Source organism: Corvus kubaryi, unplaced genomic scaffold, assembly GCF_017639235.1.
Source record: "Corvus kubaryi isolate FWS band 111438036 unplaced genomic scaffold, C.kubaryi_AGA036_p1.0 68, whole genome shotgun sequence".
Taxonomy (NCBI): domain Eukaryota; kingdom Metazoa; phylum Chordata; class Aves; order Passeriformes; family Corvidae; genus Corvus; species Corvus kubaryi.
Window position 1 is genome coordinate 21,278,656 of NW_024582056.1, and position 67,862 is coordinate 21,346,517.

The 67,862-nt window shown below is 41.2% G+C and overlaps 3 protein-coding genes across 3 annotated transcripts; 2 read left to right on the forward strand and 1 right to left on the reverse strand.

Moving 5' to 3' along the window:
* Positions 1 to 15,755: 15,755 nt before the first annotated feature.
* On the reverse strand, positions 15,756 to 21,211 carry SEC61B (SEC61 translocon subunit beta). The gene is made up of 4 exons (XM_042048775.1): positions 21,042 to 21,211; positions 20,844 to 20,941; positions 20,081 to 20,182; positions 15,756 to 16,089 (listed from the first exon to the last, which is right to left on the reverse strand). Exons 1-4 carry the CDS (start codon positions 21,042 to 21,044, stop codon positions 16,002 to 16,004), a joined length of 291 nt encoding a protein of 96 aa, XP_041904709.1. The 5' UTR covers positions 21,045 to 21,211; the 3' UTR covers positions 15,756 to 16,001.
* A 159-nt stretch (positions 21,212 to 21,370) lies between these two features.
* ALG2 (ALG2 alpha-1,3/1,6-mannosyltransferase) lies at positions 21,371 to 24,586 on the forward strand. Its single transcript, XM_042048774.1, has 2 exons — positions 21,371 to 21,778; positions 23,665 to 24,586. The coding sequence occupies exons 1-2, from the start codon at positions 21,446 to 21,448 to the stop codon at positions 24,565 to 24,567; spliced, it is 1,236 nt and encodes a 411-aa protein (XP_041904708.1). The 5' UTR covers positions 21,371 to 21,445; the 3' UTR covers positions 24,568 to 24,586.
* A 20,026-nt stretch (positions 24,587 to 44,612) lies between these two features.
* On the forward strand, positions 44,613 to 48,770 carry LOC121674484 (interferon alpha-inducible protein 6-like). Its single transcript, XM_042048875.1, has 3 exons — positions 44,613 to 44,836; positions 47,569 to 47,715; positions 48,601 to 48,770. Exons 1-3 carry the CDS (start codon positions 44,689 to 44,691, stop codon positions 48,627 to 48,629), a joined length of 324 nt encoding a protein of 107 aa, XP_041904809.1. The 5' UTR covers positions 44,613 to 44,688; the 3' UTR covers positions 48,630 to 48,770.
* Positions 48,771 to 67,862: the final 19,092 nt, after the last annotated feature.

The window sequence follows — 67,862 nt, forward strand, 5'->3', positions numbered from 1 at the left end:
GGATAATTCACTGAAATAGGACTGTTCTGTCCCATTTCTGCTGCACCTATCCAAATAAACTGAGCATTGGCAAGCAATCAGCCTTCCCACAAAAGCATGAGCACTGTTTCTTGCACAGCTTTGGCCCAGGCCAAATGACATCCTGCTCTTTAGTAACATTTCAAGAGCTAGTGCAGGTAAACAGCCTCTCTACCTTGCTCCTGTGGCCTTCACACAAGCATACACTGCATCTTTGGGGCAATTTTCCAGTTCCAGTGCTTGAATCCAACCAATACAAACAAGTATGAAGGCTTTTGCACAGGCAAACGTGGTATTCTGGATCCATCCTTCTATACCTCCCTATCCATGATGGCAGGGGGTCTTTATAGAGGTGAATAAACAGCCTTTCAAAGCTACTGCTTTGCATTCCTACAAAGGTCCTCAGTGTCCCATGCAGCATGAAACTGTCTTACAACAACCAGAAGTTGTTTAATTTTGACACCAGAAGTGAAAGGACTTATCTACACTGACAGTAGGAAAAGAAAATCACCCACCTCTCTGAGGACAGAAAGCTGGTGCAGCAACATAAGTGATCTGGCAGTTCATGCATAAACAGGAAGAGAAGGATTCCACAAATTTGATGGCATGTGGTCTTTATTTTCAGAGTTGTTTGATTGACGAGTGACTGTGAAGGGGTGCTGTATACAGGGAGCTCTGCTGATGGGCCCTGTGATCCAAAGCTGGAAGGAGCTCTAGACTGATATCACTGCTACCTGATGACAATTTTCTGGCTCTGGGGGCTATTTCTTCTGTCAGACATGCTGAATGCCATCTCCTTCATTTCATATGTCTTTTTTTCTTAGGCTTTTTTTTCCCCACTGAGTTTCCTTACAGTATAAAACGTGTGAATGGGTATGGGTTGTACTCTTAAATCATGAATGTGGTGTCTCTGTTTCACTCTGATTTTTACAATCCTCACTTTAGACCCAGTAAAATCTACCAGTAAAAAACTTGTTTTATTCCCCTCTCTGGTAAGCTTAAGCTGCAGGTTGAAAACTTCTCAAAAGGTCAGCCTTTGTAAAAAGACTACAAAAGTGGCAGGGGCCAGAGCCTAATGCCACACCTTCAGACCCTCCATCAGTAAAAGCATGGAAAAATTACTTACTTTCCAGAAGCAGGACCAGGTTAGTAAATAACAAAATTTTTGAACCAAATAACACAGATGGAAAAAAACAAAACAGGTAAGATTTGGTATACACAAGCACTTTAGGGGATTCTTTACCATAAAGTGGTCATGGTTTAAAGCTTTAGATACCAGCCTTTATTCCCACATATTCCCAGTGAATTTTAAGGAACAAAACTGAGTACACCATGTTCAGTTTACCCATGAAATGCAAAGACCAAATTCCAGAAATTACAATTCTGGCTATATGAAACACACTTATATTCCACGTATCCAAAGTATATGTTGTTTAACTTAGTCGTTTGTTTTATGAAAAGAAAATGAAAGACATAATTTCTATAGCTGCTTAATGTTTTATTCCTGGCTGGGTATTTGGACTAGGAAAACAACAGCTTTCCTTTTGGCTGTTAGTGCTTAATTATTCAATGTTAACAGCCAAGAAGTAAGCTGTTAGCCCTCCTCCTCTTCTTCACAGCTTTTCTTTCCCTCGTGGGTCTAAATCTGTCCTTCACACATATGAAGAGCAGTTTGAATTGTAGGGATTGCATTTTGGCCTCACAGGAAATGGCCTATGGCTTACAATATTTCCCCTTAATATCTGTGTGGCTTGTTCTCCGATCTTTCAAAACAGCACAGTAGCAGCTTAATTTCCTCTGTCTTTGATGCTCTTCTTTAAATACCATCACAGACTCTTCTTCACAGATCTGCTCCCAAGCTAAGCTGTCTTGGTACAATTTCTGAAATGTAATGACGGTTCTACCTAAATCACTGTACACACTGCTAGACAAAGTAAATAAGCTCTAAATCTAGTGGGTTTCCTTCTTGTTCCTTAGAAGCCTCAACAGCAGAAGACTTCACAAGACCTAACCAGATTGACTCTAGCAGCACTTAAAGGATATCCTGTAAGATGGCAAATGCTGGTATCAGAGGATGATGACTGCTTGAAACATCTCCAAATAATATCTCATAAATTAAACCACATATTCAGTGTATGTGGGTCAAGTGCATGAAGGCCAAATCCAGTAGTGTCATCCAGAGGAGCATGTAAGCTGTGTTTTCCTAAAGAGTCTAAAAAGTCATACAGCTTGCCTGTCTGGGATGAGGGCAACTCACGACATAACCACACCCCTTCCTTGAGTACAGCTTTTCCCTTTACCCTCTTTTGAAAAAAAAAATCTCTGGAACCAGATTCATTTGCTCCAGCTAAGCATAACAAAAGGTGGGCATGTACCACTTGAAGACAGGCCACCCCAAGATACTTTTACTTTACCAGTCAGGGATACACAGCTCATGACTGTTCCCTAACTTTTGCTACCAAATCATTGCATTTAGGTTATATTATAGACTGCTTGAATTCCCATCAGTTGGATAAACTTGCAAAGTTAAGGGCAAAGGGAACATAAGATATGTACAAAGCCATGATCTTACTGTGAGTCTAGCTGAAATCTTAACAGTCTAATAAAAGAATTACCCACCCAGTTACAATGACACTAATGCTTCACAGTTCAAATTATATTACTTAGAATTGTATATACACAAACATTTTAGCATCACAGAATCATTAAGGTTGGAAGAGACCTTAAAGATCATCTCATCCAATCAGCAACCCAGCACCACCGTATCACCCCAAAAACCATAGCTTTAAGAGCCACATACAGATGCTTCCTCAAGACTTCCAGAGACAGCAATGCTACCACCTCCTTGGACAATTTATTCCAGTGCCTAACCACACTTTCAGTGAAAGGTTTTTTTCTAGTATCTACCCTGAACCTCCCCTAGCACAACTTAAGGCCCTTTCCTCTCATCCTTGCACTTGAAACATGACAGAACAGATCAATCCCCACCTCACTGCAACCTCCTTCCAGGGAGTTGTAGAGAGTGATGAGGTCCTCCCTGACCCTCCTGTTCTTCAGGCTAAACAACAACAGCTCCTTCAGCTGACCCTCATAAGACTTGTGCTCCAGACCCTCCATCAGTTTTGTTGTCCTTCTCTGGACACTCACAGCACCTCAACGTCCTTTCTGAAGGGAAGGGCCAAAACTGAGCACAGAAATTGAGCTGCAGCCTCAACAGTGCTGAGTAGAGCAGAATTATCACTTCCTTTGTCCTGCTGGCCACACTATTTCTGATACAAGCCAGGATGCCATTGGCCTTCTTGGCCACCTGGGCACATGTTGGATCATGTTCAGCCGCTGTCAAACCGCACCCCCAAGTCCCTTCCTGTTGAGCAGCTTTCCAGCCACTCGGCTCCCAGCCTGCAGCACTGCCTGGGGTTGTTGCATTCTCATTGTTGAATCTCATGGAGCTGTCTTCAGCCCATCAATCCAGCCGATCCAGGGCCCTCTGCAGATCTTTCCTGCCCTTCAGTAGATCAACTCCCACCTAACTTGGTGATGCCTGCAAACTTACTGAGGTGCACTCGATCCCCTCATCCAGGCTGTCAATAAAGGTATTAAGCAGGACTGGTCCCAATACTGAGCCCTAGGGAACATCACTTGTGATCAGCCACCAGCTGGATGTAATTCCATTCATCACAACTCTCTGGGCCCAGCCATCCAGGCAGTTTTACCCAGCAAAGGCTACACCTGTACAGGCCATGAGCAGCCAGTTTCTGCAGGAGAATGCTGTGGGCAATGGTGTCAAATGCTTTACTGAAGTCTAGATAGATGAGACTTTCCCTCATCTACTAAGTTGGTCACTTTGTCGTAGGACATCAGGTTGGTCAAGCAGGACCTGCCTTTCATAAACCCATGTTGGCTAGGCCTTCAGGACTGACTCCCACAGGACTCTGGCAACCAATCTCCTAAACACGCCAAAGTCTGCCAGTAGGAAGTCCAAGTTCTGCTGGCACCACTCCTAACTTCACCCAGAATTGAAAGCTCTTACCATTTTTTGGTCACTATGCCCAGGATATACCAACCCATTTTTTGGTGGTGTGCTTTCCTTTCCACTGCACCTCTGGGTCTTAACAAGGACAGCCTCAGAGCAGGGGGAGAGGAACAGTGAGCTCCCAGTGTTCAAATCTTTTGCTAGTATGATGCTGATGGTTTCTTGCATCTCAACTTGGAATCTGCTTGGAGTCCTTTTTACATGTTTTCTAGCACCCTCTGCACCTTGCTCTTTCTTCACTGTTCTCTAACTCTATGTTACACATGTGTAACACTGTTCTATATAGTGTGTATTACATGTGTCAGATACTTAGTATTAGTTCTTTTGTTATGCCTAACTGGTTTTACCCATTTCTAAAGACTGCTTTTCTTCAATTGCTTGCAAGGAACCTCTGGTAAGCTCTTCATAGCCCTGGGGCCTGTAGTATCATCCTGTCCCTGTAACCCACAAGGTGCTTTATTCCAGGATCAGTCATACACAGTTCATTCTACAGAGAATAAGTGCTTGTTATTAATATCTTCTAGTTACAAAAAATATGTAAGATTAGGTGTTATACCACACAGTTGTACGAAGTGATCAAAAGCTAAAAAGAAGTAATTAACAGTTACATGGTCATTAGACAATCATTAATACAGGTAAATAAGCTAAAAATAAATCTACAAGTAGGTCAAGTCCATACAAAGCCCAACAGGGTCAGAAGTCTCCACTGTTAACTTGGCACAAAGCCTGTGGCCTCTTACAATAAATGGAAACACCTTATCTACTTGGCTACAAGGCTACAGCTGTTCCTTGAACCCATGCTTTATGATGGAGTCTCCAGTCAAATTCTGAGCTTGAAAAAAACCTCTCAAGAATTCCTGTCTTCAGATCAAGTGAACCTCTGGGAAGCGACAGGGACTGTGATGCAAATGCTCTCTTTGAGATCAAATATTCATTCAGACTAGATTAGAAGGGACTAGACTTCATTACTCATCAGTCAGTCTCCATGACAAATGTCTGAATTACAAATTTGCCTTCATACAGGAAACAAACACACATTTTTATTCATTGCAAAAAAGGAGCACAACTGAAGACTTCATGGCTGTGAAGAGCACTTTAACACTCTCTGGTCCAAATGAAAGCTTACTTCTCACCAGAAAGAAGTGATTGTACTCCTGATAGGTGCTTACTGCTCTTTCTCTAGCTCAAAATATGGAAATAAACAGTAGATGTGAGTCTTCAGGACAGTAAACATAATCCTCAGTCTCTGTTTGCATATCAAAACATAAATGCAGATTTAGACTGAAGCTCACTGTCTCGGACCTCTCCAGCTCCATTTCAATGTGTGTTACTTTGAAAAAAGTGGTTGTTACTGATTATGTAATGAAAGAAAAAGACACCTGTGAAAGCCACATAACAATACCTAGCTCAGCCCTTACTCTTTCATGGCTTTTTTTCTTGTGAGGTTCTCTTATTTCAAGAGAGAAGTTACTATCAGACGTGGAGTCTCATAGCTCATGAAGAGGCTGTGACCTTTACATCTATTACCTTCCAAAGATATGAGATTGTAATTTCATGCTAACATGCTTCATGTTATTTTCAGGCACCTTCGACACCATCATTCTCACCTACCTCTATGCAGAGCCATTACAAAATTTGGTGAAGAAAATTTCAGTGGACAATGTTGTTTAGAGAGGGGTTAATCAAGGACCACTGAGCTAAGCTCTTCACAAACAGACAGAATGCAATCCTGGACCACAGAGACTGACTTTCGAGGTCTGCTCCGGGTAGTTTAGCAAACATTCTCATGTTCTGAGTCTACAATGCATAGAAAAGAGGATGCCAAGGGGTGTGTGTTTCATTTGCAACCTCTCAACCACATTGATTTAAGTGACTCCTCTCAAAATAAAGGGAACAGGAGAAAAAATAGTAATTATACCTGCAGAATTTTTCAAAAATCATAATTGCCCCAAACAGTTTAAGATTTCCTGTCTATCCTGTGTAGTGTAAGTATTACAAAAGCAAAGACACTTGCCTACCGATACAAAACAGATTGGAAAAACCCTGCCTTTGTGATTGAAGAATGTCTCCACCTCTTAAATACTGGAAGTTGTTATTGATTTCCCCAGCAGATGGAGTAGCATGTACAGTTTTGATAATTCCTGCAGACTTATTTATGGGACTTATTTATTTGCAATATATACTACATTACTTTTTACCTTATATCATGGAACTCTACTTGGTTCAATGTATCAAAAAATCAAGCTCCAAAGACTGAATAAACCAACAGATAAAACTAAGAATCTTCTTTCTCTCCTTAACTCTCCAAGACCTTTGAAAATCTGAAGTAACTTCTATTGAGGTTCTGCTTTACCTTCAGCTCTTCCCATCACCTGCTGTGCAGCAAAGCAGCAGAAACATCACAAGTTCCAGAGGATGCAGACATTCGTGTCAGTGTCACAAAGGCTCCACAAGAATCATACAGTCATAGGATAATTCAGGTTGGAAGACCCCTTGAAAGGTCATCTAGTGCAACCCTCTATTACCTAGACCTCAAAGGTAGGTCACTCATGAGATCAGACCAGGCTTCCCAGGGCTTTATCCATCAGATCTTGAAAACATCCAGTGGAGAAAGGAGACTGTGTAACTGCTAGGGGCAACCTTAGCTAGACCATCCTCATGGTGACAAGGTATCTCCTTATATCCAATGTATCTTGTTTCAACTTAACCCCATTGTTTCTTGTCCTCCTGCCATGAACTGCCATGAAAAGACTGCCTTCAGCTTCTTTACGACCTCTGTGTAGCTCTAGGAAGGATGTTATTAAGCCCCAATTTATCACTGTCTTTCCTATATTGAGGGTGATCACATAGGGTGAGAGGTGGACACAGCCAATCTCTGCAGTAAACTGACACACTGTGCCACTATCCTCCGGTATTTCCTCGTGCTCAGAGCTCATGCACAGGCTAACTCACATGGACTTTATACTTTTATGCCAAGCACAGCATTACATAGAGGAATATCTGTAACTTAAGGACCCCAGAAATCCTGAATTCCAGCCTGACCTGTGTCACTGAATTGCTATACAAAAGAAGATTAAATTCTTTCATTTCTACAATACTTCCATGCAAGGACAGCATACATCTCATAGAAAATACATATATTCAAGGTTCAGCCCAACTCAGCAAGTCTGGCCTGAGACAAACACTATTATTTCTTCTTCTTTAATGTGACAAAAGAACACACCCCCTAATGCACAGAGATCAGTTTTAGAAGCAAATGTCATAAGGTGGGACCGACTCAATGCTTTCATGTCAATTTGTTTTTTTCCTGGAAAAGGCAGGATGACGCTAGATCCCCTCAGCAGAAATCCATGCAGTGCTTTCTGGCAATGAGTGAAGGTGGGCACATACACAAAGAAATTGGGAGTGGCACTGATGCAGTGTGGAAATGAAAGCTGGAGCAAAGCACTGGCATTGCTTTGATGTAAACAGCTTTATATCACACACAGCAACAAAGAACATGACCTATGTTTACTGCCTTTCTCAGCAAGAAAAAGGTCTTGCCTGTGCAAGACCAACAAAGACCAAGACCAAGTCAATTCTTCAGTGAACTACATCCAAACTTGAGCTACATAGAATCACAGAGCTGCAGAATGGCTGGGATTGGAAGGGACCTTAAAAAACATCTAGTTCCAACCACCTCACACCATTAACAGACGAATGATGCCCTCCTACAAAGTAGCAACTGCTACTATTCAGGAGGTTATCAGGAGGTGAGCAGAAGTGTTATGATTTCTTAAAACAGAAAAGAACTTGAGGGGTTAGTCTGGCCAAAGTTTGAAGGCAGGAAACTGGGTGAATAATGAAATGATGGTGGTATAGCTTATTACTAATAGCTAGTAAGTAGCAGTGGTTCTTAGTGCTATAGGGGTTTTACCCAGCAGCATCAAATGAGGGTGAGAAGGGAAATGTAGGATGGGAAGCACTGCATGAAAGCTCTTCTGTCACAGAAGGTACTGGAAATATTTAGCATGGGCGTGCTAATTAGGCATTGCAGTTACACTTTCAAATCCAGGACCTGATGGTGTTAAATGTACAGTGAAAAAATGGGACTTTGTATGCTAAAGTACAGCTTTGACTCCATGCATGTGCTGGTTTACAACAGCACAATGGAGTTACACTAGAATGCCAGAACCCATGGTGCCATCACTCTCCCACATTAATCTGCCTCTGCAGGTTTTTCACAGTTGGGTACTTCACAAAGACACTTAGAGTAAGATAGGATGCTGTGTTTGGAATGTATGCCAGTTTTTATGACAAAGTTCCTTGCAATCTGATCCATGAATTATCAGTAGCAGTATTGTTCCCAACTTCAGCATTATCTGAAAGCCACTGTTTTACAGTAGATGGTGGAGGAACAGGTTTTGGAGCATGAATACAACTGTCTCACAGCACTTTTCTACACAACATGGTGAGTAGGCGGCTTTTTAAGATATCTTTTCATTACCTGATGCTCATGCATTGTAGGGGTAAGGCACAGACTTCCACCAACACCATCTTCCTGAAGTACAAGCGTATTTACATTGCCTGTGAATCAGCTACAGATTTTACTAAACCTGGCATGACTACACCTACAACTTCACTACCAAGAGGTGCCTTTTTATACAGGGAGGTAGATAACTCCTGTACTTATTCCAGTGTGCCTTCCCGGAGAAGACATGGGAAGTTCATAAATCTTAAATTGTGGAGTTTGACTAGTCTGTAAAATGCTTTAATGCTGCATTGCCTGCAAGAGCAGGGAAAGTGAACTTTGAGACATAGATATTATTTTCTCCCACTCAGCTTTGATGTCTATATGGCAAAGATAAGCCAGGTGTAAACATTCTAACCCAAACTCCCTGGAAAACATCCACGCTTCAGCCACTACCCGGGACCTGGCTGGTCAGCACTGGCAATTACCTGGCATTATATGAAGACAGTTCTTCCTCAATGCTTTTAGCCTCCTGTCTTGAGAATGAGGAGAAAACCACTCAGCCTTGAGACTCTGGACACACAAATGTTCCAAGAGAAAGAACCAGGACTTTTATCCCAACAAACAATGAGCCTGCCAGAGGCTCTTAAGCCAGAGAGCAGACAAGAGGGATGGGAAACAGGATCACTGGTAAAGTTACCTAAGAATCTGTGTGGAGACAAGAGGAAGAGAAGCTGTCCACCAAATGGAGCACTTGGACACACAGGTATCACACAGGTATGCAGTGGCATTAACATATTTTACCAAAATATCTTAAAGATCCATTTTACTGGCAAAGAAGTGCCTGGAAGAATGGTTACAGTTGCATTCCTGGAGCCCCTTTTCCTTTCACAGAATTACTCAGTTCAAGGGGAGAAAGAATACAGGGTGAGTATATACTTGGAAGTTTTCTTCCTTCTTCTGGATTCACTGGGAATGCTAAGAGGAAATTCAGAAAAACACACTTTTCAACTGAAATCATACCAGAAATTAACTTTTATGTGTTGCTCTGGCCACCTAGTGCATGTTCTAGGCATCTTCTAGTATAGTCTGTGTGAGATCTACACATAACAGAAATGGTGCAGGCTATTGAGAAGTTAGAACTTTATATAAATCAGTTTATGAGCCAGCAGATAGATCTGAATGCACAGGTGGTGAGTGAGAAATGAATAAGCAGAAGGCCTGGGAACAGTGCCTAGTGAATTTTGGGAAGGCACTCTCAAGCACGTCTGAGTTTTCACTTGCATCCTCCATGCATGAGGCTGGAGCCTGTCCTTATGTGAAATCCAGTATCTCAGTGCCAGATTTACACTCAAGCCCAGACATATCAGGTTTTTTGAGGATGGTCATAAACAGGGACAGAAGCCTAAAGTAATCCTGCAGTGATGCAAACTCACTGTCGTGCTGCTGGCAGGAAGGCAATTGGTCTCATTATCTGCATTTCGGCAAGTTTATGAGGACACCAAATTTCACAAAGTGGTAGCTGATGGAGAAGAGCACTGCAATTTCAGGGACCCTAGCAGTGTGGAAAAATGAGCCAACAAAAACCTCCTGAAGTACAGGACAGACAAATGTTAAGTCCTGTATCTTGGATGATGAACTCCATGCAGTGAGACATGGCCTGACTCTCCAGAGAGCAGCTCTGCACAGAATGTCACAGTGGACACACTGGACATGAACCAGTGGCACACCCTTGCAGAGAGGAAGGTGGCTGTTGCCAATGACAGTTGCTCCTACCATGAGAAAAAATCACACAACCAAAACTGATTGCCCAGTGAAAGATGATGATGATGATGATGATGATGATGATGATGGGGGATACACATCATAAAGTCACACCAAGACAGAGGGCTAACCATGGAGCAAGATGCACAACAAGCATGTCAAGCGAAGCTCTCCTAAAGATACTCCTTTATTACACACTCATTTGGAAAACTGAGTTTTGTGCCCCCAGTGCAAAAGAAACACTAACAAACTGGAGAATCTAGAAGAGGGATATTTAGATGGTGGGAGGCTTGAGCACATGACACACAGGGACAGAGACAACCATATTTGTTTAGCTCAAGAGGCTGAGGGTAAAACAAGCTGCTGCCCTCACCTAAGGTTAGAGAGTAGATGGAGCTAGAGCCCTCCCTGCAATGCACAGCAAGAGGCAATCACTGCAAGGTCCAACAAAGGAATTCTAACTGGATACAACAAACAGTATCTTCACCAGAGAGTGCTTAAGCACAGGGATGGCTACTCAGAGAAACCCTTTCCTTGGAGATTCTCAAAATGCAATTGCACAAGGCCCTCAGCAACCTGATCAAGCCTTGATGATTACATCATCAAGTTCCTACCAAAGTGCATTTTGCTATGACATATACCCATATTTCCAATACTATTTCACACTGTCATAGCTATCTAGTGGTAAGTGCAGGTTCCAATCTGAATTTCCATTTCATGGAAAATGTTGGCATTTGCAATTACTTTTCATTATAATTTCAATCAAACAAAAAAATCATTAAGAATTTTTTTAATTGCTTTGAGATTAAAGAAAGTTAAACATATTAATTTTAAAAAGGTATTTAATATTACATTTAATTAATTTTATTCATCATTTACTTTTTGAAGTAAAGGAAGGAATATGGAAACAAAAATGGAACAAAATTAGAAAGTGACGTCTACCAAACCCCACAACTGCATCAGGTTCAGATTCACACTGAATTACAATAGTTTGGTCCTTTACAAACTTCTGTGCAGTTGTATCATGCAGTTACGTTTTCTCCCTCACAGCTGTCTTCCTCAGGTGAGGAACACATATGCTCTCCTTCACTGACTACAACAAATGTCACACTCTAACTGCATGGAGCATTTATGTAAGACAGGAGTAATATTACTTACCAGCCGATCTTGGGAATTTAGGTTCTTTTCCTATTACCTTACCAGGAAAACAATCAAAACAGTAGCTAATAAACTGGAAGGTCTACAGAATAGTGTTTGATAATTAAGCAATGTTGGGAATGCAGCCCCTCTGAAACCACAGCATACTAACCACAAATTTAGTTCTGATTTTGGAAGCATTTCACTGAGATAATGTCTTAGCTCTGCAGCATTTGTAAACACATTTTCTATCTCTCTATAGTATCTGAGAAGAAAACCAGGTCAGTATATTTACTCAGTGATAAATGCTTGAACCAAAAAAAAAAAAAAAAAAAAATCACACTAAACTAGCTGGAATTTCACTTTTTTAAGACAAGAAGCTCTTTGGAGGAAGCAGTGCATGGGAAGCTTTGCTTAGTTCTATTTTATGAAATAAACGTGTAACTTCAAAGAATTCCTCAATTTTTGTTTGGTCAAAAAGTCGCTGATACTATTCTGAAAGGAAGCCATGTGAAAAACCCTTCAAAATAAGAAACAAGGATAATTATTTGCAACCTGCTGCCAAATGTGCCATAGTGGTATCAAATCTGTGGTGATCCACGTCTGAACTTGGATTTTTTGACTTAAGTAAAATGGGTCTGTTCTGTTCGTTATTGTTACTACCTGCATATCTCTGCATCAGAGCCTTATCCTACTACATGGCACAATTCAGTATCTTCAGAGGCCTCCAGAGAAAAAGAGATAACTAAACCACAGAAGGAAGAACAGAAGATAACAATACATGTCAGGGATAAGATATACTCAGTAACTTCACACCTGCTCTTGCTTTGCCTGCCTTTCCTTTCAGCAACTTCTGAAATCAAAGCAGAAATCACAAATGCTGTACAAGTTTCCCCTCAAAAAAAAAAAAAAAAAAAAGAGCCAAAAGGCAGAGTCCTCCTCAGAGATCTTAAGCTGAGAATCATTAATATTCTTAGTATATTACCAGTGCCATGTCTAGAAAAGAGCCTTCTCTGAAACACATCTCTATCAACAGCTAATACAAAGATGCCAATGCAGCCTTATTACTAAAGCAGGAAGTATGTAACAAGTTAGACTTTGAAGTCATCTCTTTCTCCAGAAAAAACCCAAACAAAAACCAATGGAAAGAGCATGTGTGTGTGTGTGTGTTGTGCAGTACATCTGGCTTCTAAACAGATGGCAAAAGTGAAAGGCAATTCTGAAACACTGGAACTAACAAAGCCCACATACCTACAGATCAGTAGCTCATGGGTGATTGACTACAGTGTGCAAATAGGTGCAAGAGCAAAGACAAAAATTTTCCTTTCATAAAGGAAGAAGACTCCCCCTTTTCTTCCTAGGTAACACGAGCGAGGCTTTTGCGCAGAAGGAGCATTGACCACCAGTTACCTAGTCTATCCAACCCTCAAGAATGGTGTCTTTCAGCTTCTAGGTCTCTGGCAAATTAGACTGAAGCTGCTTACATACTCAGACCTATTGCTGGGAGGGGGAGGGAAGCCTTAAGACACAGATGGACTCATGTGCAACAGAACCATCTCCTTATAAACCCCTTCTTCAGTTGAGGGATAATGGAGTCCGAGGTTGTAAATACTTTTTTTTTAAATCAAGGATAAAAGATTCTAGTACTTTATCATCTCTTCTATGGAAATACAAGTTCTTCCAGATATCTTGAATCTTTATTGTTAAGGAGACAAAGTAAAGATCTTTGAGGACTTAAGAGCCTTCTGCAGCACTTAAGTAAAGATATTTACAACAGTCAGCTCAGTCGAGCTTGTATTCCAATCACATACCAGTAGGCATAAAAATCCAAAGCCTTACTAATTCATAGTCACCTGATACAAAGCTTTTCAAATGACTGTCCTTTCTTCTTTTCTACCTATTACTGAAAGACTAGCTTTCTCTATCACAGATTACCTACTGTTTATCAGTATGGCTGTAATTTATTCACCCAGGTCAAACAGAATTTCACATTCATTATTAGCCAGAATTCTGGTAAGTCTTTGCCACCTGCATTTCTTTACCTGTACCTCTCTGGAGCTGAAGTTTGATAAACATCAGTTGCAAGACTCCACTACAACTCGTGTACATGAAATACTAAGCATATGAGCATGAATATCCAACACATCCATGCTAATAATTAAAATAAGCACAACTTGAAAACATACAATATAGAGTATCTGGGTTTTAATGAAGTACAACGAATATAAAACTATGGATGTTTCAGCTAGCTGAATCCAACTAAAGTATCACCAGAGGTAAGCTGACACAAAATATAAAGCCAAGAAAGGGTAGGAAGTAATTTGTGCAAAACTAGAGACATTAGACTCTTTTGACAGTGCATACAAATTCCATGACACAGGCCATTCTAGAAAACAAAATATTTAAGCAAGGACAACCCTATCAAAATAGTCAACACTTTTATTCTCAGTTGAATTAAATGTATTAATATGTATTTAAATGTACTAAAAATTTATCAAAAGGCTGTACAGCAATAAGCCTTCCGCTCATCACTTTTCCAAGGTCATCACCAATGCTGGTCTTTAGAAGCAGCAGGACACCAAAAAAGAAAAAATATGTGGAGGGCTTTAAATGGAATTACTTGATGTGGGAAAGCAGCTTTTAGGGAACAGAAGTGTTTCAAAGAAAATTGTTTCCTGCTGTATTAGAAAACAGTCAAACAGCGTATTAGAAAAAACAGTAGAGAAGAGGTTACCTACTTAGATATTACTGTTATTCCTTATTCCTTACCCTTACACTACTTTAGAGTATTCCATTCCTTTTCCTTTGAGCACCACAAATTAGCACAGTCTGTTCACATGGTCAGCAGAACAACTGACCTGCATTTGGTCTTCTCTGCATTTTCTTGCCTTAAGATGAAATCGCTGACTGTGCAGATTTTATTTTCTTGCTAAGCAAAGCATTTAAGGGAGAGATCCTTATCTCTGCCTTTTGAAGTGCTGAGCTAACCCCCCTACTTACTTTGTTTTCCCTTGTGGTTTAACTTCCCTTCCATATGCGTAGAGGTGAATGATTTATGGATCCTTTCCCCTTTGATACATGATTTATTTGTATCAGTTTCCATCAATTTAGTGTTCTGATACCCCACTGCCTTTGAGTCTCCAAAATTCCCTGTTCCTCAACTTCCAAACCTCTGAAAACATAACCTTCCTACTGTTACATTTTCTAAGACAATTTTCAGTTTCTGCTCCAAGTCTTCTATCTTTCCCTCCACATTTATACTGGGTACTACGGCATAAGCACAGCTCAAAACAATTATCTCTGTAGCCCCAAGACCACATTCCTTATTCTTGTTTTTGTTCTGAACAGTTTGGTCTCTTCAGAAGTAATGCTAATTTAAGAACTGCTTTAAGGAAGCTGGTAAGGGAGGCTGCTTCTACAACATGCAGTTGGCACTTCTGTCAAGGCTGCATAACCAAGAATATTGTTTTCCCAAGATAAACTGATACTCAACCAGGACTTGATATGAACAGCACGCTAAAATAATTCTATTCAACTTCAAGACCATATTAGCAGTGAGAAATGCTAATGCACAGATATGTAGATATCTTTAAAAAGAGAAGGGAAAGCTGTCTGACTGTTCAAAAGGAAAATAAAGAACATCCAGAACTGGAGTGATTATCTGAAGCAACACTTAGCTGTACCTCAGCCTATTTGCATGTCCTGTTACTTAAAATGTAGTCATTGCTTTTCCAGTCCTCCCATTCCATTTAATTCTCCTTGAAAGAGTCTGGACCTCCAGTCATCAAATCACAGAATATCCTAAGTTGGAAGGGACCCACAAGGATCACTGAAGTCCAACTCCTGGCCCTGCACAGGACAGTCCCAAGAATCACACCATGTGACTGAGGGTGAAAAATGTCTTTGACAGCTGTGCAATTATTCTTTTTAAAATCAGTTAGGTACCAGTTCATGTTGTTCCTCAAGTGCAGTTTGAAAAAACAAGCATACTTATATATCTTTTATGTATAATAAGCACTGAGTAAAGCTTAACTTGCATTAAGGAAATAAATTAAATAAATACAGCTATATTTTGGGAGTTAACAGAAGAATATAACCACCTCAGCACCAGTACCTCAGTTTTATTTCAATAAGGACGTTGGTTACCTTCTCATGTTTGAGAACCTGATTTTGTCTCTTCCATCCACAAAAAAAGATCTTCTAGCATAAAATTACATAGCAATGTAGAGATGGGAGAATCTGGTCTGAACTGTCAAATAACTGTCAAATCAGAAATATGATTATATACGAAAACCACAAGTATCATGTGTTAGCTGTGGTATACTGGAAGAGGAAAAAATACAGTTAAGACTCTTTCTATTTCCATATACAACTTTTATTGCAATACCTGTATTCTAAGTGTACAGATACAAATATAAAATGACCCATGACAGGCTTTAAAGCTGCCCAAGTAGCGAATTGAGAAATTAATTCGGTATTATAGCCAAAGTTGACAGGACTTCAACAGGTGATAGGAAGCTTCCCCAGTCTCTCTCCAAGAACAACCAGGATCCACCATAGTTTTGGTCCAAGATGTATGCTTTAAGTTGGCAGCTGAGTCTAGGAACGAGTGTATTTGCCCCAGATGTGCAGCATAAACACAGAAGCAATAAAAAGAAGACTCATGACCAAAACCGGAACAGGTCCACTAAAAATAAAGAGAAAATACATTAACATAAAAAAGAAGCCTGTCTTGCCCAAAGGCCAGTCATTATCAGCCAAGTGAGCTTATCAGCTCATAAGAAATCATACAAGAAAACTCCCCTTCCCACAGAAATACCTTAAAGCCCATAGAAATGAGATAGCCATCTCTATCAAAAACTGCTGCTGCTGCCACTGTTTTTAAAGACAGTTCTACACACCCTAAATGTACATTAAAAAGCACAAGAGAGTAACAAAAACCTCACTTGTTTAAAAAGCCATTAATGGTTCATTATTATGCATCACTGTTTTCACAGTCTCTGGAAAAATATCCTCTGTGTTTACAACTCAGATAGCCACCTGAGCAGAGATGCAGTCCGATGCAAAAACCAACAGAGTCCTCTAGCGGCTACTAAAATTTTGGCATAAAATTCTCATTAGCTGTTTTATTTTAGGGGTTTTATTTCATTTGAAAACAATGGCAGCAGTGGGTGAGAGGACTTCTGCTTTCTTGAAAAACATACACCAAGTGGCAAAGCTCCATCATTAAATCTTTACCTCAAATGAATAAACTAGTATTTTTTTCCTTGTTACTTTTATAGATTGTTTAGAAATTGTATAGTGATGTTTTAAAAAACCAGATTAATCTTAGGGTGCATGTTGATAGCTTCAATCAGCTGTCTCATGCTGTTCTGAGATACAACAATTACATGACTACACACACTCAACACTCCTTCATACCACTCACTTCATACAACAATCTCATTTCTGATTTTCAACATGCTATTGGGAAATCTGTTATCCAGCCTGTGTTACCCTCCAGGGTACTGATTATAAGCATGTAAATGCTACCTGAATACAAAGTAAAAAAAAGGAAACTGAAAAGGGATTCAAAGAGTTTACTGTCGTATTTTTCTACAAGATCATGATCCACATACTTGAAATGTTCACAACTGTAATCTTACATTGAGTTTTAAACCTCAATTATTATCTATTATACTTATTTTGGTATGGAGAACCCTGAACACAGACATAAAGCATTTAGCAAATAAGCCAATAACAAAATAAACAAAGTCCACATACATGGTGACTACATAAGCAACCCCTTCAAGGGCTATCTTTCACTGAGCAATAGAATGCAATTCTCAAACCCCAGCATTTTATATATATTTATACATATAAATATATATATATATTTCCTTTATAATTTATATTTATTTTTATATATTTATGCATGTAAGTTTATATGCTACATAGTATAAATCATAATTATATTAGGTGCAGAAAGTCCTCACACTGCATCTGAATTACTACTTAATTCATTTGAGCCTTTAGCAGTAGGAATAGGTAAGCTGCGCTCTGCCAAAGACATTCAGGAACAAAGGAGCACCAATAATCAGAACAGAACTACATGGAAATAAACAGTGGGGACTGACTGTATATTCAGTGTGTTTTTTAAACATGCAGATGACATTGAACCCCTAGAGAATAATCAGCTCTCCAATTCTGACACACATATCTCATTTGCCCCAGTCCCAAAGAAAACCTGTTGAAACCCTGCGATTCTCCTCCACACACCTGCATCTGCTCAGCCCACCACAAAAAAATAAATGGATTCAGATACCTCTAAAGATTTGGTACTGTGCATTCCCAGAATGTCTGTCATAAGGCTGCACATTGGGCACAAGCCCAATTTGACTGACTTTCTACCCACAAGAAACGCTGCCTATAGCTCTTTAAGCAGGAAAGCTCAAGACAAGATACAGGAACCACAGCTACCAAGTGACCCAAAAAGAGGAAAAGTCTGGTTTAGTTTTCTTTTCAAAGCATGTAATCTCCAAGCTTTAAAGAGAAAAAATATCATATCCCACTCTCAACCAAATCCCCCACAATTCCCTTTTGCTAATAGTTGTTTTTAAAGGCATACACATCTTGAAGCATCTTGTAATGCAAATAAAGGAACTTTCTTGAGGGGAACCAACTTGCCTATTCAACATATTTATTATTTTGGATGTTGAATACAGATACAAAATACTCAAAGCATCAACATAATTCTACACAACATAAAAATACAAAAACTTTTTTATCTGGAGCAGAATTCCCCTCATTGTAGCCAGTATGAATTAGCCTGTCTTCAGGCGGTTTTATGTATTTTTCGTAGCAATTTTAAGAGCTTGCATTTTAAACAATATGAAAAAACGCCAAAAAAGCCCACCCACCACCACTACCAGGCTAAGCTTTCACATTGCTTTATGCAGTAGTGATCACAACCACTTCTAAAAACAGTTTCAGCTGAAGCACTTCACCAAGGCAATCACAAACCCTCGATAACCCATTCTCACTTTAAAGTCTACTAAACACGACAAAGATAATAACAATTGGTTGATATAGAAAAAAAAAATTTAGAAAAATACATGGAAAGCTGTAAGCAAGAAAGTTGCTACCAACCCATGGCTCAGAAAATGTTATATATATTATGGAGTGATTCGTAAAAGCAACTCACTTTTACAGATTTGATTCTTCCATTAAAAGCCTGAGCATACAGTTACCCAAAGTAGCTTCAAAAAAACACTCCCAGTGTTCCAAACCTTAAAATTGGGAACCACTGTGTTGCAACATAAATAGATGGGAAAATCTCTTTACTGATCTGCTTGCACTGAAGATAAGAACTAAATGGCCATTCAGCACCAAAAGTGAAATCAAAGGATTCACAAGGAAACCTAGCAAAATTGTTAAAGCTTGTATCACAAGTCTATTAAAAAAAAATCCTAACGCCCTTCTGGTTCTTATTGTTTGGCTTAACTGAATTTTTTAATTGAACTTTAGTAGACCAAACAACAGAGAAAACAGTTGCCCTGCCTATCTGCACAGATTTGCTCTAGAACACTATTGCTGCTTATTGTCTTTTTTTTTGCCTTGTCTCCTTTCCGCACTCAGAATGCAGTAAGCAAGGCTGAACTGCACTACTTTAGTGGTTTGCTGGATACATTTTGTTTTTTGAAGTGTCAAGCACATATGAAAATGAAAACACATAAGACAACTTCAAAGGAAGGATTACTCATGGAACAATCACTAAGCAGCATATAACCAGCCCTTCCCCAAGTGTTCTGTTTCTGCAGCCAGCAGCAGCCCTCTTAAAGAACTTCAAAAGAAAATATTAATAGATTTGAGAAAAAACCCCAAGCAACAGGGTCAGCCCTGAGCACCTCAAGACTTTTCAACCCAGTAAGAACAAGAGGTCACGAACTGTAATTCTACAATAAGCACGAATTCCTTCTTGGGATATAACTTAGGAGGCACTCATCAGCTGAAATACACCTTTGTTACCCAAATATTGGGCTGCAAAGTTTGTTTGGGAAAGTCATCCAAATGACTCAAACTGGTCAAAAAAGTAAAAACTTAGGCTCTCTTTATAGTTTAAGGGATATTACTAGGTATTTGACCATAATCTTAGAATATTCATCTTGTAAAAACGGAGATAGACAAGGTACTGGCATGCTATGTGGCAGGCAAGTTCAGCTAAAGTAATTTATCTGCAGCTTTTTAATAAAAACACCAGAGATTATGCAAGCATATGGTATATCAGTTATATTGTATTTTCAAGGGGTGCACAGGGTCACAACACAGCTACTATAAAACAAACCCCAAAATTTTTACTTAAAAGAGAATGAAAGCATGACCATAGATGCCTAAATTCACTGAGGCAAGTGATGTTTCTCAACTTCAAAGTGATGCTCACAGTCTTCCAAGACCACTTAGGGTAAGCTTTGGCAGTTACAAAATATAACTTGTACCTACCTTTTAAAAACCATTGTAACATTAAAAGCTACTTCTCTGGGGTTACAGATTAAATATGTCATCCCAGCCATCAACCCAGCAAGTTTTCCCATGCACACCAGAACACTGAGAACTTATTATTAATTCAAAGACTGCAAGACTACATAAGCAAGGGAACTCTACAGCTCCCAAGCCTGCCACTACCCATTAATCCAACTTACACTTTGAGCCCTGGAGAGTCCTCAGTGTAGAACCGCCACATCCCACCAGTCCCTGTGGACGTGGCACGGCCTGCACTCCTTGTCCCGCAGCTGGCATTTTTCCTTTAATGGACAACAGAAGGAAACAAAGACCGAACAACACGTTAGTACTCCTTTAGCTTCTAGGACCAAACAGTCCAAGAGACTCGGCAGAAACAATACACTTCACAGAATCAATTACGCTGGAAAAGACCCGAGTCCAACCTGTGACCCAACACCACGTCAACCAGACCATGGCACAAGGTGCCACATACAGTCTTCTCTTAAACACCTCCAGAGACGGTGACTCCACCACCTCACTGGGCAGTCCATTTCAATGTCTAATTGCCCCTTCTGTGAAGAAATTCTTCCTGATGTCCAAGCTAAACATCCCCTGGCACAGCTTAAGACTTGTGCTCTCCTATCCTGTCACTAGTTGCCTGGGAGAAGAGAATGACCCTCTCACCTGGGTACACTCTCCTTTCAGGTAGTTGTAGAGAGTGAAAAGGTTTATCCCTGAGCCTCCTCTTCTCCAGGCTAAACACCCCCATTTCCCTCAGCCGCTCCTCATAGCACTTGTGCTCCAGACCCTTCCCCAGCTCCGTTGCCCTCCTCTGGACTCGCATCAGTCTGTGCTGCCACGTAAGCAGAAGGCATCGGCCCGGGCGGCCCGGGCAGCCCGGCAAGCAGAAGGCACGACGGAGGCAAGAGCTGCCCCCACTAGGGAGCCACGGCGGGCACCCACCTCTGCCGGACGGTGGATCCCGCGGCGCGGGGAGCCACAGCCTTGCTAGGGGAGCGGCCGGAGGAGCCGACGCTGGTGGCGCTGGGGTTGGGCCCGGGCTGCGGAGAGAGGAGAGAAGCGGGAGGGGGTGAGAGACGGCGGGCACTGCCGGCAGGGAAGGGCCGCCTCAGCCGCCCCCCGCCCCGGGCAGCCCCTCACCATGACGGCGGCGCTGGCTGGAGCTCGGCGTGGTTTCACACACGCTCCGCTACAGCCGCTTCGGCCACGACCCTGCCCGCATCAGGCTCCGCCCCCGCGACGCGCATCCCGGGACCATGCGGCTTCCCAGGATAATGCCTGAGCAACACCAGCCCCTTGTCGCTACACCCCTCGCTCGGCGGCCGCTTTCCGAGACCGCTGTCGCCCGTGACACCTCGGTCGCGCCCCCTCCTTGCGCAGCGGCCGGGCCGGCGCGGGACCGCGGGGAACGACGCGCCGGGCAGCGCCGGGGCCGCCCGGCGGGCGGGGCGGGCGGGAAGGCCCGGCAGGAAGGGAAGGGAGGCTGACGTGTCCCGCCGGGGGTGCCGGGCTGCGCATGCGCCCCCGTCCCCGCGGCAGCCGTCATGGAGGAGGAGGAGGAGGCGGGAGGAGGGGGTCCGTCCGTGCTGTTCCTGCACCCGGACCTGGGCCTGGGCGGCGCGGAGCGGCTGGTGGTGGACGCGGCGCTGGCGCTGCGGGCGCGGGGCTGCCGGGTGCAGATCTGGACGGCGCACTACGACCCCGGGCGGTGCTTCGCGGAGACGCGCGGGCTGGCGGTGCGGCGGGCGGGCGGGTGGCTCCCGCGCAGCCTGTGCGGCCGCGGGCACGCCCTGTGCGCGGCCCTGCGCATGGCCTTCGTGGCGCTCTACGTGCTGCTGCTCAGCGGCGAGACCTTCGACGCCTTCGTGTGCGACCAGGTGCGGGGACGGACATGGACGTGGGAGCAGGAGCGCCGCTGCTGCCGCTGGCCCGACGGGAGGCGGGGAGGCTGTGGGCTGCTTTTCACTGAATCACAGAATTCTTAGGGTTGGAAGGGGCCTCTGGTGATCATCTACTCCAAATCCCCTGCCAAAGCAAGGTCACCTAGAGCAAGTGACACAGGAACGCGTCCAGGTGGGTTTGGGATGTCTCCGGAGAGGGAGACTCCACGACCTCCCTGGGCAGTCTTTTCCAGTGCTCTGTCACTCAGTGTAAAGAAGTTCTTCATGTTCATGTAGAAGTTCTTGTGTTCTCCTTTATGGCCACTGCTCCTCATCCTGTCAGTGGGCACTGCTGAAAAGAGTCTGGCACCATCCCCTTGACACCCACCTTAGAGATATTTATATGAATTAATAGATCCCCTTCCAGTCTTCTCTTCCCTAAACTAAACTGGCCCAGTTCCTGCAGTCTCTCATAAGATAGATGCTCCAGAGCCCTGGAGTATCAAATCCCCACAAAATCTGATTCATTATGTGGAGTGCAACAAGCCAATAATGATACACTCAAGAGAGAAACATCAGTTGTTCATTTCAGAGCTGTGCAAGCCTGGCTGCTCCTTGGTGTTCGACAGATCAAGGACACCCCATCAGGCTTTCTGTACCATTTTTTATACACAGAAATTCAGAGTTAGTAACTTTCCAAGTGCAGTCTCTCATTATGTTGTGATTGGTTAATAATTTCCAGAGAAGGGCAGTGAAGCTGGGGGAGGATCTGGAGCACAAATCTTAGGAGGAGCAGCTGGGGGAGCTGGGGTGTTTAGCTGGGAGAAAAGGAGGCTTGGAGTCACCTTATCACCCTCTACATCTGCGTGAAAGGATGTTCTAGCAGGTGGGGGGGGTTGGTCTTCCTGACAGCTGGTGACAGGACAAGAGAACATAGTCTTAAGCTGCACCGGGGGAGATTCAGCTTGGACATTAGGAAGAATTTCTTCAGAGAGAGTGTTTATACATCGGAATGGACTGCCCAAGGAGGTGATGGAGTTACCATGCCTGGATATATTTAAGGACTGGACATGGCACTTTATGCCATGGTCTAGTTGACAGGGTAGTGGTGAGTTATCGTTTGGACTCAATGATCTCAGAGATCTTTTCCAACCTAATTGATTCTGTCATTCTATACAAGTTGCATAACCCAGTTCACTTCTACACGTGCTCAGGGAAACGGTCTTCACCTGAGCAGGGGTATTTCTGACCTGTAGGTGTGTTTTCTAGTGTTATAATGAACACAGTTTAGCTATACGATACATGGACCTGGAGTATTTTGCGAAGTTAGCAGCGTATACATAGACACAAATCAACATCTTCATTTACTGCGTCCTTAAGGCTTGTTAGTTCCAGGATGTTGTTGACTAAGGAATGCTAGCTGCTGCCTGGTCCTCTGATTGGGTGTCCTTTCTTGCTGATTAGGCTTGAAAGTATATAGAGAATATCCTGGATTACAATAATCTTGATGTATTCCACATCAGTTTTGCAATTTCTCTCTTACATTCTGGAGCAGCTGGAGGGAAAGGATTCCACTGCCCCTTGGGCTCTGCTCCCAGCACCCGTGGTAGTGGCAGGAGGAGGTGGTTGGAGAAGTCTTGGGGCATGATGGGGCTTAGGTGGGGAGTAGGGTGCTTTATTCAGGGAGAAATTATAGGGCCACAATAAGGGGTCCTGGGTGAGGGAGTACAACTTGATGTGCTTGTGGAGGGGAGAAGGGAGAAGGCACTTGGCTTGCAAAGCACTCAGTCCCAGAGCATGGGTTTGAAATCACACGTACACACTGGTGGCACTGTCACAAATAATTAACCTCTCCTATTGTCCCCTCTCTCCGGTTGCACTAGGTGTCTGCCTGCATTCCTGTACTTAGACTGGCCAGAACCCGTAAGAAGGTTTTGTTTTACTGTCACTTTCCTGATCAACTTCTGACCAAGAGAGAATCTTTCCTAAAGCGCCTCTACAGATGGCCACTTGACTGGCTGGAAGAGTACACGACTGGCATGGCAGACTGTATCGTTGTGAACAGCAAGTTTACTGCCAGCGTGTTCAAAGACACGTTTAAGTCCCTATCTCATATAAACCCAGATGTCCTCTACCCATCGCTCAGCATCAGTAGCTTTGAAGAAATTGTTCCTGCAGACATAGCTGACCTGATACCGAAAAAGAAAAAGTTCTTGTTTCTTTCCATTAATAGGTATGAGAGGAAAAAGAATCTAGCATTGGCTCTCAAAGCTTTGCACGAACTTCGAGGGAGGCTTGATTCTCATGAGTGGGATGAAGTTCACCTGGTTATGGCAGGTGGTTATGATAAGCGAGTTCTGGAGAACGTGGAGCACTATGAAGAGCTGAGGAGACTTGCAGCCAAACTTAGTGTTAATGACCATGTGACTTTTCTGAGATCATTCTCAGATGAACAGAAAATCTCTCTTTTTAGTAACTCTGTATGTGTGCTTTATACACCAAGCAATGAACATTTTGGCATTGTCCCTTTGGAGGCAATGTATATGAGATGTCCAGTTATAGCAGTTAATTCAGGTGGTCCTTTAGAATCAATCTTGCATAATGTTACAGGATTTTTGTGTGATCCTCTGCCAACCCAATTCGCTGATGCCATGGAAAAAATTGTGCGAGATCCCCTCTTAAAGGACACAATGGGAGCAGCTGGGAGAGTGAGAGTTAAGGAAAAATTTTCTTCAGAAGCTTTCTCAGAACAGCTGTACCAATACATACGCAGATTAACAGAATAAAATTATGTTCCTATATTTTCCAACATTGTGTCTCTCATTTGTGTAGGGGACCAGTATTCATTGTGACTGATGAAGAACCAGGGATATCTGAATGTCCTTGTTTTGCTTCTTGTGCTGCCTTATGTCACTTGGCACAAAGAAGAAGCAAAACGTTTCCCACTGTGTCATTAGAAGGTTAAAATTTTCATGTGGTAGACTGCTCTGCCATTGCAGGACTTCTTTTGTGTACTGTGCCTTGGAAAAAAGTTAAATGACAGTAACTTACTAGGAAAATTACTGCATGTTTTTCTTTAATACTGTATGGTATGGCTGATTCAATTTACAAGATGTGGATTTGTCCAGATAAGACACGCACAGCTTTAGGTATTTAAAATGGTCATCAGTAATTTTTAAGCAAAGGAGCTATCTCAGCTGAAGTATGGAGGGAATTGTACAGTCCAACCAAGTGCATATTTAAAAAACACGGTGCTGTTAGGCATATGAATGGTATGGTTTTAAAATGAGTGACCTTTCACTGTGCTTGTCCAGTTGCATCGTGTAGTCCCACTGGGTGTCAAAAAAGCATAGAGGTGTGTGAGCAGGAGGAAGTGAGACTAGAATAACACCAAGGATATCAGCCTACCTCAGACAAAAATGTTAGTGGTGAAATCTATGTTTCTTCATTACCTGCAGTGCTTGAAGATCCAATTTTACTTTGGGAATTTCTGGTTTGTAGATACTGAAATAATATTCCCTATATTTAACATTTCATTCTAAATTATAGCACACTTTTTATAAAGGTCTTAATCTGGACCAGGCAAAAAAGACATTTTAATTTGCTTAATTCAGTGGTAACTTCATGTTCTCCTAATACAGTGAGTGCACATATGACAGTAATGTGATTTTTTTTTTTTTCAAGCTGGTCTGGGGCAAGGCATATATTTTTTGTTCATCTACCTCTCTTTTGGTGCATCTTTATTAGTTAGTTGTTCTGTTTGGTTATAACACACATAATCCATACAGTTAAATTTTAAGGGTGAAAATAGATTGAGTAGCTACAAATTCTTCATGCTTTGAAATCCAGTGTTACCTATAAAGTGCAGTTTGTAATGTGGTAGGAAATACAATTTATATCTGAATTCTGCAATTTCTATTCAAAATAATTTCAGGCATTTCCACATTAGCACTTCACAAGAGAGAGACCATTCTTGCTGTTGCTTAGGATCAAAACCCAGGTCACAGTATACTTACAAGGCTTTTATTTGAAATAAAACAAACAAAAATCCACAAAGGTTGTCCTTGCCTTTAATCAGGAAGTTGGAATACTCAATTCTTATTCATTATGGAGTGAGAGCAGGTGGTTTCGCAGGCCTGATTTCCTGCATTTCTGCTCCTTTCCCACCCTTAAAAGTTTTCCTAAATCTTTGTGCAACTTTTTCATCATGGGCATAGGAATGGATGACTGAAGGACCAGAAGAGACAGTGAAATCAATCTGTGGTCAGATTAACACTCTCAAGACACATTTGGCCTCGGTTTTATGTTCCAGTTAGAAGGTACAAGGTGGTTGGGGCCAGTTCCTGTGGTTGGTTAGTCTGTGTTACATTCTCCTCTCTCAGTTGCACTGGAGTTAACCTGGAGCCTAAGAGACACATCGGTGTACCCTCACCAGCATGGCTGCAGGGGTAGCTCCTTTTCTGCTCCAGCCTTGGCCTCCAGTCCGTTCCTGAGCTGTGTTGCTGGCAGGCATGTACCTGGTCCTATATCCTGCAGCTTCTGTTCCCTGAATTTCATGGATTCCACTTGGACCTGACCTGCCATCTCACGTTTCTGGTGATCACTGTGACTGTCAACAGCTGCTACTGTCACCAGGCTGCCCTGCTTGGGTACTGTGTCCTGGTCGGTGAGGTCGCTGTCCTGTGATGTGATCTCCCATGGCTTTTCACTGTCATCCCTTGCAGAGCAGCCCCAGCCCTGCTGCTTCATGGCAGGTGGGTTGGACCACCTCAAGCCCAAGGCTGACTGTTACAGAGCCTGGTCTTCAGGCTCCCCATCAGCTGCAGATTAGCCTCAGATTCCTGCAGGAAGCTGTGGTCAATGTGTAGAAGTGCAGCACAGCACTGTAGGCTGCTTCAAGATCTCTTGCTTCCCATCTTGAGAAACCTGATCTAGTAAGAGATATTCCTGCCCATGGAAGGGAGGTTCGATAACATGGTCTTTAAAAGTCCCTTCCAACCCAAACCATTCTGTGGTTTTATGGTCTTCCAGAGCCATTCAGTGGGGACTGCACAATTATATTAGGGTTTATTAGTAAGATATGGCTAATCTTTACAGCCTATCCATGTACCATATATCCCAAGGGACATCAGATGATCAACAGCAGTAATATCCCAGAACAACCTGGATTGTGGCCATGTGGGACACAATGGCCCTGTGATCCAAAACCACATGACTTAGTTCATTTAAACAGTTTGCAGTGGCCAAGCACTGGCGTGCTGGAGCTCCATCGGGGGAAATAGTTGGTCACTAAATACACAAATCAGTTGACTCTGGAAACTGAGTGTGAAGAGCAAGCCCATTTAAAGTCTATGTCTGTCTGTGACACCCACAAAATGAGCTGGGTAGGACTCGCCTACCCCAGAGCCTGGGGCAGTCTACCGGTTGTATTCTGGTGGTAGGTCAGCACCACTGTTGGTTCTTCTGCTGCCTCAAGAGTGCGCTACCACTCCTCAGAGACAGCTTGGTTTGCCAGGTGCCGTTTGTCTTAGAGGTCAAAATTCCTTTTTGTGGGAGCGATCTGTCTAAAGAAAAAGACATGGGGGCATGGCTCTTGCTTTGGTCTCGATTATGGGACAGTATGGCCCCTCTGGCCCAGAGACATCTGCTTCCATAACGAAATGCCAGCCAAGACCTGGGCAGGACAGTAAAGCAGGATGTGGTGAATAACTTTTTCTGTTCCTCAGGAGCTGTGTGTGCTTCTCATGCCCATGGGAAGTGAGGCCCCTTCCAAGTAGGTACCACTAGAAGAGCCATGATACTGAAAAAGCATGTTTTGAATCATCAGAAGAAGTTGGCAAATCCTAAGAAAGTCTGCACTTCCTGGATGCTAGAAGGGAATGAGCGGAAAAGTGCTTTCTGAACCAGGTGCAAACACTATGAGGATCTTGTGATACTATTTGGTCTCTCCTGTACTCTGACCACTTCCCATGGTTCTGCACATAATGTTCTGCATACTCTGCTTGTTAACTGTCTCATGGTGTTCTCGGCATCTTCATGTTCTCCAGTGCTCAACAGGCAACAGGCTATGCCAGGAAAGTTCTGAGTCACTTGCAGCAGTGGTGACTCCATGTCAAACCCCAGAAATCAGATCTTTTCAACAGCACAGGGTGGAGTTCCTGGGATACCTGAGGGACCCCAACTACTGGCATGTTGATCCCAGATAGGCTAAAGCCACCTTAAAATGGCAGGCTCCTGTGAAGGGTCAGAAAGCCCCATGCTTTTTCTTGACAAAAAATGTGGAAAACTGGCAGTGGAGGTGGAGTGTCAGAGGAAGAGATTTAATCTGTGATTGTCCTTAAATGTTTTCAGATTATGCTGTGACTCGTGTTTTTATGTTCTTATGTGCTCTGAGGTTGGCTCAGTTGGTTAAACCAGGGTGCTAGTAATGCCAACGTGGTGGGTTTGATCCCTGCATGGGCCATTCACTTAAGAGTCAGACTCAATGATCCTTGTGGATCCCTTCCAACTCAGACTATTCTGTGATTCTGTGAAGATATTTTTCTGTTCTCTTGAGCATCTCTTCATCTAGTCTCATATTGTCATAGAATCGTAAAGTGGTTTGGGTTGGAAGAGATATTAAAGGCCATCTAGTTCCATGGGCATCTAGTTCTAGTGCCATGGGAAGGGACACCCACCACCAAACCAGGTTGCTCAAAGCTCCATCCAACCTGCTCTTTCCCTATGGCTGTTTTAAAGATTCACAGATGAAAACAAAGTTTTAGGTTTAAAGACTCACACATGAAAACAAAGTTTTAGGTTTATAGAAGAAAGGGACTTCTCCTTTCAGAAGTGCAGGCACTCAGTCAGTTCCTTATTTTATGACAGTGTAGCTTTGTTTCCTCTCTCCTTCCTCTCCTCCTTTTTGGAAATCCAACAAGAATCTTGGTTACGGACATAGAATCCAGGATATTTTTATCAGTGACAAGCTTCCTGTCAATTAAATGGAAGCAGCTCCAACATGAGAGGACACTAAGTTCCCCCATATTTTACAAGTCAGCATGTTCTAGGATGTGTCAAGTACCTTTCATTGTGCTGTCTCTAGACCAACACAAGAAAACAAGGCTGACCAGCACTGTTTCCAAAAAGGAAGGTTTTTAAACAATAATTATTTGTACCAGTTTTGAACCTGTTCCAGAAATACATACTTTTCCCTCCCTTCTCCTTTATTTAAATTAAAAAATTGTTTATGAGAATTTTCTTTAAATCAAATTGCATATGCCTTATGCAATCTGCTCTCAGAAGAAATATTAAATATTAGACTAGTATAATTAAATATATTATCATTAGTCTACAAGAAAATGGAAGTTTTAAATTCATATCCCAATTAAAAAATTGTTTATGAGAATTTTCTTTAAATCAAATTGCATATGCCTTATGCAATCTGCTGTCAGAAGAAATATTAAATATTAGACTAGTATAATTAAATATATTATCATTAGTCTACAAGTAAATGGAAGTTTTAAATTCATATCCCACCAGTGTGGTGTGAAGGATGATGCAGCAAGAAGAAAATGGCAGCAAGGAGGATTTAATCTCTTCTCTTCTCTTCTCTTCTCTTCTCTTCTCTTCTCTTCTCTTCTCTTCTCCCCATATTTGCATATCCTGCTACCTTCTCTTACACCCCAAATAAATAAAAAGAAGCCAAATAAAGAAGTTGTTTAAAGCATAGTTGGAAAAATAAGGGCAGAGTATGTACAGGGTATTGGGCGTGAGCAAAGAAAGACGAGAAGAAAGGTGATTAGGCTTTAGAGTTTCTGCACTTACCAATACTGTGGGCTGGAAAGTGCAAAGACAGGGTTTTCCTTCTTCAATTTACCTTTAATATTTCTAGTCAATAAGATAGGTTACAAACAAATAATTTAATATGCATATTTTTATACACTCTTTTTCAGATTCTAAAAAGAAATCTGAAAATTTCATGATTAAGCCAACCTGACCATGGTCCTTTTTTTCCTTTCCCCTCCCCCTTCATTGCTATTTTTTACAATTTTACACAATATAAAAAATTTATAGATTTTAACATTTGCATGGAGTCTATAAAAACCTCATGCTACGTTATCATATTGGTAAACTTTATTATTTTTTATTATGGCTTTATTCTCTCTCATGGTTGAAGTGGCTGATCTTTTATTTTGAATTGTAATTTATTATACAGTTAATATCGCTGGGGTATTTTTAACAAAACAATAACTAGAATACTGAAAAAAATATAGTATTAAGGAAGGGGTATATTCAATAGCGTGAATGTTAACGCAAAGAGTAGAGAAGGAAAGACATTTTAACTCTAGTTATCCTTGTCTGCTTTTATGGTGCAAGTAGAATGTGTGACCCAAAAAGAAATAAATTATGGGTTAGTCTCCATTGATTTATGGGTGTGCAGTTCTTTAGTGCCCATTATCCTATGCCCAAGATTAACTGTGTTGGTTCCAGATTTTTGCACTGTTGGTCGTATGAGAAGACCAACAAGTCTGACCTCATGAACTCTTAGACAGATCTAAGATTAAGATTACTGTATCTTTATGACCCCAATTTCTGTGCACTGAAAGACAGAAAAAGTATAATGACTGAAAAAATGAAAATTGAAATAATTTGGAGTGGTTTTACTTGGAGAAAGGGAGCAAAAGTTACTAAGTTTAAAAACCCATATATAAGATAATCAGTCTCAGGGAAATTGGTGGCACACGCCATATTTTGACTTAATGAACTTCTCCCCTCACAATTATGCACAGAACTCCTGCACTGTATAGCAAGCTTTGTGAAAGATAAAACTCTGGTCTGATTTACTCTTTTAAATCTTCAACCTGGCCTAGGATTAGCCCTGTAAACAAACCTACAGCTGTACAAGGTGCTGTGTGTAGTAACAAACAAACCTCATAATGATTGACTGCTGGAAGAGATCCTGACCATCACCTCCTCGAGGAACACAGGACAAGAGGACAGAGAACTATGGAAGCATGAAACCTGTCTGGAACATGTCTCTCGCTGGCACCCCTCTTTTAGCACCTGGCATGAGACAGACCATTTACCTCCTTCATCCCCCTTTAACCCCCCTTTTCTTAATAAAGTGAAAGCTCAGAAGCCTAACATGGCAGAGGAAAGGTCGCTGGGACCAAGTGACTGGAATCTGGCAGGACATTTGATGCCCCACCAAGGTGAGAGAGGTCCAAGCAGAGTTCCTGCAAGAGCAGTGCAGAATTTGCAGCCACTGAATGAAGTGGGGGCTCAACAGTGGTTGGGAAGAATGAAACCATGTTGGTGCTGACAAAGGAAACAACATTCAAATAGGTCAGGGAGAAATCCAGGGCAATCTCCATTCCCAGGTATCTCAGTTTCTCTCCCACCAAACCTTTCTCTTACCTCTCACACCTGTCTGGATTCAATCAGGATAGAGTTAAGAGTGCCCAGGGAGAGGAAGAACTGCTTGGTTACTAGGGAACAGGGAGTCAGGAGCTGTGTGCCATGAAGTGGGCATCCCACCAGTGTCCAGGCAAGGTGAGCGGGGGGGGCCTGGTGATGTGTGAATTACAGAGCATAGCTGTTGCCCAGCTGTGAACTTAGCAGAAACAAAACCAGAAAGTAGCCTTTGCTCCAGGCAAATGACTGTATCAGCTGGGTGAATGCACTGGCTGTGTAGCTGTTGAGTTTATTGGTTTAATGAAAACAATACAAATATACCAGCACAGCTCAGTCCAACGTGGAGTATAACTTGCAAACAACAAAAGTGGTGGTCCAAATACAGTAACTGCTTAGAAAGTCCGTCAATAATTGCGACTAGGAGCTGGAAACTATAGTAGATAGCACACATTTGTCTGAATTTGCTTTCAGACAAATCCTGCTGAAAACAGAACATAAATCTAATCTGATCCTTGATCCATATCCAGACCTCTTCTGTTCTTTAGCAGAACCTCTCTATTTCTAAGTATCCCAAACCATGGAAAAATTAATTAAGAGGCCGCCCAAAGAGCACATAGAGTGCTTGAAAGACATGAAAATAGACAACTCTCTTCCTGAAACAGTTCCAGTCCCAGGAAAAATGTATGCATTGACATAAAAAGCAATATACTAGGAGAATTCTGCTGACAGGAGATGTTCCATTCATCCAGTACCTGATTTATTATTACTTAAAGGAGAGGATGTTTTGTCACCTATTCCAGCAGCATCTAATTTTCTGCATAGAAGTATTCTTCTAACATTTTTGTGGGAATTCAAGACAAGAAATTGGCGCTTTTAGCTTAAGATACTGTCCCCGTTTGAGACAAATTTGGAGGAACATCCAAAATCAACATCCTCTAATAGAAGGCAGGTTCAGAAAGAATTTTCCTCGAAGGAAAGAGAAAGGAAAAAAACTATTTATATAGCAGACACAATGGGAAAAGAATAATGCTAAATAATAAAACCTCTCTCTGTGGAGAGAATCTGGTAAATTCTCAGTTGTTTCTTTGGGTGTGTTGTCTCTCTCTCTCTCTCTCCTCTTCGGAGCTGTGTTGGCATGGGCCCCCTCTGGGCCTCGGTGGAAAGTTCTCCCAGTGAGCTCTGGTGTTCTGAAAAGCTCCAGAAGAAAAGAAGGAGCTGAAGTCCCAGGGGAAAAAAAAAACGTTTAACTCTCCGTCTCTCTCCAGTGAAACAGAGCCAAAAGCTGTCTGAAAAGCAGCAAAGGGTGCTTCCTCCACTCTTGCTGTCATAGAAGCACACAGAGGAGTAGAGTGACCTTGGAGCACAAACTACTTTGAAAAGTTTGTCTGGCTTTTTTTTCTTTCTCTCACATCCAGTTTTAAAGACACAGAAAGGCACAGGAATCATGCCTCTATATCCCCTATAGAGTGGCGATAGGGGATACACTTCATAAAGTCACCCCAAGACAGATACCAATTTGTGATTTACTGTGAATAAAATCTTCATCTATGAATTTTTAATCACTGAAGTTATATGTTAGTCCATGATAGGTGAGAGGGTAAAATTCCCCATCTTGAATTCCTGTTATATTTCATAAATAATCTGGGATGCTCAAGTCTCAAAGTACTTTGTGTATACATGAACCCACTGTGGAAACCTGACCTTTTGAGTGAGACATGTCCAGTCCAAGCTGTCCTCCATGGGAATAAAAATGCTCACAGTAACGTTACCTTCTGCCTATATATTCTTAAAGGGAAGTCAGTTCCAAGAACTTGGGGGTTGTGGGGTTGTTAGTGAGACAACATTCTAGAGGCTGAAGCAGATATCAATTAGAATTAAATTTGTAATCTTCTCTGCAGTGAGTAAGGGCACTTGCCATTAATCTAACATAGTAGTTTAACACTGCAGCTCTAAATACTTCTCTATTTGACAAGGGAAAGAGATTTTGATTACATACCTGTTTAAAATTAGGAAAAATACACTCTGATTCATACAGGTGAAAAGGTTCTCCAAAACATAATATGAAAAAACTATCGACTATGGTCATTTAAAATAAAGATGAATAATAGAGGTGGAATTTTTAAAAATTAACAGACAACAGTCCAGAAGGATTAGAAAACATGTGTCAACCTGATAGGAATGAGTAAACACAAACATTGCTTCCTTTAGAGTACAAAGAACCTGGTACCTACACTTTGAGAAGTTTCCTTGATTTTTCTCTGGTTCCAAGCATGAGTATTTCCCCAAAGGTAACTTAAAGCAAAAATCTCTGGAGCAAAGGAGACAATTTCATCTGCTCCTTGCAGTTTCCATGAAATGATTCATTGTTCTGCCAATCCTAATAACAGGTCAAGAGAAACTGAAACCTGGGACCACTGTACACAGAAGAGCAGCAAATTTCAAAGAAAGATCCATTTTGAAGAAGCAGATCCACTAGAGCACAAAGCAGTCAGAAAAATATTAAAATAAATGGCTAATAAAAAGGATTAGAAAGATATGCAAAGGCCTGAAATAAAACACTCTGTGCCAGGGTCTTCTTCAAATCAAGACCCAGGAGAAATCAGGACTTTTCACAGGCAATCATAACAAAGGCAGGATTTTCAGCAAGAAATATGCTTTTCTCCAAAGAAGGTGGCTTCCTCCTTGAAACAGTCTCCTGAAAGGCATTTTTCTCAGACATAAAATAGGTCCAAATCACATATATTTCTTAAAGAACTAACTTGGAGGAATAACATTGAGATATGTAAGAAATTATATATAATTTTCTTCACAGTAATATGAATCCAAATCTATATACATCTGTGTACACATGATTTATTTTAATGAACTGGAGGAAGGCACAGCCTCTTCAACCTAAATTCCAAATAGATAAATATATTCTGAATTAAGAAAATATGTAATAGAAAATCTTCTTATGAACTCAGCTGATACAGTAATATCCTTTGTATCTTCATCTAGAACCTGATATATCATCAGTTTGGGTTGCCAACCATGAAATCCTTTTTATGTGCGAACAACTGTGTAATTGCTTTGGACTTGCAGAAGAGTTTTTCAGAAGAGAGGAAAAAGTACTATAAACCCAAGCTGTTATGGTGCTGAAAGCAGCCACTCCTCAAGTCCAGAAAGGTTGTATTGGCATCGATACCTTGTGTTTGCTGTCTCTTGCACTCCCTGTCCCCTTGTCCGATAACTGTTTGCTTTTATCGGGTTTCGTTTCCTCAATCTCTTCACCTTTGTACTTCGCCTCTGTACTGTTACATGTGATACAAGAAATATCTTCCTGTTGCAAAATACTCAGGAATCTGTTCTCCTTATCTCTGTTTCATCCTAGAATGGCCTTTGTGGTCACCATGTACAAGAAGAAAGGAGCAGAAGTTGCTGCCTGTTGTGATTAATGCTTCATGTGATTGTATGTGGCATTGAGATGCTATTCTCTTATGAGTGTGTGAAAGCCCTACAGAAGAGTGAAAGAGAGATTAAATCTACAATACACTTTGTTCTGTGAGACCTCTTCCAATGACCATGGTATGAATTTGGAAAAAAAGATTCCTCGTGCTCAGATACCAGTACCCAATCACTGCAATATTACAGCTGCTTGGATGGAAACTCCTCTGGATCATAAGCAGATGATAGTCAGGAAGATTAACTCCTTTTACAACTTAATTCAAATCTCCTCTCTCTTGCCTGCAGGATTTATCTAGTTTTCACCTTTCTCCTTTAAGAACCCTTTTATTTCAGATTCTCTCACTCAGGCAAAGAGCAAAATCATTTGTAGTGGCAATAGAAAGTTGATTAAAACAAACAACAAAGGCTCTAGTTTCAGCAAGTTAAAAAACACTTAAGAGCATTAAACAGACAAAACTAAGGCAGGATCTGAGTCTGATAGATTCCCACAGTAGGTTTCATGTGTTTTCTTTCCACAGGGCTCTACATCTTTGCTCCATCATAGTGATTCTGGGCTCAAAGTGAACCTTAGACCTGTGCTGTTAACACTGATGCATAAAAGGCCGAGCAATTGATTCCCAATGTTCCTGTAGAATTACAGGCTACACCACACTCACTCCAGGCCTTTACAAGGTGAGCAAAATAACTAAGTTCACATTTGAAACTCTCACCTCCCCAAAATATTCGAATTGGCCATTTTACTGTGCTTGGTGCTGGTCTTGATGGACAGGGACAGGAAGGATAAAACCAGTTTTTCCACTTTGCAATGTTATTTGTATTCCTTCAGTAACAGACTCCCTTTGCTAATTGCAAAGAATACTTCAACCCCTACCGAGGAAAAGAGCAGGAGAAATGGATGGGGGTGGGCCTACAGCCAGAAAGTTATCCATAGACTTTCAGATGACATCTCATTTAAGCTGATGAAACTCACTTTCGCATGAGTTGTGACATAACCATGGCAGGAACTGACAAGTGTCAAAATCTTGTGGAACAAATAAGATTTCAAGTCCTATTCCTCTGTACCAAAGAAGAGCCAGCAAATACTACACATTTATTCTGCTTTTTCCAATGTCACTAACTACTCTCAGCAGCTTCACTGGCACTCTGCAAGCATGTCCAATTCTCTCGTTTACGTAGAAAAGCTGCTGATACTTAAACTGAACTTTCATGGCTTTTCCATAGAGACACATTCCTAAATATCACTCCGCTGTGGGGAATAAAGAGTTACTCCATGCTCCATCATCAGGACTGGGGGTTCTGTGCAGATTCTGGAACCTCAATGTTCTAATGGCACACCAGTGTCTTAATAGAACAAATCAACAAGCGTGGACCTTGGCACAAAGGAAAGATAATGGTAAGAAAGAGACAGATGTAGGTATAACTAGACCATGGTGTCAAAGTGCAAATGGGGAAATTTCCAGCTTTTTCCCCCTCACAGTCACGTAAGGCACTGGAGGATACTGTGACCTCTTTCAACTAATCAGGTCCTACAGCCTGTTTTTTCCCAGAATAATGCCTACCTGAATGATCGAGATAAACCACACGACAAGGTGATTTCCTTGTAGCCCCTCTCATCATCACACAATGCAATCAAGTAGGGGCACTGAGTGCAGTAGATGGGTCTATATTGTGTAAGGAGAAGAGATGAGAGAGGATTGCTCTTGAAATGCTGGCACAGTTTCAGCTACTTTACAGTACAGACAAGGTCTGGAACCATAAAAGCCCTGTGATGTGGGCAGCACAGGCTCACGCCAGTCTGCTCAATCAAACAAGTAACAAAACACATAGAAAATCCATCTAGGACAGAATGATCCATCTAGGACTGTTCAACTTACCTGCAGTAAATAGTTTTTCCAGTGTCTTATCTGCAGCCACCACAAGCAACAGAAATCTCTTCATTATTTATTGTTAGTACCTCATGATTTGACATTTAATTTAAGTCTTTCACTGTGTCTTGCCCAGCAGCTTTAGCATTATAAATAGGGAAGCACTTTCTTTCCCATTTAAGGACTAGCTACAAGGATTTAGATCTGTTTGATGAATCTTTCCATAAGGCTTGCATCATGTTGTCATAAGTGGGTGATGTTCAGATTTCAGGCTTCTCTGTTATGAGAAAAGTTGCTTAATTGCTGAAGGCACTATTGCTTCAAGGCATTTATCCATGGGCAGACATGTTTCTCTAAATACTGTAGAGATTAGGAAGTTTTTTCTTTTGTTTAAAGTTGTAAACCTCATTACAAACAGTTGACAGGGTTTTTTGACATTTTTTTTTTCTGTTACAAAAGCTTCCATGGCACTTAGGATACCAGGTATTTTTTACACAGGGAGCAGTCAGGTAGGCCACAGACAACATGCCCTTGGCAAATCCATGTTGAGTAGTGCTGATTGCTTTCTTATACTTCACGTGCTTAGGTATGGCTGCCAAGAGGATGTGCTCCATGGTTTTTCCAGAGAGGGCTTTTACTGTGTGGTTTTCTTACTGTCCTTCATCCTTATTCATGCTGCTTTACCCTTTACGATACCTCAGATGCTGTATTGCATTTATTTGTAGCCTCCATTCTCAAACCAGAAGATTAATGCCAAATCCAAACATCCTTCAGATGCAAAAAAATTCCAATAAACATAAAAGAAGAGATTTCTCCTAATTGCAACAGGCTGTTAAGGCCTAGAAGAATCTAAAAGAAGCAGCCACTCATTGCTCCTCCAAGAAAGCCTCTCAGTCCTTTCAAGCGTGGTTTGAAACCTATCCATGTATCTTGCAGCTGGAACTGAGAAGTAAATCAGGCCCTTTGCCCATGTCAGAGATTTTGTCAATAATTGCTTTTCAAAGCACCCATAAAAGCATTTCCAGTACTTATGCTTGCATAGGTACTTACTTGTATTAGTGTCTGAAACCTCTTTATCTATATTAAATGCTTATACTATGCTTATTAACATAATGCCTGAGTAGCATACTACATATGGCCTCAGAAATGTCCTGAAAACAGGAAAGTAGTAGTCCCTTCAACTTACAGGCAAGGAAAAGTCCATATATTTTAAGCTCTCTGTGCTCAGCTTCTGTCTCCTGACAAGTCTTGCCCTTTCATTTCTGAAAACAGGACTTTGTTTTGGTCCCTTGGACCCTACAATGCTGACCACAGACACACATAGTTGGAGTGCACTCCTTGGATGCAGAAGCTGCAGTCTGGGAGATCAGGAAGCGATCTGGCAAGTCACATAGCTGATACCATCATGAACTCATGTCCTCTGGTTTGGACTATAGATGCTAGGCACCACAGACTCCTTTTCCTCCTCCTTCCTCTGGCAGCAGCTTCTGTGTGGACTGAGCCCACCAGGCCTGCCCTAGGATCTGCTGGATCAGGTTCCCTGGCTGGGGAAGCAGCTGCCCTGAGGGACCTGAGCCATTCTGAACTGCTCAGCACTTTCCCTGGAGCACAAACTCTGCTTATCCATGTGGGATCCGTGAACTAGAAAAGGTGCCCATACTTCCATACACTTACTCAGTGTTTGCAGATTGCGTTTTGAAATGGCTTTATTAAGGCACCAATTGTCATTACATTTGAATAGCAGTGAGAACTCAGTGTTGTTAATAATAGTACTTCGACCATGAATTCTATTGCTTCACATTTTATTTTTGTTTTCAACATACTTCTTCCAGAAAAACATATCATCTTACATTTCTTTAAGATAGGGGTATAGCTTATTAGTTGCTTGTGTACTTGATCTATTATCTTCATGAACCTGCTTCCTAGATTTCAGAAAGACTTAGAGCTTTCCCTCAAGTCTAGACATCTTGAAGACTGTATGAACTGATTGAGACTCTTCTCCTTCCCAGAGGCTAGAATAACCTGTATTCCTGTACTCTGAGGTTTTGTTTGTGTAACTGGGCATGGAAAGACTGCAGCCTCAAGGTCAAACAGAATTCTGACTTGGCAGATAACACAGTTTCGTCATTTATGTATGCATTTTGTTTTACAGAATAATATATAAGGGAACAATTCATCTTTACCTCTGTTTTCAGGCTTAAAAAATCAAAGACCCTGCTGTTGACATTTATTTGTTAACTGAAGTAACTTTCCTTATTTTGTAAAACAAGCCTTGTAAGCTTAAGGAAAGGATCTGCAGTGCAGGAATAATGGCTTGTGTTAAATGTCTTTGGAATAAAAATATTGCTTCCCTCAGAACACTGGCACTGGCTATTCCGTGACATCTTTCAAGTACCACTGTCCTTAGAGCCTTGAGAATGATGCCTAGATGTCCATTTCAGTCTGTCAAAGGCATGTGGCAGGTCAGGATAGGAAATTAAAGAGTCAGCAGGAAGCCCAATGTACTAATGAAGACTTCCTTGAAGGCAGAGAACAAATGGGACGTGACTCCATGTCTGAGTGGTGCTTCTGCTCCTGATTCCTATGGTGCTGCTCTTGAAGGGCCGAGTCCTGATCTGGGTGAATCCTCTGAGCTTGAGCATGCAAGGCAGAGCTACTCCCTCTTTTGCAGAGTCTGTTTTGAGCAGGGTCTCATTTCATATGCTTGGACTATGGAGTAAAGTCCTGGCATAAAGTACAACATCAAGAGTGACTATGCTCTCCAACATAATATTAAGGTCAAAAGCAGAGGTGCCACTGTGAGGTACGATCCTGTCAGAGGGAGCTTTGAGGAGAACAGGCTGGAATTTGGATGTGCAAAGTGGACATTAATAAGATTTTTGCCACCTAACTCCATTTAAGGTTTAAACTTAATCTTCTCAGGATACTTATTCAAAGGCTTTTTTCTGGATTTCTAGCTGGAAATTCTGTGGAATTTCAGCTGATATAAGTGTGCAGTGCATATAGATGTTACACGTCTGTAGTTCTCCTTCTAATAGCACACAAAATTAAAACTTCCAAAGCTGGAATTTTCTTCTCCCAAAAAGCCACTAGTGCAACTTTGTGATTTGTTTCATCTGTAATGCAGAGATGATGGTGTCTTGCTTTCAGCAGATGAAAATGATAATAAAAATCCAAATGACACACACATAACCTAATCCTGAAAAAGGATGACATATGAAAATATTGTATGACTTACCTGTAAACGTCTTTTTGATCTTGGCTATAAAACTTCTGAGTCAATCACTTCCCAGTCTTTCCCTAGCTATAGTAAATTTGGCTAGTAGAAAGACTGGCAAGTTAAAGGATGTGATTCTTTACTCTGTTACACACTCATGAGTACTCATCTCTACCTTTGAAAGACAGATAAAGACCATGCAATAATTAATATATTCTAAAAAGAGATCCAGAAGTTCTTGAGAAACATTATTATTTATTTCTGAGGAAAATTGATTCATTATATGATTAGAGATTCACTAGACACATACCTAAATTAAGTTAGAAGATAAATTTCTTAGGTATCAGAGAAGTGGCCCTACAATCCTCTGATTTTGTAAGCTAACAATAGCTTTTTAGCTACTTATATCCTAAAGGTAGGGTTTTAATAAGGAGGAATATGAAGAAGATGGAGCATCTCCTTGGAGGTGCACAGATAAAGGACAACAACAATGACATAACTTGCAGAATTCTGACTAGATATACAGGAATAAAAAATCACTTTAGTGATAGTCAAATAATGGACCAAGTTCCACAGAGAAGATGTGTAATCACCATCTGTGGAGATACTTAGAACTCAACCAAGTGTGTCTCTGAGCAAGTAACAGGATAATTCCCTGGCTGAACTGGATGATCTCCAGAGCTTCCTTCCAACCTAAATTTCTGTGTGATTCTGTGATTATGACTACATACAGATGTCTTTCATTCACATGAATCATGTGATGTCACTGTGTGAGCTCGTATCGGTCCCTTGATATCATAATATCAATCTTTTGGGGTTCTTTTCTGTTCTTATTTTACACTGTATCAATCCTCACAGACACTGGAAATTTTTAAATCAGATAATTGTGTTTGCTGACCTACCCTAAGCATGACGATGGTCATATGTTAAATGCAATTTCATTGACTGGTTTTTTTGGGAGACTTTACCTAATATGGCTTGATAGCAAGATCCCTATTTTTTCACAGCAAATGTGGCTTTATAACTAATAAAACTAGTGCTACCTGTATTGTGAAGAGTTCTGCCATTTTTGACCTATCTAGATGGCCCCTTATTCTAGTGGAGTTACTTTGGAAGCATCTTGGAATATCTGTATCAGTTATAGGCGGCTTCTATGTATTTCTTCTTGGGTGAAATGAAAAATTTAATTATACGAAAAAAATGCAAATTGCTGCCAACTGTGTTAACTGTGAGAGAGTTGCATTATCTTCTAACATAAATTGTCAGTGAATTGAAGAAAAGACGTTTTGGAAGCTGATCTGATTACTGTCAGGGAAAGTGCTCAAACTCAATTGTTGGCAAATGTCCAGTACCCATCACTGAACGATCATCACCTCATCATTCAGTCTTCTCAACTGACATGCAAAACAACATCCAAATATTCATTGCACATCTGTGCTGGACAGATTATGCATTAGCAATTCAAATCAATTCAATGTACAGGCAGTTTCTGTAAAGGCGTCTGTTTGGGTGAGATGCCTTGTTGTCTGGGACGGATAATAAGGCAACTCTGTCTAATCTTGGAGAACAATCAACCCATCTTGAGAAGGTGACGGACTACGTATGCTCTTGCCCTGACAGGGCTAGAACAATGGCCCCATAATGCACTTGACTCAGCTGGTAATAAAATCTACTTTTGATTAGCAGCCATGGCTTGTGTCAATCACTGCATGATGTACCATTGTCCTCTGGTCCTGAACACAGTTTATTTACAGGGAAACAAAAGCTTTTTGGATATGGCTGCTGCCCAGAGATTGCAAAATAGATTGAGCTGTCAGCCTCACACACTGGATGAAGATTAATGAGTTGTGCAGACAATAAATATGAAGCAATGACCATAAATATGCTAATAGGTATTATCCATATACACTATAATTGCTACAAAAATTAAAAAGTAGTGTAAAGGAAATAGGTCAGAGGGTGACAGATAGATAATCTTGGATGCTGAAGATCTTTGGTTCAGTCAGATTCTCTACAGGTTTATATCCTTCAATTAGACCCTTCAAAAGATTAATTGTTTAAAAGCTGTTTGAATAATCTCTTTTGAAACAGAGGTTTATGGGAAAATGTTTATGAAAAAGTGACTTCAATGAACATGTTATTGAAATAAAAAAGGTGACTACCAAAAGCAGAGATTAATGTCTCTGATCAGCTGCCCAGCTTCACTATGAGGTAAATATTTCTAAGTGGCACGCTAGTGGGGACTGCAAGGAAAACATACCAAAGAGACACAGCAGTTTATATGCACAGACACAAGTGATTAAGGTCCTTCCAAGCAAAATATAGAAGAGTTGCCTGCACATCTGATCGCATTGGTTTGTTTGATGTTTTCAGCTTAGCCTAATTTTCCTTCTTTTCTTTTTTTTTTTTCCTTTTTAATTTAAGAAGAGAAGAATGCCCACCACTCAAATTTTCAAACTACTTCCAACCAAGCCTCTGGCTTTCCAATTCCTTTCAAAGAGGATTTTTGACACCCAAGGGTTTCATTTGAAGTTGAAACTCAGAGAGTTAAACTGTCAGTTCTGTGTTTAAGTGCTTCAGCACCTAAGGCTACTGAAATTGTAGTGACACTGAAAACAAGGGCAGTCATACTCTTGGTATTCATAGCTTTGACTCTCTGTTCTCTCAGGCTTAGGAGTGCCACGGGATGTTTTCAGGTCAGCTCACACCACCCACCTCCTCTAAGATTTTTAGTTTCTGGTACAGGGAAACTAACTCACCCAGATATTCTCACAGGTACAATAAAAATTAGTTCGTTTTTTTTTCTTTCCATACTTTAACTAAAAGTTGCATCCATTTAGCTCTTAAATTATCACTGCTTGGATTTTGGCAAACAGTCCACAAAAACTTAAAACTACCTGACTGCTACTGTGCAGTCTCCTTGAAAACACAGCTGAGCTTTAACTACACTTGCCTAACATCTTGGAAGTTATCCTTTCTAACTACAAATGCCAGTAAAACAAAGCACACACACACACAAATATATATATATAAAAATATATATATGTAAAAGTAGAGAACCATTTAGGAAATGTCTCACACAAAGCTGTGGAGTGAAAGGAGAAGCACCTCTTTCTGGAAGAATTAACGGAGAGGGAGGACCCCTGGAAGCTGCAGGCTCAAGGACTGTGTCCTTGTTCCCAATCCCACTTCAGCAGTGACACTGAGTCTTTCTAAATTGGAGACCGTGATGTCAATGTCACACGTTGTCAGGGCACAGCAAGGCGCTGTCCCACCGAGGGAGCTGAGCACAGCAGATCCAGAGATGATAGAAAGATTGAACCAACAGTCCAAATCATTGGGCAAGTTGGTAGAGGCAAGTCCAAGGCTTCCCTTGAATCCTTCCAGTGGCTTCCCTTTCCTTATTACACTGAGTTTCTTCATCCTATTTTTATGAGACTTCTAGTAATTTCTTCTTTTCCTGCTTGTTTTCTGGTGTCTCTGCTGATCTGAATTGCCTTGAGGCACTTTTCTTGCAATAAAACTTTTATTATATCTAGTTTTAATTATTTTTAGTTAATTTTTTTAGTTATTTTTTGTGTGTATCCGTTATGTTTTGAGTTTTAGGACTGAGTAAAATGTCACCTCTTATAGAGTTTCTGCAGCTTGTAAAACCTTGATTTTCCATGGCTTTGTCAGACTTTACCATTATTTCCTAATGGGCTGTATGGAATATTAAATAAATTGTATTAACAAAGAACTGAAACATTTTACCATTTTTGAAGGAAGAATCTGTAGCAGTATGTACAAAGAAAGTGAAATTTCTGGGTTTTTTGTGACTTTGAAGAAGACCTCTAGCATTCATTGTCCTATTCTTACATAGAATTTATCTGCATTTAAGCCTCAACTTTAGATATTTTATAACACTAAGTAATTCAAAATGATAAATGAGGAACCTGAGAAATTATGGAGTTAAAGATACATAATAACTGACATTAGGATTAAAGAAAACTAGCATATATGAATTAGAGAAAAGTTGAATGAAAGAAAAGAGTTAAAAGATCAGTGCTGCTTAGGGGTACATGGGCCAGATATTCCACTGCTCAGATAAATAGCACATATAAGAAGAGAGGAACAGATTTCATATCCTTTGTTCTATAACCCACCCTGTACAAGACATAGATATTACACTATTGTGAAAATGCTATAGTTTTATTCTGTATATTTCCTCTTTGAAAGCCATTCCTGTGGTAGTGTGACCTAATCAAATATTCTTCTTTACCTTAGGCAGGTCCATGGATTTTTAATGAGCCTTATTTAAACTCCTGGCTAAGAAAAGCTGTGATAAAGGCATGTGTGCCATTTGCAAAGGCCTGTTCATTAAAGACAGAGGTTCTGCTTTAGTGGGACTTGTGTGAGGAAGAACAAAACATCTGTGTCAATCTGCTCATACTACACAAGGTCCTCTCACAGTTCCTTCCATATAGAAATTAATTCTGACCATCCATTGTTTGTTGGGTTCTGATTTCCAGCTCTGTGTTTTCAGGGGTAGTTGTACCACAGCTGAATTCTGGGTATGATAACCAGCCCATCTGAAGTCTCTGCATGCCACCACTTTACTGCATTTTTGGCTCTTGTCTTTACTCAGAGTTGTATGAATTCTTAAAACAAGGCAGTATCTTCTACAGGTGCAATTCAATAGGGTGCAATGGAAAAGAGTGAAGAAGCAAAGTTTTCAGCCACATCAGGTGCCACACATGCTCTCATGATTTTAGTATCATAAGGGGAAATTACTTGGTTTGCCTAAATTCCAACATGACAACAGCAATAAAAAAGCCTATTGACAAAGTTCAGTTTCGTTTCCTGGCTGAGGATAAGTTTCAGTTTCTATTCTTCCTTATCTTGGCAGCAGTTTCATTTCTTCACTGTCAGCTGGAAAGTGTATAAAAGGATGGATTGAGCATTCCCTGAGTGCTCCACTGGAATTCTCACCAGCAGACAGCACCATGTCTGACCAGAACGTCCGCAACGCTGGATTCACTCCTTCTGGGATCGCAGCAGGGTCCCTTGCTTCATCAATGATGTCCCACGAAGCGAGATCCTCTGGGGGAGGTGTGCCTTCTGGAGGCCCCACTTCTACTCTCCAGGGAATGGGTATGAGCAATTCTGTGTGTGTGTGTGTGTGTGGTTTTGTGGTTCAGTGCATAGGATCAGACAACTTATTCTCCTTGAAAATAAAGCTTGCCAAATAATCTCTTCTCTCCTACATACCTGTATTTCACTTAAGAAAAAAGATTCCTCTGTTTAACTGTGTGCTGTGAGTGGGATATTATTGAGGGTGTTTTCTGTGTATGTACAGACTATGCATGAATGAACATATACATACATGGTATTCATGAGATTTTGGACAGTGTTTATTTGAAGTTTGTGCTATCTCTCCATTCTGCCAGGAATCATCAATAATATGAAGAGTCAAGGTAGCAACAAGCAATGATGCACTTATACAAGGACGTGATCTGCGTACCTACATTTAATATAAATTACCAGATTTCCTTTGCTCTTTACTCACATTCATCCATACAGGGAGAACTAAAACCTTATGCAAACTCTGTAGAGGACAGAAATTAGTTGCAGTCCAAGAGGCGAATTCATGAAGGGAATGTATACACATCCTTGACAGCCCCTATCTAAGTACTAAAATGAGGCAGAGCTGCCTTTCACATGAGCTAACCCTGCAGATGTTTGCTGTTTTGCTGCTTGCATGGAGCAGTCCCTGACTGGATGAATCCCAGCAGCGTGGCACTTGTTTAACCCCAGATCCCGTGGGATCTGTGCACAAGTTATTCTCCCTGCCAGACCTGCCTGTGTGACCTGATTCAGCAGGCATCCTCTGAGCAGGCATGACTGCACAGAACAGAGTGCCCCATGCAATCACACTTTACCCAGCAGCACAGTAATTAGCTCTCTGACCTTGGATAGAGGCTCCAAAACCCTTTCTGGCTTCAGGGTCTCGGACCCGCATGTCCCATGTTTCAAGGGTATGCCAGCCAGCAGGCTGATTATAGGTGGGCATCTCTGACATATTGGCCTACCACTGGTCTACTACTTCCATAATCAGCAGGTAGAAATCTGAAGGATGGAGCTGAACATGACTTCTCCAGCCATAAAATGGGTGGTTGACCAGGTGAGCTGGCCAGGGCTCAGATTCAGGGCATCTCTTAATAGCAAAAAATGTGTTAAGCTTGACTGAGAGGAAATAAGTTGGATTTTTTTTTAAGATGTGATTTACATTGCTGCCAATATTATTCATAGAGTGAGACTCTCTAGACAGTGAGGGAATAAGTGACAGAAGGGTCATTCAGAGACATACTGCATGTGACTCCTGTGAGGCATTTTTTAATTTTTACTTTGTATGATTCGATCAGTGAGTTTAGGTTGCTAAATACAGTGTTTATTGAATATTCAGCAGGAAAGAGCTTAAGGGATAGTAGCAGCCGAGGGACAGAATATGAGAGAAAGTCGGGAGAGGAGGGGGACAGAGAGAGTGAAAAGAGGAGAGCTGCTCTCAGGCACCATGCTGCCTTAGCAGCAGAAATCCTGGTATGCAGGAGATGCCAGTGGCTCACTCTAGTCATATGTTAGACGGCTGCCTTCTGTTACAGATCACAGTGGTACAGCCGACCTCAGTACACTCATAACCAGTGGCAAACTCTTCAGTGGAGATGCCCTACAGAGAGCATGAAGCTGTCAGTTCTAAGACTTCTATCTGTCTGTGTGCTGAGAATTTTTATAAGAAACAGAAGCAAAATCTTGCAACCTCTGTGTTAACGATGGACTTTTATGAAAACCACCATTTTGGTGAAGAGAAGTCTGCATGACTCAAGGAAACCTTAGCCATGCCGACAGGAGATACTCCAAAAGGGCTTTTATCCATGTGGAAAATGCTAACTCTGTAACATTGCCAAGACAGGTGTGAGCTTTGGCTCCCTGCAGCAGGAGAGCTTGCCACACATTCTTTGCCTGATTGAGAGCTAAAAGGGCCTGATTTCATTTCCGCAGGTGCTCACTGAAATCTCTCCAAACACATCTTCTTAACCTTTTCATTCAGACTGTAACCCTTCCTCCCCCCAGAACAAACATGCTCGAAGGAGCGGCTGATTCTGCAGTGGGACATGAGTATTGTTCAGTATCACTTTACAGAAGATGTTATAACAAGCTCATCACCAAAATATTTGAGCATCCTCCAGGAATGCTTTAAGCATTATCAGTAACATTTGTCGTTACTAATGCTTTACTCCTCTCCCAGGAGAAGAAGAGTTTGCAATGGAGTGTTTTGCTCAGGGCTTATTTAGACTGAGTTGAAGATATACATATAAACTGGCCACTGGCTACCACAACTTGTGGTACTTGAATTTTACAGGTATCTATTACAGGCTTGTGTAAGGGAAAGTGAAGTGAATGGAACATGCTCCTCACCTGCAACAGAAAGTGCAACAGTTTCTAGTTTCTACAGAAGTTTGTTCCACAGTCTTCAGGCAGTTCCACAGAAAAGTGCAGTTTCAGCAGAGGCAAATAGTGCTGAAACAATTTTGGAGATCCAATTTTGCTTATCAAAAACAGTCTGTGCAAGAGCCATAGATGTTCTCTGTGTTCTGGGAGCATCCACAGCAGCACTGATAATATCCTTTCCCCAAGGTGGCAGCTAAAAAGCAGCATACTGACAGAACAAGTCAAGTAATCAGCAGTCACCTTGTCTTTTGATACATTTGCTAGCCTTGAATTTTTTTAAAACACAGTTTTAAATTAGTAGTTTTAAGTAGTTCGCAATTGACCTGGAAAGTTCCTTCCTTTTTTTGTCAGTAACGTCTCCTTTATAACTGTTCTAGGTGCCAAGGGCACGACCCATTCATCAGGTTTTACCAGCAGTGGGATCTCTGGTGGATCCAAGGCCTCCAGCATGATGTCCAAGGAGGCCACATCTTACGGAGGTGGAGTTCCCAGAGGTGGCACAACTTCCACTGTCCAGTCCATCTGTAAGTGAGAGTTCCCTTGATAAGATGAATTAACAAATGATTTCTGAACAGTCAACAATATTTCTGCTCATTTACTGTACATTTACCAGATGAAAGGATGCAAGTTACAGAAGTGGCTGCTTTGTCCTTGAAGCAATATTTCTACTGTTTGTTTCTTTAAACTTGGTGGGAAGAGGAAACTGGGGAATTATTGGAGATAACTATGCCACAGAATTGCAAAGGTATGAGTGGACAGCAGAGATGGAAATCTGAAGCACAGTGACAGAATAAAAAAGCCCAATGGACTTTCAGGTTATGCTTTCATCAGCACCACAGCAGAAGTTCAATAATTCTTTTTCAGTCACAAATTCAGGATCAAACCAAGAGCTCCACACTTGAACATATAAAGCAGGTGTAGTAGGAAAAAACAGTGAAGCGTGAGAATGGAGTTATCAGACTGACAGACAGGAATCATTAATCTACTTGTGGCCTTTTAGAACAGCTTAGCTTTCTTTCCTTTAAAGGAATTCATTTTGTCAAAACCAGAGGAATCTGCCTGCACTTACCAGCTCAAAGCAGAGAACAGAAATCTTCCCCATCACTCTGCCAGGTTAATGCAACCCACACCTAGATAAAACAAACCAAATTATGAGAGAGCCTAGTCTATACCTGAATGCATCAGTAAGGATGCTAATTATGTTAGTAGGATCCTGTGGGGTTAGGAAGAGAATTGGAGACAGGATTGAAGTCCTTTATTGCAAAAAGTGTCCTTCAAATAATGACACAGACCTTTGATTTCTGACCTGAGAACGTTTGTAGCCAATGCTTGTACAGTCTACATGTTTTCCTGCGCAGCAACTTTGCTTTATATTGTCCTCACAATTGTGTCTCTGTATTTGTCCTTAGCCATGGGTGGAAAGGGAGGAAGACGCTGAACAGAAGAAAAACATCAGCCCAGAAGTAAGCTCTGCAAGCAGTTCAGCCTTCACCATCAGCTTTGACAACTTCTCCCATTCACTGATCTCCCTGTTATGAAAGGCAATCCCCATGCACAAATAAAGTTTCTGTTAAAATGATGGATTCTCACATTAAATTAATGGGGACAGAGATGAGGGGCAATTCTTTTCTTGATTAAATTTTCTCTGAAACACATACAAACACAAGCCAATTGAAGCTAAGGCTTCAAGGCTCTCTTAGGAAAACCCTGGGTTTAGCAACACTGTGCTCTTCAATTGCAATTAGCTTGCTTTGTTTATTTTACAAAAAGTAAGTACAGTGCAAAAGTCACCCTGCTGTGAGAGAGAATCATAGAAACACTCAGCAAGGGGCGTCCAGCAGTTCCTTCTAGATGTACTTCTAATAGGCTATCAAATTAAATTCTACTTAATAAAGGAGACACATAAGCAAGTGAAAACAGGTCCCAGGACTGATTTTTGTATGCCTCTAGAGTTTCTAAGGTGCCTTTCACTATAATTTCTAGTCCCTGTTTGCTTGCAGCGAGCTGTCAGCTTTGTCCCAATCAGAGTGAAACTACCCCTGTAAATTTATGATATGTGAGAATAGATAAGGAAGAGAGCCCATTTTCTCTGATACTGGTCTCATTGTTGGTACTTTTTGCTGTTCCCCACACCTGACTCCTTTCCTTCATGTGTGCTCATACAATGATGTTTCCCCAAATACACATAACATTGTGCATTCCCTATGCAAATTCCCACATACATACTACCGCACACTTTCATCTCCCTTCTGTCTTTCTGGCTCCTCATTCTCCCTACCCTATCACCTCCCTCCTTCTGTATTTCTAACAAAACCACACAGCACAGCTTCATCTTCCCTTTCCCCACTCCAAGACGGAGGGAGAAAATCTCACACCTTCAGGCCAGAAGTTAAGAGGTGCTGGATTTGAGGAGCTGCAGTCAGCGATTTTCTCCAATGACTCCTGTCACCCTGGTTGAGCATTCCCATCTCAGCTGCATTTCTCCACAGCTGGGAAATGTGTTTGCCCCCATGCACCTTATGCTGTCAGATATGGTCTTCTCCCTGCTGCCTAGGCACCTTCCAGAACGCACATGAGAAGTCAGTGGTTGCCTCCAGTTGCAGCAAAGTTAAATTGAATTATATGATGAGTGGCGAAATGGAGGAGAGACTAACGAAGAGAAGAAATGTATCTTCACTTGCTGTGCTATCCAAAGCATTAAAAGGCAATTGAAAAACAAGGGCTTCATTTCATAGGCTAGAGCTGATGTCCTAGCAAGGAGCTATCTTGGGCAAATGCTTAAAGGTAACCAGGACTTGAATTCATAATATCATAGAAAGCTTTAATTTCAAAGAGACCTTGGTGTGAGGAGAATGAGGGAAGTTCTCTAATCTAAACTTCTGCTAAAGAAGGGTTAGCCTTAATGTTGTACTTGTTTGCTTAGGACTTTGTCCAGTCAGATTTTGGAAATCTTCCAGGAGGAACCATCCTACACTTTCCTTCCTAGGCCTAATGCAGAAGCCTGGGACTACTAAAATATGGCTGTGATACCAACAGATCTTTACTCCCCTCTATGCTCTTAGCACTGGCATGAGTTGAAGCCAGAAGGTCTGCCCTGGCTTTTTCCCATTCAGAAGGTATTCCCCATGTGCAAATGCCAAGTTATGGTCCCAGAGAACAGCAAGGGCCTTGATCCCCACAAGCTGACATTCAAGCACCTGCTCAGCACTGATGATTATAGATGAGTCATAAGAATGAAACCAATGCAAGAATGACAAGAAATAGTAGAAAAAGTCAAGTACATACATAACTCATCAGACAAACAGTTTTGTAAACTGAAGCTGTATTATCTGAGAAACACTGTGTGACCATTTCATGGCAATTAAAGACCTTGTTTCTTATTCTTATTCCAAGGGGGGAGATTCAGAAGTGGGTTGCAACTTCAATGTTGTCATTACTTCACCTCAGGTATATTTGTCTTATTAAAAAATGACTCACATTAATGGGAGCTGACAAAAGGTACTTAGGCCTAAAAGAAGGAAACCAAAGCAAGGATCCTTAATCCCTTATCGTTTCTCTTTTCAGCTTTTATGTAATTCTGGTGTTGAAAGTTTGAATTATTTTCCCATCTTTAGATCTTGTGTTGAGAACTAGCCTAGATATTTTTGCCAAAGCAGGGGGAATTCTCAACTGCATTTGAAATCCCTTCACTGAGTCAGCTCTAACAGATCTACAGGAGAACCATGGTACAAGCATCCCCCTGGAACCCTCCTCACACACTGCTTCAGCAAACTCATATGCACAGAACTACAAATGAACTATTTACATATTTAACAGAATATAACTGGAAAGGTCAAATAACAACAAATATGGCAATTTGAATCCTTCACATCTCTCAATCAATCTTTGCACAACAAATAGATGGAAAAGGAGAGAAAGGAAAAGAGGCAGCAGCGTGTGATTACCAGCGCAATAGCACTGGAGCAAGACACTGCAGAGAGCACATAGCTCTCTGCACAGAAATCAATTTCTCCCATGGGATGGGATCAATAGTTGTCTGACAGGACACTATGCAGGCAATTTAATAGCATTTTATCTAAATGAATCTATTCCTCCCCCCAACTGGCCTCACAGTTCATAAGAAGTCTCTCTTTGTAAAACAGATTTATTTATTTTTTATAATACAACAGGAAAGTATTTATCATTCTGGAGACACGGCCATTGTCTATTAAAAATCATTTATCCCTATTAGTTACTCATTACCTACAACTCTTTCCCAACATCTCTATTCTAATTAGCTAACTTGTGGACACACCCCATAAAGATTACTTTCAGTTACACTGGAAAAATTTTTCTTACACCCAAAACATTCTAAATTATAGATCAGCCTTTCAGGAAAAATAAGCCCACACAGCAGGCAAACTCAGTTAACTCAAAGGAGTATTGGTATCTGAAATGACATTTTTATGCAACAAAAATGCTTATTTTTTGAGAAATTATTTATACACAGAAATTGGTTGTCCAGTGTATCTATTTTAATAGTACTTAATAAATAATAAATAATAAAGTCAATCTGATCTTATTAGTAGATATCTGTGTGAAGTAAATTATAATGAATGAGAAACCTTAATAAGCATAATTCCAAGGATGGATCTTTGGCACTCTGGGAGTTTGGTATTGTGCCCCAAAGGCTCTTGTAAATCCAGCTGCAGTTCTTGTTCATCATTTAGAAGATTAGGGGCTGATAAGCGACAGTCAAGCCTTATTAGAACAGGCTAAGGCAACAGGAAACATTAATTGGGTAATTTAATGCACAAGGAGACATTAAATGCCTGCATTGTGGTTCAGATGCTGTTTCCTCTATTGATTTGTTCACATCTTGTTCTATGAAATTCTCACAAATTCTTGGTGGACAGGGTGTAAGACAAAGCCTAAGTTTAAAAATACCAGAATACTTTTGTTATTTGCTAGGGCTTCCCTTTACTCCTTGTGTCAATAAGGGACCCATCAGTAGCCCTGCTCTTGCAAGCAAAAGAAAGAAGACTACTCCCTTGTCCAAGGGCTCTTCCACCAAAGGAGGGGAGAGATCCAAGGTCTAGCAGCTATCTGCAATGAAATGCTGTCTCACCATCTCACTTGTGTTGTGGTTTCTTCACAGTGTGTGCATACAGCAGGAGCGCTGCAAATCTGGGAGGAAGCTCAGAATCTTTTCCTCTAGAAATCTGGGAGCACTTAACAAAACTCTCTTCTCTTGCACTGTTCTGGAGGAGATGTAGAAACAGGTGCTGGACTGATCTTCCTCTGGAAGTAAGGAAGATGAGAGGAAGGTCCTGACGTAACTGTTTCTTCTCTGTCTAATGCCAGAATTAATCCACTTACGTGGGTGGATATGCTCTGTTCCCTCAGTGGTGGACATTGGTGTCTGGAACACCGAAGTCTCTCAATTAAATTCCTTATTTGAGTCCCATGTTAAGACTTTCTTCCTGAGACATCTTTCCCACAGCTGAACAGAAGTGAAAAGATGTACTCTTACAGTGGAAGATGTTCAACATGAGAAGGGGACAGCCTTTCCTTTACCTCACTGACCTGGGCACTCTTTGTCTCTCATTTTCTAGCACTGCAGCTTGGGAGATCAGGGGTGATAATTCATGGACACTTTATTTTAATAATTTACTTTTGCAGCAATTTAAATATTAAAATGCATTTTGAAGACATGCAAGCCTCATTAATTTCAAATAAACATTGTACATTATGCTCTGTTTAACAGCATTCTATCCCACTTTTTGTAGCTGGTCTCTCCCACCCAGCAGCCTGGCAATGTTCCTGCTGCCAGCAAATTTCCCTGTGTCCATGGCATGGGCACATTCCTCATTTCCTGCTGCAACAAAACTCACTGTGGGCACAGCACCTCTTCAAGCTTCCTCAGGACTGTCACATTTGAAATTGGTGTCTACTTCACATCTTCCCCTGTTTTAAAGAAGGAAACAGCCTCTCTGACTTTATTTACCATCCCTAAAGTCATAGAAGCCTTGGTAGAAGAGGCAGGGTCCACTTACAGCCCAACATATCCTCTCCAGCACGGCATTAATCGGTGCTCTGGCTGTGCTCCTTGCATCTCTGTGAGGATTTACCCAAACACAGTGATCTAAGACTCACCACTGGACCAGAAACCTGGAACACACTCCTTTCAAACCAGCAACTGGGTACCCAGTGTCTGGGTTAACAGGGTAGTCCCTTTCCTCTTCAGGAGAGGAAGACATCCCCCAGTACTATTTCTGTGGGCTCATTCCACTCAAGTTTTTAGTGTTGCAACTGTTGAGAAAACCAATAAAATTGTGCAGGCTGCCCACAATGATCTATTTCCTGAGAACCTCACACATTAAAGGACACAATTAATAATCCCCTTTAAATACACAATAATTTTAAAAATCATCCTTATTACTATAGTAATTAACATTAAATCAATCCCCATTCTTCTCTGTATCTCTTTGGGGTAAAAGTGAGCATTGAAATATAACCTGGTTTAGTGCTTATCTAATATAAGTAATATTTTATCTAAGCTATCTTCTTTTTACCCACTGTTCAGTGGTTGGGTTTTGTTGTTTGTGGTAGTTTTTTAAAGAATACCCGGATGTGAAAATAAATAAATAGATAAATTTTCCTCAATGTAATAAAATTTCTTAGACAATATTGTTGCTAAAGAAAAAGTATATGCTACAAAAACAGTTCTTAAAATTCAGATGTTGCTTTTTGCAGTCTTTTGCTGTTGGAATTTCCACCCAGCCAAGATTTTTACTGCCCAGTTTTAAGCTACCTCTGCAATTTATGTTTATACATAAACAGCTCTGATTTTAATTGCTATCAACTTCTTATACTTGATAGATGGTCTTAAACATTTTTTGCCTCCAGAGACTGCTTACTTTGCCAAGTATTGACACACTTTCAAGATTTATACTTCTCTAAGGAACAAAGTTTACAATAAAATGTAATGTATTCCGTGGCTGTGAATGGTAATGTTGCTAAACAGTCCAAAGATATTTCACAACTGGTAGTTATTTTCCTCTCCCATCCAGCCCTGCCCTCCTTTAGTACTACTATAGATGTAGGTTTTTTAAAGAAAACTGAGATCCCTAATTTGCCTAATTTAACGTTTCAGAGATCCAATATGACTTAATTTAGGTTTCCTTCCATTAGAGCCATTATTGGACTAATGATTACACTTTCATTTTTCCCAATAATTATTTTAAGAGGCTAACTCATGTGGAAGGGATTAATTCACTTCTGGGATTGGAATAATCCCTTTCAGAGCTCAAATATCATACTGCAACCAGAAAAGGGAGTGATTACAGAACTGTAAACTATAATGTCAAAATACAAGTAGTTACTAATTACTGGACAGACAAAACTCAGTAGATGATTGAAGTGACATCTAGATTTAAATATTTGGGTTGGATCCAGTTTCCTGGTAGCAATCATGGGTCACAATGCCCAGAGAAATCCCAGAGGACAAGGAAGAGTTCTTAGAAATAATACATCAATTTGTACCATCTCCATGAAACTGCTGCGGCATTGCAGCAGAAGTAGCATCATCAAGCTCTAGCAGTAGCTCTTCTAAAATCAGCTGAAAAGATCACCGAAACAATTCACAGATGTTACTTTAGTGACAAAGTGCAGCTCTCAGCCTTCTAAGAGTACACTTTCAAGAGAGAAGATTTTATTTCCTTGTTTTATTTTTTTCCAGCCATTTGATCTCTTTAACACAGCCTTTTATATTAATCCGTTTTGTAAGTAGGTAACTTAATGTCACACAGCTCCTTTGCACAGGCAAAAGAAAGATGTCTCAAAGGTGAGCAAATATCCCAGCCATAAAAGGAAACAACTTCCAAGGGTTGCACCACCCCTCTTCCTCACTGACCAGGGAATGGAAAGGATGCAGTCCAAGAGGGTCTCTAATTTCCCTGGGATAAGTGATGTAGCAGCCTGTACAAGAGTAATTTGTTGTGAAGTTTTGAATTTAAACATCCCAGCTCTCAGTGAGACTACAATTCCACATTATTTGGCTTTTGTGCTAAAGATGAAGGAGACATTCCCTACAATTTCTGTAAGAGATACTAAAATTTCTAGGAATAGTTTATTTTGTCAAACTGACAATTTCTATAATTACTAATTTCCTTGCCGTGGACCTTCTCCCCCTCCCCTTCTACCCATCTTACAGGGATTTTTATAGACCAAAGAATAGTTTAAACCACAGAAGAATAAAAACTGAGGAAAGCAGAACAGAAGTTTAAAGAGACAGAAACTAGCAGTTGCTTGAAACTGTTAATAACCAGATACGGAAACAATGAATGATAATGATCAGAAAACAGAAGAGACCAAAAAGGAAAATACTTTTTAAGATTTCAACCCTGTAGAAGAAAACAATAGAAACAGAGACCAAACTTAGGATACGGTTCAAAAAGCGTGTAAGTGCTAATTTATGCACTTATAATCTTCCTTAAGCATTTATAGAAGTTAATTTTTACTTTGGCACAGTAGTTTGTGTTTCAAAGACTTTTTTGCAAAGCCATTAGTGAATTTTCAACAAAAATTTTATTAGGGTGTAAATTAACTCTAGAAACCTGATATTGCAAAATATCAAACCAATAATCCTTCTGTAGTGCATTTTATTTACGCTTTTTAGTGCAAGGATATAAATATGAGGGTAATTTTGTACCAGTCCAAGAGAGGACTTAGGAAAGAGAGATAATTCATTTCTGATTATTCATGTTCATTTTATCTTTAGCATAAACAGATTATGAAAATAATCTTTTCCACAGTTGATGCTTTTTTGATGAATTTTAAATAATATGTGGAATATTCTTAAGCAGAAAGATACTGAAAATATAAATTTATTATTAGTTTTACTCCTCTTGGCTCCTGTGCTTAAAAAAGGTATACACACAAAGAGGTTAATGGCACTGTGATTTTCAGATAATCTGTTTTTAAACTACTGACTTGGAAACTGTGAGATTAATAGCACTGGGAACATCTAAAGGTAATAGGATTACAATTTAATATTAACTAAGTGTTTCTTGAGGGTTTGCTGTAGCAGTGCCTCATCTCTGGGATCCACTACAGTAATTAGTCTGTAGTGGCATACAGTGGTGATACATGATAACTGCAGCTTTTCCTGCCACAGATAGGATTTTCCATTCACTAGCAGATAGTTTTTCTTTGCAGTATCATCATAAACACTCACGGAGAAATCTTGTAATTCTTTTTGCCCTAAGTTGATGCTGATTAGGGAGAGACCAGTTCTCAAAAAGTCATACCTGAAGCTGTGTGTGCCCCAGTCACAGCTGACCAGGGCAGTGAAGGGAGGGTTTGGGAGGCTTTCCTCCTGTTGCTAGAGGATCACGTTTTATCTGTAAACAGGGGAAGTCAACAGCGGGCAATCTTGCTAACATTGAAGAAAGTGTTGTTTACATCAAGATTAAAAGGCCTGTGCTTCAGTAAAGCTGAAGTACAGCTGGGTCAGCTACCACCTGGATGGAAAGATGGCAAAAAGGCACTTTTTACCTGGCATTGCTCTTCCTGCTCTCCCAACAGGAAGGTGCATCGTTACTACAGGGATGCCCAAACCAGGAAACAGAAACAATGCATAGTAAACTAATGATGAATATCTGCAGGGTCAGAGGGTTAAACAAGAAATGGTCAGAAGCAAAAGTTTATCTTACACTAAGTACTGATCCTTAGGAGCTCAGACAGACCCATTCAACAAAGCCTTTCACGACAACCAGGCCCTGCCAGCCCCAGAAATGCAGTGAGGACTCTGCAGCCAGAGCCCCTCATCCTCCAGGTCACATAGAGGGACCTCTGCCCACATTTTGAGGACATGTGCATCTCACTGCTTTTGTGCAGGCCTGAGTGAGTAAAATCTAGGAGAGATTTGTATATTTGGTAGCAAAATGAAAACAGTTTAGCTAAAAAAGTAGGCTAGCAAAAAAACCCCCAAACTCATAATCATTTGAAGGAGGATATTTTAATGATCCTAGTTTGCAGGATGTCCTCACAAAACACAAAATGTGAGAATTTGATGTACTTCAAGAACTGCCTCTTGCAGAGTGTTAGTAGGATTTGAATGCTGTTACTTGTACATTTTAAAATCTGTTTCAGGTAATGAATAACTTCTGACTTTGATTACAAGGATCCATTCACCTAGACCATTCAGATCCACATAGGAGCTTGTGTGCTGCCTCCACTTAAAAGTAGTGTTATGCTCAGCATCTCTTCCATACTTTGATTCAGTTCAACTGTTCAGATTTCCAGCTATTTTTACCAGTAATTTTCAATCCTCTGCTTGGTACGGAATGTCTTTATACCAGTAGGAAAACTGTTAATGATGGGAAAAATATAATGAAATATAAATAGTGAAAACCAATAACAAACCCATCAATGTAATACACAGAAGATTAAAAAAAGGCTCTAGTCATAATTTCTTTCAGTTTCAAAACAGCTGAAGCTCGATGAATTCCATTAGGTTAGCAGATGTGAGCCTACCTTACACTGACAAAACTCCTGTGAGGCAGAAAGTTTTATTTGGGAACACCTGAGTGCATGAGGAACTGGAAGAAACTCCACAGCCGTGCAGCAGAGGAGGGACCTAGGATTTATCAGGTGGCACTGACACAGAAATTTTTTTCCCTAGAGAGTCACAGAGGCTCAAAATTTAAAGTCATTTAAGTCACATTCAAGTGAGTTAAAATGTCACTGAAGATATTTTAAGTCACTCACATGACAAGAGCCACTGACTATCCCCACAGCTCGACCCTATGTTCTCTCACCAGTGTATCCCAGGGTCTGTAGGTGATCACTGCAAAGATCAGCCCTAGCTGTGCTGCACTCATACACAGGCTTCCCTTGTTGGGAGTCATTTCTTAGAAACACAGTCTCACAGCATCAGAGACACACAGAGGAAATGGAAAACAAATTTCCCAGTATCAGTGAAACATACAGTAAAAATATGTGACCATCTGCCAAGAAACATCATCAGTGAGAGTGAAGGTAGGATACATATTTATGAGAGAAAAAGCAATGGTACTGGACCTTTGGACTGAAGGGAAAAGAACTCCTCAGCAAGGGGCAGCCAATAAGCATCTCCTTCTGAGAAAGTACAGCACCTGAGCACAGGGTTCTCCTTGTAGCCATGGCTAACCACACTGGGTCATAGAAACACTGGCCAGAAGGGACTTCTGAAGGTCATGTCCCACTTAAGGTGGAACTTGATCATGTCAGCTTTGCCCAGCCAAGTGTTGAAAACTTCAAAGGACAGAGAGACCTCAAAATATTTTCACATCATGGCCACTGATTTCAACAGAATTTAGAAACTTAAATACACACAAAAACCTGTGTTTGAAACAATAAGACTTAACAGGTTTTCCACTGTTGGTAAAAATAGTCACTGCTTTTTGAAGCTGTGATAAGTAAATCTGGGTCATCTGTATTACAGGGTTATCAGCATATCTTGTAGAGCCCAGCCAGCTCCTTCTGCCCTCTGCCAGCCACAGAAGCTTCTGTAGGTGCACCTGTGCATCTGTCTTGCCCCTTGAAAGCAGCAGCAGAATAAGGACAGGGCAGCATCCATTACAGGACTGTAACATGTACCTGCAGTGTACGAAGAATTGTTTAATGGGTCCCTTCTCATGATATTTGCAAAAGGAGGCAGGCAGGCATTTTCTTCATGTGGAGGGAGAGCAGCATAGCCCATCCAGGAGCTGTTTGTGACCACTGCTAGTGATGGCTGCCTGCAGTGAGATAGCTAACAAAAGTATTAAACATTGATACATTTCAGTGTGCCAATTGACTGTGCATTTTAAATAGGCTCTGGTATTCTCTCCAAGTGGAAAGATTTATTTTACTTTAAGAATATATAGGGCTGTGCTTTCAGTACTTTTTCTTTGTTTAACAAGCAGCTCACTTGCTGAAAACCCAGTAGACCACAAAACCAGTCACAGGCTTTTATCCAGGATGTCTGACCCATCGCCTGACAATAATTAGTTCAGGTTAATTACAGCAAATCTGTAGATTTGCAGCCTGAAATAATCTCATCCCCTAAGCTGAACCCTCCAGAGGTTTCTTTTATGAGCTCTGCATCCTAAGGGTGGACTTAAAGTAATGAATTTGTCTCTAATAAGATTCATAGGTTTGTTCCCTAAGCAATGGTGTCAATTATAGAATCTAACACTGATGGCTTATTTTGCTGAAAATAGAGAAATTGAGAGTTTTTAATGAAGCATGCAGGATTTTTACCGCTTTTGTTTAACTCTTTCCATTGTTGGAAAGTATAAAAATACAATTATGCGAAATATCGTGCCACTTTCTAAGTATTTCTGTGTGTGCGAATAGCTAATTTCCTTCTGCTCTATAATGGAAAAGGTTAATGTAATGACTCTGAGATTTCATTTGGAGATGTTCCAGAAGAGTGTCTGAGTATTTGCTGCACTTAATGGCAGGAAGTAATAAGTGAGGTTATGTATTGGTGAAAAATATTTCATGTACTGAGAAGATTAATACTGGAAACAGGCACATGGGACACAAGCCTGAGGCTTCCTCCTCAATTCTGACACAATATAATATGTCCATACTTGATACGTGCCCTTCTGTAGTTAGCTCTTAATCATTAACAAAGCAGACAGCAAATCTCTGGGGGACATGGTATCGGGAGAAGAGAAGGAACCAGATGTAGGATTCTCCTCTCTCCTGCAAATGAGTGGCAGACACCTCCACCTGGGAACGCTGGACCAGATGGTTCTGGTAACAGCAAGGTGTCTGCGTAGCAAGATAATGCCATAAGAACCTTAAAGGGTTTGACTCTATCCTGAGTATTCCAATATCTACACTAATTTCTGGGCATAGTTATTGTACTTAGGAAGATGAACCACCATGTCACAGCTTTATTTCAGCATTTTATTTCACATGAGATTTCTTACATATGAAAAATTTAGCATCAGTGCATATGAAAGATTTAGCCCTTTATTTCAAACTTTCAAAATTTAATTTAATTGAGATCCTATTCCTGCTGTCTGAGTTAGTCCAAGTCACAAAACTAAGGTTTCAAGCTCACAAGAAATAGCTCCAGTCATTGATTTTATTAATTCTAATAATTAACTTATTATTTTGCTTTTAATAGTGAGTTTTTAAAAGGGCATGTAGAGATAGGACATGGGGGAATGGCTTTAAATTGAAGGAGCGTGGGTTTAGATTAGATATTAGGAAGAAATTCTGTGCTTTCAGGGCGGTGAAACATTGGAACAGGTTGCCCAGAGAAGTTGTGGATTCCCGATCCCTGGAAGTGTTCAGGTCCAGGCTGGATGGGGCTTTAAGCAACCTGGTCTAGCTGAATATGTCCCTGCCCATGGCAGGGGGGTTGGAACTAGATGATCTCTAAGGTCCCTTCCAACCCTAACCATTCTGTGATTCTATTCTCTGATTCTATGAAAGAAGAGACAATGTTCAAGGACTCTCTACACCACTGGCAAGACATCTTTGAGGATGGAACTGGAAGGGGGTAAACACGGCAGTATTCATCACTGGAAGGGTTGATGTGTTTAAGGAACACAGTAACTGTTCACCTACAACAGCTCCTAATACTTAAAGCACAATTTACTTCAGCAAGCTGAATTGCTGGAAAATTTAAGCTAACCCTCCACCGCTGGCAGACTGCCCTGCGAGCTTGTTCTTCCTGGCCAGGGGTCGCACCAGCAGGTCAATGCAAGCTACTTTTTCAGAAAGGCTTTTAGATCAACTGTGGCTTGTCTACACCTTCAGCAGACTTGGTTGAACTTAGAGACTCTTGGGTCAGACTGGAGAGGCTGCCATGGTCTCCTGACACTGGGAGCGAGGATTGAGGACTGTGTATCTCCTCACCTTCCCCTAGTCCATGAGTTCACCAAATTCTCACATTTTGCTGACTGCCATGCATAACCTTCCACTGATCTCCTCTCTGAAGGCTGCTTATCTAATGAAGTCTATTTCAGTGAACATTTGAAGCAATAAAGGTATCCATTAGGAAGACTATTATTTAGAAAAGAAAAAAAAAAATGCACCGGATATAGAAGATTAGAAAGAAAACTTTCTCTAGGTTGAGCACTGATCAGATGCTTGCAGTGACATACTATTTTAGCTGGAAAAGGCTGGAGTACTGTATTTGATTTACATGTCAAGGTTCTGGATAGCATAATCTCTTCCTGTCCTTGTCTTGACCCATGAGCTTTCTGTCTTATTTTCCCCTCTTGTCTTGCTGAGGAGGGGGAGTGAGAGAGCAGCTTGGTGGGCACCTGATATCCAGCCAAATTCAACCCACTGCAAGTACCAAGACCTAAATCTTTAATGAAAAAATTACTTGATCTCTTCTTTTCCCAACAAGGTCTGGGATTGTATTTCTGGAGAAGGAAACCTCTCGGAATGCAAACAGGTTTGATGGTTTGTCTCAAATTGCAAGTGCTTCAGTATCAGCTGCTGTTCTCTACTTCAGGGCAGGGATCTGAACCTGCAAATTAGGTGTTGTATGAGGGTATCCACTCTGCTGGAGGGAAGAGAGGGTCCACATCAGCCTATCTGTAGATCATGCCGCCCTCTTATTCATGCAAACAAATAAAGACAAGCTATTGAAGGCTGTATCTGCAGCCTGGTGGTTCCAACGCTCGTCTACTTGGACCGGACACATTTTACTGGGGGGAGGTGAGGGTGGGAGGATCATATTAGAAAATTTTCTTCTGATGTTGAATAAAATAAATCTCTCTGCTATCTCTCATGTCTCTCATAAAGCTAAAAAATTGGTTTCCAGGTGGCCCTATGGTGGTATTAATTACTTAGAAGACTGCTTTGACCACCTCTGAAAACATTTCCATTACGAAGTTATCAAGCAGGGGTTTAGGGAGGGGAGGCACACAGTGTGCTCTGCTCTGTTAAACCTGTTAACACTGCAACATATTTTGCCACATAACAACCCTTCCTCGTAGAAAGACCACATGAAAGCTCCGGTGTACAGAACAGCCATTGTTTAATCCTGTATTGCAGGAGGAACCCTCTTTACTTGGAACCTGTAACCTGTTAATTGCCTTACCCTCATTTATGTGATAAGTGGTTCATTTCCTTTATTGTGATTGAATCCCCTCCCTATATTACAAGAAAACTGGAGCTGCAGAGAGTGCTTGATTGGATTTCATTGCTGTAGGCCATTTCTTAAACAGGTTACAGGTTGACAAACATAGAAGGGGGATCAATATCCATCCTTTGCCTCATTGACAAGCTAATCTTTTCAGTAAACATTTCATCAGTACCTGCCATCTGTATACATACCTGCCTCATGAGGATGGGGAAAGCTCTGCTTTATAAGGTTTAGGTAACTAATAAATGAAAAGACAAGAATATAAATTGGGCAAATCATTAAGACAGCATTTTTAGGAAAATGGCCTTTCATTGCCTGCAGAACATAACCAAACACATTTCCAACCACTCTTAATTTTAATTAGGTTGCATTACACTCAGGCCTGATGTCAGCTCCTGTTTCTTTAACTCAGCTTGTACTGCTCTCTCGGAAAGGTCTGTCCCTCAGCCCAAAATCTCACACTCGCCACAGTTGAAGATATTAAATGAGCTCAGGGGAACTAGAGTGTCTCTTTTTCAGGCATGTGGCCTGCCCACTTTTTGCCTGCTTTTTCATTCCAGTGCAGATAAGAAGGGCCGCCACACTCAGTAAAGTGACATCCTCCTCTCTTATCAGAGGTAACAGGGCTATTTTGAGTGAGAATTGAAGTTGAGGCTCTTCTAATCATTTAAAACTCATGAGTCACACTCCAAAAGAAAGCAAGAGAGTGATGTTAAATGTGTTGGGAGACATTTTTTTGTTTGCTTTTGTGTCACATGTTGAGGCCTCCTTCCCCCATAATGATGTGGGCTAGAAACTGGCATTGTCTCTGACATAAACAAGGGCCAAGAGAATCACTATATTTAGGCTTCTCTTACAGTCCTGCATATTAGAATTGCATGGCTGGATGACAAATGCTGCCAAAATTGGTGATGCTGGATTTCAGTCTAACTTGAGACGAAGCATGAACATATTGCCTGCAGGGCCTGGGGTGAAGGAAAATGAACAATAAACATGGAACTTTGGGTTGACAAGAAAATTAAGTAATTCTGATGTGGATACTTTAGTAATAAGTTTATTACTACCCTCCTGTCTTTATTATTAACCAAAAAGTAGTGATGCAAACAGGCTCTGAAGCATGGCAGGTAATTTAATACTTTTACTAGCCCTTCCTCTGCTGCCAGGATCCAAAGCTACTACTGGCTGTGCTAGAGGACTGGGCTATTTCCTCCTGCACTTCTGAAATGCCACCAGCAGAAGGATGTACACAGGAAAAATACTCCTTTCCAGGTAGAAAAGCCTCCTTCCACTGCTCACCAAGGCTAACAGAAGTGGCTGTGCTGGTGCAACCCAGCCATCCATGCATGTGCTACCTTATCTAAGCTGCTTCTGATCACAGCTACACGACTTGACATTACTCCAGCTTTAGGCAACTTAAGGCTTCTAGACCATCTCCATATAGAACTGCCAGTGGATGCTAGGATGGGAGATACTGGTTCTCTGCAGTCATACCAATGCAGGCAGGATACTGCACCAGCTCTGCTCATGGTGTGTGTTAGTTCTTTTGGACATCTTTAATTTGCCATCTCACAAAGTCCTGCAAACCAGAAAAGTCCCCTGCAACAATTTTGGAGGCAAACTGTTTCTTCAATTTCTCACTAACTTTCCTGTTTCCTTTCTTCTGTGACATAAAGAAACTCTATTAAGTCACGCAGTAACACTTTCCAGTCAAATAAATTTTGCAGAGAGTAGACTATATTAGAGGTGGGGATTTCCCCAGGTGTAACTTTGCCGACATCACTGAAGTAATACTAGAAATATTTTCGTCCTGAATCTTGCTAGTGAAAAATGAGGTGATACCACTACTCAGTGGCAGCACTGAGTGTAAAGGCAGTGTAAAGGTCAGGGGAACACATGCACAGCTCCTTTTCTTCCCAAGGGAGTATTTCAGTAAGTATTTTAAAATACACAGTAACTAGAGCAACACATCTCGGATGTCCGTTCTATCATCTATAGAACATTAGGAAGAACAAGTGGAGAGCAAGAGGGCAGTTAACGTTCAGCAATCTGAGGAAGTATTGAATGTGATGTTTTCCCAGCATACTGGATGCCCTCTTTTCTCCTATCAAGCTGGTCCATTGTAGGTTACGGACGGGTTCGGTCGGGACGGACGGTCGGGGACGGAGACGAGAGATCTCTATAGGCAGGTCTTGGGACACCGTCGGTTTATTGCAAAGGGCGTGGGTATAGGGGCACTGCTCAGAGCTGCCAGACTCAGCTCTGAGCAGGCCCAAGAGAGCAAGAGAGTAAGCGGGTGAGAGAGAGAGAGAGAGAGTGTAAGAGCAAGAGTAAGAGTAAGAGCAAGAGTAAGAGTGGAAGTGTGGAAGTGTCTGAAGTCCTGGTTACAATACAATAAATCATCTTCTGTACTGAATATTCTAATTGTCACTAACCAATCTAATACAAGATACAAATCCTATAGCATTTACATACAGCCTATAAGAGTTCTTATATTACCATAGAGTGTTACATCTTAACTTCTAAAAACTACTCTTCGGACCCCTTCTGCTGAGCTAGTAGGGTCTGCTCTGACCCTTGGACCTGCCTGCAAGCAGAGGGTATTGTTCCATCAAGAGGGGATTACCTTCAGTTGGCCATACCATTGTTTTCCAGTTGTTCAGTAACTAAGACTTGGTATTTCAAAAGTGGCTTTCATTTCGATGTTGCCTGTAGTTTTCATATTCCCAAAATCTTTTGTCAGGCAATCATATTTATAAGGCTTTCCTGTTTCATCTTCCCCAACAGTCCATGTAGGCCTGAGAACTTTTGTTTTCTAGATTCTTCAATTAGCAAAAGTGGTGTTAGGGTACATCTTCTATTTGATGTGCAGACTAGAATAGAAATGTAATAGCAGAAAAAAGAAAAATCCCATACCCATAGGTTAATTGCTAGCAAATGTTGTTTGTTGATTAATGGCCTCAGTGAGCAGATGAAAAATAGCTCGGCTGCTGGAAAGATCATTAGCAATTTTAACTCCTTGGCTATTGTGATGGGCATAGAGAAACAATTGCTAACATATATAATACATTTTGCTGAGTACAGTGGCACACTGAAACCAGTTACAGTGAGGGAGAAACAATCACTGAGTTTTTCTTGCATTCAATTTTATAGAAGCTTACAAGACAGAGAAAGAAGAGAAATTTTTTCTTCTCCTTCTAAAGCTTTTGGACACATCCTTGATAAATACATGGAAGGTTTTGTATGTAAACACAAATACTCAGTTCTGCTCATTAAATCCTATTATTTAAAGGAGGAGAGGGACAGAGATGCTGTGTGAAAGGTACTGTGCCAGCGAGCAGACCCTGTTTTAGCTTATAAAGGCACAGCAATATTAAGCAGAGCCCTGTGACAGCACAAAGCTAGCAGTGCAGGGGCTGAGGAAAAGAACCATGATCTTCCATGATGCCTCTGATCTTTGAAAGGTGTGAATATTACTGCCTCCCTCAGAGCATCCAGGAGACCGTGGCACTTGTGGGAATTCAGGACAATACCTCTCTTTACCCAGAGCGGCTGCAGACCCTGAATGTGCCACAGGGCCAATCGAAATTTTGGGGAGAAAATCTCTCAGCAGTCAGAAGAGGGGAATTGAAAGCTCTTACAGACCACTCCTGGCCATTTACACCACATAAAAACCAGGGCAAGAATCCTGACATCCTCCTTTGGATAGACTCCCAGCTCCACAAACACAGTCACAAATTGCCTTTTTCTCCCTAAGTCCTCAGAAACGAAGGAAACATGACCTTCAATCTGACTCTTCCTAGTGAGGTTTCTGCAGGCTAGAGCATGGCCCCACAAAGACCAGAAGCACTGCAGCCAGGGGAGTGGCAGAACAGGCAGCTGAGCTAAGGATAAAGCTCATAGAAACACATCTGCATCCATGGCAGTGAACGCTGCTTTGTTCAGGGATAAAGCAGCCTCCAGAAATCATGATCATGTTCCTTGAAACTATGTACCTGTAGCTGACTGTGTGGCAGGCAGGGTGTATTGCTACACAGGTCAAAATCAGCTCTGTGTTGCTGATCTTTCTAGCTGTGAGAGTCCTCGACTCAGTTCAGGCACAGCCGGGGCATCCCCTCAGTCTGCTCTGCTCCATGAACCAGACGTGCACAGAACGATCCTTTGAAGTCCTGCTGACATTGCTCTCAATCCACCCACATTCTCTGAGCCACCTGCCACTTTCAGCCCTAGGAATGTCACAATGACCTCTGCCCAGCAGGTCATGTCTTTACTGAAGAGTAGCACAAGGATGATTCACTCCCATGAACAGTCATTGCTGTCCAGGGGACATGCTTTGGTAAGCCCTGGTCCAGGATACGGGCACCATATAAGCCCTTTATGAAGCATCCCTACTGCTCAGAGCCCTCTCTTCCTGACATTTTTGTGTGCTAACCCAGACAAACTTGTGACACCTACTGTCAGAGACTCCATGATCCATACTAGCATTCAAATCCCAGGAGGGGAAAATAAAACAATCCTGAACGACAAGAGAAAAAGGGTGGCAAGAAGCTGAAGGCTATAACTGGCTGATAATTAGGCAAGTTCAATTGTAGCAGGCTCCTGGAAAGCTCATCAAGAGCAATCCCTCACATGGTTTCAGAAAATATGCAACAGGAAATTACAGCCTGAAGGCATTGTGTTCACTAGCAATTCCCAACCAAGGAAAAGAGAGACAACACAAACCAAAATAATTGCATGAGACTCTTTGAGCTTTGCATGCAAGCTCTGCACTTGTCAGGGGAAGTGGGCAAGCAGCCAAAAGGGACACAATATGTCACTAATTATCAAATATAGGAGAGAAATAGCCGGCTTCTTGGAGAAACAATTCACAGAAACAGAGAAACATAGTACCTTTTACAATGGGAAAAACCTTTATCAAATCCAGCCATGAATCCAGCACTGCCAATTCCAGCACTAAACTATGTCCCTAAGCCCCAAATCTCTAAAATATCTCCAGAGATGGTGACTCAACACATTTTCAACACAATGTCTGGAGCAAGTAATTTTGTAAGGTATCTGTGATGGAAGGACAGGGGGAAATCCCTTCATGCTCCTCACACTGGCCTAGCTTTTGTATTGAGGCTTCTAAGAGAGGGCTTGGCCTGTGCACAGCATGGACACAAAGCATGCCAGGCACTCTAAGCTATTTGCTTTGGGTAAGAAACCTATGGGATAGGCAGGAGTTTGCCACGGTCATAAGGCAAATTAAGCCTTCTTGGCAATACCCTAAAAACAGTCAACTCCCTGTTGCAAGGGGTTTCTTCTCTGCTTTGCAGAAGGCCTAACTAAATGGGAGGTAATGAAGAAAAGTGGCGGCAGGAGGAGTGGGGAAGCCATCTACATCCTTCTATTGCAGCCTGGAAGCACTACAGGTCCAGCCAAGCTGCTCTGAAGCAGTGTTCCTGGCAGTGATTCCCTCCTCGGTGTTCTGCCACTCCCAACACATTGACAGACACCCATCATTACACGTACAGGTATCCAGCACCTTCTTCTCCCTGTGCCCAAGGC

Excerpts from the sequence above, each read along its gene's own strand:
- ALG2 (XM_042048774.1), top strand. The coding sequence starts at position 21,446 with ATGGAGGAGGAGGAGGAGGCGGGAGGAGGGGGTCCGTCCGTGCTGTTC. Across the intron at positions 21,779-23,664 it reads ACGCCTTCGTGTGCGACCAG|GTGTCTGCCTGCATTCCTGT; the intron begins GTGCGGGGACGG and ends CGGTTGCACTAG.
- LOC121674484 (XM_042048875.1), top strand. The coding sequence starts at position 44,689 with ATGTCTGACCAGAACGTCCGCAACGCTGGATTCACTCCTTCTGGGATC. Across the intron at positions 44,837-47,568 it reads TTCTACTCTCCAGGGAATGG|GTGCCAAGGGCACGACCCAT; the intron begins GTATGAGCAATT and ends TAACTGTTCTAG. Across the intron at positions 47,716-48,600 it reads TTCCACTGTCCAGTCCATCT|CCATGGGTGGAAAGGGAGGA; the intron begins GTAAGTGAGAGT and ends ATTTGTCCTTAG.
- SEC61B (XM_042048775.1), bottom strand. Across the intron at positions 20,183-20,843 it reads GGATCCACCGTCCGGCAGAG|GAAAAATGCCAGCTGCGGGA; the intron begins GTGGGTGCCCGC and ends TGTCCATTAAAG. Across the intron at positions 16,090-20,080 it reads GACTCTCCAGGGCTCAAAGT|TGGACCTGTTCCGGTTTTGG; the intron begins GTAAGTTGGATT and ends CTTTATTTTTAG.